The 63235-nt window shown below is 44.5% G+C and overlaps 3 protein-coding genes across 6 annotated transcripts; all 3 read right to left on the bottom strand.

The window, feature by feature from the left end:
• Window positions 1–6600: 6600 nt before the first annotated feature.
• On the bottom strand, window positions 6601–12047 carry LOC121695613. 3 transcript variants are annotated; one of them, XM_042076620.1, is made up of 3 exons: window positions 11912–12047; window positions 11400–11507; window positions 6601–8382 (listed from the first exon to the last, which is right to left on the bottom strand). In XM_042076620.1, the coding sequence occupies exons 1-3, from the start codon at window positions 11937–11939 to the stop codon at window positions 7526–7528; spliced, it is 993 nt and encodes a 330-aa protein (XP_041932554.1). In that variant the 5' UTR covers window positions 11940–12047; the 3' UTR covers window positions 6601–7525. The 3 variants fall into 3 exon arrangements, with proteins under 3 accessions (XP_041932554.1, XP_041932555.1, XP_041932556.1); XM_042076621.1 differs by lacking the exon at window positions 6601–8382 and adding an exon at window positions 9810–10616 and having other exon boundaries at window positions 11912–12040; XM_042076622.1 differs by lacking the exons at window positions 6601–8382; window positions 11400–11507; window positions 11912–12047 and adding exons at window positions 9810–10616; window positions 10961–11126.
• A 3675-nt stretch (window positions 12048–15722) lies between these two features.
• On the bottom strand, window positions 15723–31842 carry galnt12 (UDP-N-acetyl-alpha-D-galactosamine:polypeptide N-acetylgalactosaminyltransferase 12). Its single transcript, XM_042076619.1, has 10 exons — window positions 30873–31842; window positions 30150–30319; window positions 29136–29325; window positions 27758–27943; window positions 27216–27333; window positions 26393–26569; window positions 21123–21254; window positions 20008–20121; window positions 18711–18866; window positions 15723–17341 (listed from the first exon to the last, which is right to left on the bottom strand). Exons 1-10 carry the CDS (start codon window positions 31229–31231, stop codon window positions 17204–17206), a joined length of 1740 nt encoding a protein of 579 aa, XP_041932553.1. The 5' UTR covers window positions 31232–31842; the 3' UTR covers window positions 15723–17203.
• A 1785-nt stretch (window positions 31843–33627) lies between these two features.
• poc1bl (POC1 centriolar protein homolog B (Chlamydomonas), like) lies at window positions 33628–52601 on the bottom strand. Of its 2 annotated transcripts, none has more exons than XM_042076849.1 (11): window positions 52278–52601; window positions 47312–47794; window positions 45344–45513; window positions 42139–42328; window positions 41598–41783; window positions 41285–41402; window positions 39584–39760; window positions 38107–38238; window positions 37538–37648; window positions 36124–36276; window positions 33628–35698 (listed from the first exon to the last, which is right to left on the bottom strand). In XM_042076849.1, exons 2-11 carry the CDS (start codon window positions 47707–47709, stop codon window positions 35570–35572), a joined length of 1764 nt encoding a protein of 587 aa, XP_041932783.1. In that variant the 5' UTR covers window positions 47710–47794; window positions 52278–52601; the 3' UTR covers window positions 33628–35569. The 2 variants fall into 2 exon arrangements, with proteins under 2 accessions (XP_041932783.1, XP_041932784.1); XM_042076850.1 differs by lacking the exon at window positions 52278–52601 and adding an exon at window positions 51656–51851.
• Between the last annotated feature and the right edge of the window lie 10634 nt (window positions 52602–63235).

Genomic DNA, 63235 nt, shown 5'->3' with positions numbered 1-63235 from the left:
ACACACAGACTACATTCATACACATACACACACACACACACACACACTCACATACTGTACACTACACTCTCTCTCACACACACAAACGTACGCACACACACACCTACACACACAGACACACACACACACATACACACAGAGAGAGAGAACCAGAGAGCCATCTGACAGACCGCCAGCATCTTCCCAGGGGCCTTTTGCCCTCCCCACAGCACACCACTCCCCTGTTCCAGCACAAGATCAAACGGACAGAATTTCTGCCTTTGACTTGAACCTGCCACTTACTCTTTCTTTCCTAGGAAAACGGCTGGAGGGAAGAGAACAACTCCTTGCATGCTTGTACAATGCTTATCATATTAGACATTATGTTTTTTGGGCTACATAACCTGTTGAGTTTTGAACAAATAGCTCAGATTTCTACCCCACAGTCCTAATAGGATAAGAGCCAGCGAAGCCTGTTCTCAAACAGTGTCACAAAAGTGAGTTTTGCCACAATTTGTACCGTGCTTTGTTGCCTATGTAGGTCCAGCACACCAGTTCAGAACAGTGTGATCCTCACTGTTTCTCTTTACACACACACTGTTTCTCTTTTAGTGTGTGTGTGTGTGTGTGTGTGTGTGTGTGTGTACTTGACAAAGGTGTGGGAGGTGTTCACTGAAGGCAGCGCCGTGCTGATAAAAGAGCTGATAATTATCTCAGGGCATTATTCGCCGTTATTGCACTACTGTAGACGGTTGTTGACTCTGTTGAGTTTGTGTTTGTTGTTTGTTTTTTTCCTCCTAGCAGACAGCAGAACCATGCCCGTGGCTAACGCTCAGTTTGTGTCGAGAGCAATTCACGGAAGTCATGCAATAGCACAGTCTAGCTATCTGCTAGTACTACTCCTGGTGAACTAAAAAAAAATGGACACCCCAAAAAATGCACCCTCTAGTGGCCGCCATATTGAACTCTAGGCCGCCTATCTGAGGAACTTCAATACTACACCACATAAACAGCTTTAATGTCAAAACCTGCTTTATCAGGGTGAATAAACCCAACTGAATAATTTCTATGCTGGTCTCATCTATTTTGAAATTCGGGATGGCAACTCCCAAACTATTGAAACTATTGAATATTTTTAATGTTAGTCATATTAAAAACATAATTCAAGCACTAATTCCAATGTTTCAGTGTCAGTGACTGAGATTGCATCCTTTTGGAACAGTTTGGCATATTGGCATATAGTTCATTTTAGGAGCAAACCTTTAGCCTACATACAGGGTATGGCACTGTCCCTTGTGACACTGTTGGTATTACTCGTGGTAACAGTCAGAGTGAGATCAACTACATACATAACTGTAGATAGTTATGTATATCCATAACTATGGATGTATGAGACAGAGCGATGACCATTACCATCTCTTGTCGCCCGGAACGAGCTGAGGCATTCCGTTCAGATGAAGAAGATGATGACTATGGTGTGAGACCCAGAACGTGCTGTGGACAATGAGAGTCAGGGAGGCGTGAGCAGAAAGGGTTTAACATGTCCATACGATCATTTTTCCAGCAAGCAAGGTTAAACATTTTGCTATATGCACTGCTATGTCTAGTTTTCCAGTTAGCAAGCTAGCTGAGGCTAAAGCTAAATGTACTAAAACCCGAAACATCGGAATACTGCAGGTGAATCTGGCTAGTAATGCACATTTTGAACATCAGTCATTTATGTAAACCTATTTCCTTGAAACCATTACATTAATCAAACTGTTCAATGCCCCATGAATTTAAAAGTAGGTGTTAAGTGTAAATGCTACTTGTCTTCCACGTTCAACCCAATGGCATGGTTCTAATTTGTTTATCCCGAAAAGGGGCGGTAACCACATTGTTTCATCAAAGTTCCTGGATGTTTGCTCAAATGAATAATGTAAAAATATTGCCTTCATAATGAAATCCAACATGACAGCCATTTTCTATACTCCCATAGAATTTCATAATGCTGAAGACATGGTTATATACCAATCATATTCTATGATTAGAGTAGCATAGTATTAGCCTGGCCATGCCCACCTAGATCTTCTTTTCAGTGGGATAGTCTTGCACATGTCAATACACTAGTGTTTCCCTCGGGAACAAAGAGTGACAGGTAGTGCTGTACTATTATCGCATCGCATTCGTCAACCACAATATGAACCAATATGCAATTATCTAATCGCAAAAGCTACAAATAATCTTGGACAGTTATTCTTGTCACATCTATGACTTTTATATTTGTGTAATTCTCACTGACTCACTGCCACTTCTGATTGGTTAGTGTGCAAGAAGCTCAAAACCCCCGCCCGGTGAGCTTCACAGTCAATCAGGAGTGCTGTTCCTCACAAACACAGGCACACTGACCAATCAGAAGCGGCACAACTTCAAGAGACGTTTGGAATATTGAACTTAATCGCAGAATCAGATCAGTCAGAAAAATCGCAATTAGAAATTTTCCCCAAATCGTGCAACCATAGTGACGGGCCAATCAGCGACCGGGGATGATGCTACATGCTTACAAAATCAAATGTGGCTGTGGTAAACGGTAGTAGCAACACCTGCAAACATAAAAACAAATTGCAGTTGGAAGAATGCGTAAATTTATGTACAGCAAAGGTAGGCCTACATATATTGTTTCCTGACTATCGATGCAGTTTATTTTGTTTGTAAGGGCTAGGCAAAGGAACATTGGAAATGGGAGTGAATGGTCTCTTTGCTAGACGTACTGTACCTTCAGAGAAAATTCAAATTCGCCAAAGGTTCATGTGGGTTCTCCCAGGCTAAGCGCGTGCAGCAGGAGGAGTTGAGAATCGGACTATTTCTTTTAAGCTGCGCGCGGCAGTCATACTCCTGTGTGGGGAGAAATTTCCATTGTCAGGGTCCTACAGAGTGCCTGTCACTATAACAGTAACACCTCCTGCTATCTGCTTCATCTGTGACGAGGGGTCCATGTGAGATGTGCCTGCTTGGGTGCCCGTCAAGCAAAACTTGCGCTCTTATTGGTTTAACTGGAGGTTCTGTGTGGGGCTGGCACGTGTACTTGAGCGATGTCTTCGCCGGGTTCTGCCTTTCAAATCGAGGATGGCAAGAGCAAGGGGCCATTAATTATGTAAAGAAGCAGATCCGCAAAGACGAATGTGTGTTTGCTACTGAAAGGTTAAAAGCCATCCCATGATTTATACATGCTTCGGGGCGGGTTGTGTGTGTGTGTGTGCGTGTGTGTGTGTGTGTGTGAGAGAGAAAGTGTGTGTGTGTGTGTGTGTGTTACGTACGTGTGTGTGTGCATTTGCACACGTACGCGTGTGTGTGTGTGTGTGTGAGAGAGAGAAAGAGAGAAAGAAAGAGGGAGTGTGTGTGTGTGTGCGTGCGTGCGTGCGTGCGTGCGTGCGTGTGTGTGTGTGTGTGTGTAGTGGTCTCGGAGTGGGCCGACGGACAGGCTGCCGGGAGGTTGAGGTTCCCGGTGTGTTGAATTGCCTGAGATGGGCTGATTGGGCTAATGGCGGATTGAAGACGTCCTCCTTCACTCACGGCTGACCGGCCGCATGGATTTCCGATCGCTCAGGGATGCCATTGGCGAGCTGTAATGAGCTCCTCGCTCCAAGACTGTCTGGAGTCGAGGCCAGACGCGTGCTAACACATACTTTCTCTCTCCCTCTCTCGCTCTCTCTCTCTCTTTCTCTCTCACTTTCTCAGTATGTCTCTGTCTCTCTCTCTCTGTCTGACATACAGTCTCACAGACAAATGTTTCTCTTGCTCAGTCTGTCTTGTAACTAGCCTTCTTGCTCAAGTGTTCCTTCATATAGGCAGCCGCATACATGATACATGCTTGTGTACATCCTCACATACATGTGTTGATGTTAATGTTTACATTAAATGTGAACATTACCACAAACATGCACTCAGACATAGATCCACATGGACATACATGCAGATAGATGCATAAGCAGCACATATACAAACTATGGATGCACTGCACTTTTTCATATGCAATGAGATGTGTGATGTCATATGTGATGTTAAAGGAGGGGGATATCATGTTAAGTGTATCAAATGACAATAAAAATAGCAAGCAATTACCACTGTTCAAGAAGTGGAGCACAGCCTTGGTGGGGATATTAGGATATGAAATACACAGTATATATTTGTACTCTATACGTCTATATTTCGCCATATATCAAATGAAGACTGTGCACTCAGTGGCATTTATGCAGGATATATCCTCACAACACCGTACTTTGTTTTTGGACTTTTGTGAGGACCACCAAAAGTGCCTGTCCTTCCTCCTCTCTGCAGAGTTCCTCAACAGACCCCTCACTCCTGAGGGGCGCTAATTTGAGCTCATCCGAGACCACCCAAAGTTATTTTCAGAAGGAAACGAGTTAACAAGATGAAAGTCATGCAAGATAGATGAGAGAAATCGCAGCTTCATTCATATTTGATGGCCTGGCTTAAGATGCATTACCCAACAACAAAAACAAACAACCCGCAGGGAGACAGAACGAGGAAGAAATAATTAGTCTTCTTTCATTCACCTGCAAGACGTGTACCATGAAAACAAACTATACCTTTATATAGGACTCTCACGCCTTCCTCGCTGCGGATGTCTGCGCATCCATAACAAACTAAGAGACACATTTAAAGCCGCATTGATACACACAGAGAGAGAGAAAGAGCATTGTGGCATATTACAGAGAGTGTTTTTGTTTATTTATTTATTTACTCTTAGTCTCAGCATGTGGGCCCATCATCCTATTAAGAGCTGGAGCCACGCATCAGGTGATCGGGTCAATCGATAACGACGCAGTCTTCTCATTAGGGAGAGGAGCCCCACAGCCAGACAAGCTGCCACAGTTACCCTGCCTAACACACACACACACACACACACACACACACACACATTCATATCTCCATTACTTACATTACTGTCTTTAAGTGGGCATACACCAGCACAACTTCATGGGCGGAAACACCAACAATCTCAACAAAGCGTCTGTAGCAATTTGCAACTCATCTCACGGGACATACATCAATTAATGTGCTTAGGCGCTGATGAAGTACATTTTTTGTGATGAAAAAATTTCAACACAAAAATGCCAAAAATGTTCAGATATAGTTGGGTGAAGATAAACGATTGTTTCCTTATGATAATCACCTGCTAGTGAGCAATCACCTTTCATAATCAGCCTTTGCTAAGTAGTTGGATGAAGATCATGTTTATTGTTTATGTTTTTATTGCTGTGTACAGCCCCAGTGTTCCCATCCCCCCCCCCCCCCCCCCCCTCCTTCCTCCTCCCACCACCCTTTCCGTCCCTGGGACGTAGGGGCCAGAAGGGGAGGAAGACCGGATACTCTTATCCACGGGGATGCCGGACAGAGCATCTCTCTCGCCAGTCAGCTGGCAAACCGCACCGGGAGCGCAGCATTCAGGAAGAGGCTCGCAGGTGATTACACCACTCCCGCGGGTCTGACAGGAAGCACTCAGAGAGAACACTGCAAGAGTTTATATCCATACTTGGCCTCACACTGTTTCATACTATATGTGATATGCTATATGATAGAGAGAGATAGATCGATAGATAGATTGATAGCTTGATTAATTGATTGATTGACTGATTGATTGATATAAGTGATATAAGTATAGAAATAAATAAAAATGATGTATATAAAATGTACTGCAATCTGCAAGGAGACAAAATAGCAAAACAGTAGAAACAAAATGGAAGCTTACAACAGAGTACAGCAATATGAATTAAGCTTGATACCAATCTAACACATATTGGACATGTTTTTTTAATGAAATTCTGCCTTTGGTGTGCATAGATCTCGGTGCAACAATGGTGCCGCACTTTCAACCGACAAGGGAAAGGAGGAAAATCCCCTCACTGATTGTGATCAGTGTTTAATACGCAAACGCCTCATTACCACTCTCATTGACTGGGGGTGAACAGAGGCCATTTCCATGGCAAAGTGGACCGAGGGGCATTGACGGGAAATCACAAAAGGGAGCATTATAAGAAGGCTTGCGGTGAGGCTTCATTTTTCAACTTAAATAGGGTTCTGTCAGGAATAAGGGGATAAAATCTTTATTGGACCTGCTTGGGTAGGGGCTTATGTTTGTTATGAGGACTATCAAATGTTACAGATTGTTCTTTCAGACAGAGATATTTTGTTGGTGAATCTGTGGGTTCTCGAGGTACATTTTAGAGTTTTGCTGTGACTATGCTCTGATCGAATAGATTGTAACTCAGAGAGACTACTAGAAGCAGGAACCAAACCAGCTGAGCCTCCAGCAATCTCGTGACAATTAGCACATCATGCAGGTTTTTTTTTTTAAGTGTTCCCTGATATATCCTGTATCCCACAAGGTTCCGGAGCCCCCAGTGCTATGTTGTATCGACCGACCCTTTTAAAAGGTCGCTACCTTGGCAAGCAGATGGAACCCCTGCACGATCCACTGTCAGGCCTTTACACACATGCACACACACACGCACACACACGCACACCCACGCACTCACATGCACACACACACACACACGCACACGCACACACACACACACACACACACACACACACACACACGCACACACACACACGCACTCACATGCACACACACACACACACTCACACACACACACTCACACACACACACCTTCAGAAACTGAACCTTTTCTTTTCCAGGCCTTATTGTCCCTGCTATTGTTGGGCTGGTCCACTGGTCCAGGGTAATAGTGCTCCAAACTGTCTCAAAACTGCTGGCTCAAAAAGTCTGTTCTCTGGAAAGGTGATGTCCCAAAAACACTGCTGACAAAGTGTGTGCCTGTGTGACCGATGGAAAAAATACCACATCCTGACTTTGAAGGGACCAAGTGATATTTATACCACACTTTCATAAGCAGTTTTAATGCAAGAACAGCTGGCTAATTCCTAATATTTTCCTTACTCAGTGTAAAAAGGCACTAACACCAAGCACCATCTTCTCTTGCATATTGAAACGACTGAAACTGAACAGACTGATAGTCATTGAAGTGTAAAACGCATTTCATATTCAATATTATGCGATGCAATTCATCTGGGAATTGCAATATTATTTGCAACATAGTGGCACATTACACATTTGAATACAAATCTTGCTCATTTCTATTACTCTCATCTGTGAGAAAATAAATTAATAGACTAGACATTCTCCAATCATTAAATGTGAGACAACATTTTGCAACAAGTGCATTACTGTGACTATGTAAATGGGGGGCAATTAAGCAGGCAGCATTTTCAGTGGAGTGGAAGTCAACTAAACGCAGTCATGGGGAATATCAGCATGAGACAGTGCAAATTCTTCTGCACAATTTCACCTGACCACAGCCATCGCCAGTCCATTCAAAGTTTTTTTTTTGTTTTGTTTCTTTTTTCTTTGTTTTAATAAATAGATATATAAGAAAGTAAAATTGCCAACCTGACTGTGTCAGATTAACTCTCAAATCAAGTGACTGATTCCTCTTTAAGAAATAGAAAATTAAGTGCTAGTTCATCTAGGTCTAGGACAAGGAGAGGGTGCAAGTTTTTTCTCTGCTGAAAGAGAAAGGTCTGTGTCCTTGTCACTGATGGACGTTTTTATGTTGGTAGTTTTTTTCGTGAGCGCCGCGGTGGGCTGCTCAATCTCCATCAGCCACTTGTGCACAGCACTCGTCCTCTGCACGGACTTCACCAGGTCCAGGGTCAGCACCGTGCCGTCCTCCTCCTTCTCCTTCCGCTTCTCGCTATCCCGCTCCCGCTCGGCCTCCAGCCCACTCTGGGCACCTCCCCTCAGGCGGGTCAGAGGTGCGTCCCAGCTCTCCCGGCGGGCCAGGATAGTCTTGGGGATGCTGACGGTGAGGTGACCCCTGCGCTTACCGGAGCCGGCCACCCTCCAGGCCTGACTGCTTCTAACCCCACCAGCAGCACCTCCGCCTCCATATCCATCTAAGCCGTAGGCGGAGCGCTGGTGCATCTCGCGCAGCTTGCGGTAGTAGACGCGGCAGCTGAAGCCGTCCAGCCAGCTGAGGGCCACGTGGCTCTGCAGCACCGCCAGGCTCGGGTAGCGCCACAGGCAGCTGGCGCAGCGGTACATCAGCTGCCCGTTCTGGTGCTCCAGTGCCGACGTCTGGCGCAGGAAGTTGAAGTCCAGTAGGTCCTCCTTTCGGGGCTCCACTGAGCATGTGCGGCCCCGGGGCTCCTGTGGATGCCGCTGCTTGTGGTAGTGGGGGGACTGGTGGTGGTGGCGGTCTTCAGGCATCGTCGGGAGGCGCTTCAGGGCTGGGTTCGGGGGGTATAGGGGGATGGCGGTGGTGGTGGCATGTTCTACCCACTTCACTGGAGGAATGGCGACAGAGCTTCGGACCACATCTGATAAAGGAGTAGAGAAAAAATATATATATAAAAAAAAGAACATAAATAAAACGTAAATAATAATAATATGTAAATAAACAACCCCGGTCATCACCGTCATTGTCAGCAACACCATTATCATCATCTTGGTATAAAATTCAAAAGCTGGAAGAACTGCTGTAAACCAACAGAATACACAATACATGGGGCTCTGTGTTCTTATGTCTAAATTCAGAATTTCATCTTGGCAGTGGAGGCCGGGTGAATTTGTAGTTCAATTGTACTCTCTACCCATTAAAATGTAATGTGGCATTTCAGCCGATATCGATGGATTTCAGGGTCCAGAGGGGTCCAAGTTGCAAAACTATTTTAACCTCTTTTCCGATTTAGAAAAAGCACACAAAGGCCCACATGTTGCATTAGTTGCATCACCTTCCAGACTTCACCTTAGGCTACGTGAACATCGGGCTTTCAGTAGAATTAGTAACATATGCCTCCTAGTTGAAACAGAGTGGAGCTGGAGTGGAGTATAGTCTATAATAAGGCTACAGCTGGAAAGTTAGGCTACGGTGCACAACTGTCTAAAAACACGCCAGAAGCAGGAACTGAAGAATTCATTCCACAAATCATAAGAAAATATGCATGATAGTAATAACAATCTCATTCTTAGAATATGCATTATCTGAGCTGAGTGCTGCAACTGTTAGAGTTTTTAAAGCAATTTTTAAATCCAGCCTTAAATCAACACTACATTTTTCCTTTATGTGTGATTTATAGTGTTTGCCTATGCATGTGCAGATAATTTTAGTTTAAAACAACAGGCTGTTATCAACGTTCACCCTCCAAATGTGAGTGTTTCTGATCTGTCGACTAGAATTTCGCCCCTCGGAAAATGGAACATACTTGTTTTGACAGGATCTGCCAGAAACATTCGTTTTGGGACATTAAGACGAACGGACTCCATACTCCGCAGAGCAAGTGTGATATCTGTTCTGACTGTGCTCATTCCTCTATCACCATGGAGATTATTTTTGTCCTTCTTCTAGAAGATTCCTGCTGACAGTACAGTAAGGCCACAGATCCTTGTTCCAAAAGCAATGTAGTTCATTGTTATATTGTGAAGGGAATTGAAAAAGCTATGCAAATTAATCCACATAATAGCTCAATAATTTAAGCTGTTTTTGTTTTTCTAAAAAAAATACACCAAGAAGTGATCCAAGCAAATCCAAAATACACCAAGAATTGATTCAAGCAAATCTAATATACACCAAGTATTGATCCAAGGAAATCATCCTGATTTTGATCATTGTCCTTTTTTGCATTTTCGATTTTTGCATCACTGTTGCTTCATGACAGTTGGTACACAAAAATCCAAGTTCCGACCCATCCCAAAAAGAAAAGAGCTGAAAATAAGCAATACAGAGCAAGAAGTGTCATCATTCTGGTTACTTTTTATACTTATTTATTTATATTTTTGTGTTTTTGTTTTTTTTAGTTGTTTTTTTACTGGGGCATCATGACAGACTTCTCAAGCCACTCATGAACCCTCTCCATCTTCTTTTCTTTGACTGTCTGGCTCTTGGCGCCTTCTGTTGCCATAGCAGCCGGAGTGGTGCTGGTGGTGGTGATGGTGCTCGGCTGCGGTGTGCACCCGGAGATCGTCATGGTGCTCGAGACACCGTTAGCAGCACCTGGACCGGCGCCAGCACTGGTGGCGACCCGACGGTCCCGCATGGCCTTGAGCTTGCGGTAGAAGACGCGGCAGCTGAAGCCATTTCGCCAGCCCTCCCTGATGTGCTGCACCAGTGGAGTCAGCCCGGGGTAGTAGTGCAGGCAGGCCGAGCACTTGTACATGCGCTCCCCGCACACCATCTCCACGGCGGTCACCGCCCGGATGAAGAGGGGGTCCACGTCCCCACCCAGGACCTCGGGGCTGGGAGGAGTGATGCTCGAACCTTGGAGGTTCATCTGGTGGCCCTGAGCGTGGAGGGGGACTTGGGAGAAGGCTGGCTTGGGCTGAATTGGAGTGCTGAGGTGCTTTGAGTGGCTCAGGCCACGTTCAGTCGTCCGCAGGAAGTTGTGGACCATCTCCTCCATCGGGGGTTCTGCAGGCTGGTTGGGTGGAGGTGGAGGGCCAAAGGGAGAGGTGCCCTGGTTCTGGCAGGTGAACGCCTTACAGGAAGTAGAGGCCAGCAGGGGGTTTGGAGTGGTCTTGGGTTGCACGCTTAAACAGTCAGAAAGGCTCCTGCACCCTAGAAAGGAATAAAAACAAGATTTTCACTCTGGCTTAACAGAGCTCTACATTCAATCATTTCTGTTTCTGAGAGGAAAATATTGATAGATAACTAAAAGACTGATCATATTCTTTGGAGCCTATTTTACCAAGAAAAGGTGTATTTAATTTGCTTTGACCTTTAAAATGTCATAAAATTCCAACTGGTCAATCCATCAAATGACCATGGTCAGTTTTTACATGGAGATTAATATCCTGTTGGCGTCTTTTGATTAATTACATAATATTCTCACAATATGTTGGTATTACATAGTAATAAATAACAAAAGGGCAACCACAGAATAGCGTCATGTAATGACCTACCTGATTTGTCAGGGGCATTCGCCTTTCGTTTCTTGGTCTTCCGTCCATGGTTATTGACGCTTATACATCGGCTCATTGTATTAAAAGGCTGGCTATGGGTTTATCGGCATGGCAAAATTCTGTGGAGCATCTATGCAGTCCTGCCATTAGGGGTTTTGTAACATCACTGATGAGGACAGTGATGTCACAAAAGAAGACCCTAGAATATGTCATGTCACTGTTGTGGACAAGGTGCTGTGTTTTTTAAAATATATTTTTTTAGAGATTGTAATACTCTTTATTTTCTGTGAGTGTGTACTGTTTTATTTGCCATAAATCCATCTGTTCTATTTTGAATAAATGTGTGTGTGTGTGTATGAAGAAGGCCTTTCCTTTGTGCTGCCAGGTGTGACGGACTGTACCGGTGTGATTAGTGTTATCTCTGGCCGCAGCACAATACCTGCTTTTGGCTGCCTGATTTTTGCGAGCTTCTCGGGCCCCTCTGGGGTGGACAGGCTCAGCCTCCCACTCCGACTCCTCGACTGGCGCTTGGGGGAGAGGCCAAACTCTGAGATGAAAGAGACAACACATGAATAGCAAATGGCAGACTTTGGCTTTGACAAGAAATCACAGATTGGTATGGGGGTGGCAAGGAGAGGAAGAAAAAAAGACTGCAATTAGTGCAAAGATGGATAGAAAACACTCAAAGCAGCAGAGGGAGAAGGAGTGGAGGCAAGAAAACGTCGAAATGGAAGCCCGATAATGCTGTCAAGGGAATGGGGAGTGGATGGGATTAGAGCTAATGATGCTGCCTAAAAGCAATCTCCAGACCATTCGGTAAATGGCCTGATCTAAATATACAGGCTTGGCAGCATCCTTTAGGAAACAATCATTGTAAACCTTTGTACAAAGAACACACTGGGTTACAGTCTGAATAGTTCTCTCTCACACTGACCACTGGTGTTTGCCTACCTTGTGTTTTCCGTATGACAAATTCCATCGGGTGGAGATGAGGACAGAATTTTGCTGGGGATCTCAGTGTAAAACAGAGCTCACAGAAGCCTCTGTTGCTCTTTAAATACTTTGTTTCTGTGTCACCTAGGAGACAAGAATTCTTCTCAGATGAGAATTCTGAAGCAATTGCTTTGGATCACTGATAAAAAAAATCACAATCTGGCGAAAAAATGACCTCACACAAGAGTGGAAATCTTTGTTTATGTCGTGATACATGTAGGTACAAATTGTGGTATTGCAATGCACTACTGTACACTAGTCAGTAAGTATTCATGTAATAGAGATTTCCAAAAAATTGTATTTAGACTCTGAGAGGCTAATTATCTATTCCACACTGAAATCGGGTTTGCTCAATGAGAATTTTTCTCTTTATTTTCCTTTGGTTGCGCTAACATTTCAGACAATAATCTTTTCTCCTGTTCAAAATAAGAAGCAAAAATAAGTAAACACAAACAACAACAACAACAGAAAACAAACAGAAGCTAGGATCAAAGAGCCTCCGGCTCGCAGGCAAGTAAAATGTGAAATGGATTATTATTATTATTACTATTAATTTATTTTTTAAAGCAAATCACCACCACTGCTTTGGCGCTTGATGAGTGAGGAATGAGCTTATTGTGTTGCTTTTTCTTTCCCTTGCTCTCTCTCTCTCTCTTTCTCTCTCTCTGTCTGTAATCCATTGGTCAGAGCGCCACCGTCTTTCTCGCCACCAGACAGGATGGTACAAAGCAAGCGGATCCAGAGCCACTCAGGTGGCCAGCACATGGGACGTGGGCGATCGAGGCCTGCTTCAATATTTAAGAGGCCAAATGCAAACCTACGTTTGTGGAGCCTCTCTTTCTGTCTGCCTCTCTCTCTGTCTTTTCATTCTTTTTCTTCATGATGAATAAATCATTTAATTCCTTTCCAGGTTTACTCCTGAAATTCATGATGTCGTTTCCAGTTTTTTTTTTCTCTCTTTCTTTTTTTTTTCCTAATCTAAATCGGATTTAGACTTTAGTTTAGAAGCGTCATAGACACACTCCTCTGATGTTAAGAAAAGACCATGAGTGTGTGTGCATGATGGTAAGGCGTAAAAACCTTCTAGGCCTGTGTTGGTGTGGTGAGTCGTCCTTTCTGGCATTAAACACTGGCAAAATCTGAAGGCTTCCAGTGAACTTCTAGAAATGCCACGATTTATTTTATTTTCTATTTCTTAGGGGAGGGTATTTTTTTTTTAATTTAGGCTCTCCTCCGCCAACGACAGGTCCCCCCTTGTAAAAACCCTCTGTGTGTCTTTCCATGTGTGTGTATGATGTGTGTGTGTATGTTGTGTGTGTGAGTGAGTATTAGCTATGAGGGTCGCTAATCCCCTCCTGCCACCAGAGAGGGAGGCAGATGACACGAAACAAAGAAAGCCCACGCATGGTATGAAATATCAAACAGACGGGCATCATGAATGAGTAATTCAGAATGACTGCAGGGCACAGAGAGAGGGAAAGAGAGAGGGAGAGGGAAAGAGGGATAGAGAAAGAGAACTTGGCATGAGCTCCTCCATATACCCTGATGCACATGTTCAAACTAATCAAATAGTCCTGCAAATAAGGAGTCTTTCTTCTCTCTCTCTCTCTCTCCAGGGAAGAGAAGGATAAGGGAAGCGCAGAGCTCTGGATTTGTTCTTAAGAGACGGGGAGATGTGGTTTAGGTGTGAAGTCAAATCCAGATGCCACAGTGGCATTTGGTCTCTTGCATGCCTGCAGTAAGGGAGCCAAAGGTTAAATGTCAAATTTGAAAATCGATAAACTAGAGAGAATGGAAATTTGATGAATGGAAACAGTAGTAATCTTATCCTACAATCAATAAAGATGGATGGGTGAGTAGGAGAGATCGAAATGATGACAGTAATAGTCAGATAGTGATGCCATATAAGTAAGTAAGTAAGTATAGTAAGTATATACTCTTTTGATCCCGTGAGGGAAATTTGGTCTCTGCATTTATCCCAATTCGTGAATTAGTGAAACATACACAGCACACAGTGAACACACAGTGAGGTGAAGCACACACTAACACAGACCAGTGAGCTGCCTGCTACAGCGGCGCTCAGGGAGCAGTGAGGGGTTAGGTGCCTTGCTCAAGGGCACTTCAGCCATGGATGTGGGCATGAGAGAGCAGTGCTCAACTACTTCCCCCGCCCACATTTTTCCTACTGGATCGGGGATCGAACCGGCAACCCTTCAGTTACAAGCCCGAAGCCCTAACCAGTAGGCCACGGCTACCCCATCTGTCACCACGTCATATCTAAAATGAGACCAATTCCCAGTAGTTCTTGAAATAATGTATTTATTTACCTTTATGTTAACTGTTGAAAACTGTTATTGCAACTTATGTACATTTAAAATACAGAGCTAGAAAAAACATGTACAGTAAATTTATGTAAGTGATTACACAAAATATTACATTATTGCAAAAGTGCACAAAAAGGCTAAATCAATTCCTATGGTGTGTTAAGGGCACTTATGGAAGAACAGCAACATACTTCAGCAGAATTTCAGCATAGTGATTTTTCCTACACAGAAACATGAAACACGTGTTTTTTTTACACTGCTGGACCTGAACATGGAGTTTTGATTGATCTACAAAATTCCCCAGCTGGTAGAAGAATTCAACACACCATAAACCAACGGAGAGTAGTGTAAATCTCCACTCTGCATAGAAGTGCATGTATACCTGGACTGTGCTGATTGTAAAGTCGATATAGAGCATGCAACACGTCACTTGATCATAATAAATCAAAGGCTAGAAACATGTTTTCACATTACGACATCCAGCAAATTCATTATGCGTTGCATCTGCATCTCTGCGCAGACTTAAAAGTGCATATTCAACTGTTGGCAAAGAGCAATCCTTTTGCCAGTACAAGCAATACTGCATCCAGCTCTCATCAATCTCATCTTCGCTTTGCTAAGGGAAAATAACAACAGCAGAACAAATTGAGAAAACAAAAACCCCTTGCATAAACAAGCTTAATTGTATGTTTTCCACTTCCTATTTACTTCAGTTTTGCTTTGCTTTGTCTTTAGAGGACACCACTGATTTGTGTATCTTTAAGATTCTCCAAACAGATGCCCTTTTCCCTAGCCACTAATTAAGTCGTTAATCAAGACTCGTTTACACCAATTCGCTCGTTAACCCTCCAGTCTCAGACTCCAGCCTTTCCAGCTTGCCCTCAGATTCCCACAGTGCAATAGCAATGATCTGATTGACAGATGTATCTATGAACGGCGTCGGGTTCCTCCACATGGAAAATGGGCTGCTCTACTCGGGTCAGGCTCACAGCACTGTGGTTGTGTGCAGATAGGACTAGAAACATCTGTCCATTGTGGAGCTCTTTGGTCTCTAATTGGTGGTTGTCACAGCCTTTAAGACTCACAGTGTGTGGGGGATGTCTAGCTGTTAGACTCCTATACCCCCCTCCCCAACAACCTCTGTCAATAGCATATGTACTGTAACACACACACTGCATGCTACTCTACGTGAAAAAAACTGAGGAGGGGAGGGGAAGGTGGTGTGTGTGTGTGTGTGTGTGTGTGTGTGTGTGTGTGGGGGGGGGGGGGGGGGGGGGGGGGGGGGAGGTGGGGTGGGGTGGGCGGCGATTCCTATGGAAAGCAGATGTGTGTGGAGTGATGGCATGTTATCACTGCATACATCCAGTCAGGCACTTGAGACGTCTTTCCTGTGAGCGGATCCCATTACGACTGCTCTAAGCTCCATGCTTCCTTCCTGTTTCCACTCCTAAATGCATAAATCCCAAATTAATCTCTTCATTCCTGTCTGTATACCTTCATTTCATGAAAATAAAAATAAAAAAACACTAACAAGACCTGTGCTCACCACAAAAGTAGTGATACATATTCTACAGTCATGAAGAAAACAGAAATAAAACAATAATTGATTTGTTTTAGATACAGAGGATTGAAAATTAAGAACAAACAAAAAAAAAGCCCCAGCATCAACATTACATGAAACAGCACTGTGGCAGGTTCAGGAACCAGCCTGCGGTCAAGTCACTCAGGCTGCATGCTGAGATCTCTCCAGCTTTTTAGTAAGACCTACTCATGTCCTACCCAGTAGTTAGAGAAGGAGAGGTATCTGTAGCAGGGTAATAATGGAAAGGCTCTACAGACTCTGTGGAGGAATGGAGTTAGCACTTGTGAGTGAATAAATATACACCCAGCAATATGATACAGCATAGCAGATAGATGGACGTGGCCAAATGACAGCTAATGGTGAGAACATGGAGGATTCTAGATGTAAACAGGAGTCAAATGGAGGCACTGGCACCATCTAGAGGTATTTGTCTGGGAAGACAAGCTGACATCAGCTCCACTGACCGTCACTACTCGGCTTTTCTTCAGTGCACTGCCTGAAATACCCAAAACAGCCGTGCGACCTCCACCTGTGCTCCAGGAGAGACTAAAGCTAAAGATCTAACAATGCTGAACAGCAATCAGCAGGTCAAGGGAAAAGGCAGAGCCTGTGTTCAGAACATCTAATCATTCACAGAGTGTACAATATAGTAAATAACCATATGTTGGTTAGTCACTACGTACTGCACTAGTGAATGGGTGGACGTTCTTTGAACGCAAAAATGGAGCCTTCTACATGATGGAGTGTGGACGACAGACTCTTGAGCCTCTGCAGTAGTTGCAGCAGAGAATATTGACTTCCTGCTTTATGAAATATATTGTATCCACATGAATAGGCTACTGTTTTAGCGATTGTTGCTCCTCCACAGAGAGACCTTTTCAAGAGGTATAAGGTGTAAATTATCCAGCCTATCACTGCCCATGTCATAGGGAAGATGACATGACACATGTCACTGTACTGCGGTAAAAGACATTTGTTTAAAACGTACATAAATATATGTTGATTCTTATGTCATAAAAAGTGTCATTAAAAAAAATCACAATGATAAATTACCACAAAATAACAATCTTCTGCAGTCTGAAACTCTCAAAAACTGTTTAACTTATTTTTGAAGCTGTATCCTTTGTGTGAATGTTGCTACCTATGGCAGGTGTTACTGCTAAGCTGTGTCTAGTGTCCCTGAACCACTCAGGGACTGAGATCCAGAACATACAGCCCTAAAGGTAAGAGAGGGCTCATGTGTTCCTCTTCGTCCTCAGCCTCAATGCCCTGGATGGTGTGGATCTTGAGTGGTTCGGTCCAGCCTGAGATGGACTCCACTCCGGCCTGGTCCACTTCACACCTCTACGACCGCTCCTCGAAGAACCACTTCTGGTGGGGCACGTTGGAGCAGGGTCTGAGGGCGGGCCCTGGGCCGCCGTTATCGATCTTGGCCACAGCCTGGACACACTTCTGAGACTGCACGTGGTACAGGCTTCCGTCCTGCCATTGAGAAAACACACATCACGCACTAGCCACATGCCTGCACCCAAGAGGCACCCGCCAGTGGGGGTCGATTGAGGCATTGCACAACGGCCAGTCATAAATAAACCCAGAGCTTCCCCATATTTGAAATGCTAATGTTCAGCCGTTTGTGAATGATCCTAAACCTCTATACATAGGCCTACACACCCATTTACATTTAGATGGAATGGTCCAGCGATGGATATTAAAGTGAATGTGAGTGTCGATACCAGTATTTACGCAACTTCCCCCCCATAGACCTTTATGCGCTCTCTGGCTGTGAGGCTCATGTTTGTCAATAGTCTGCATGAGTCCTTGGGGTTATGTTTATTGATTTGAGCCGAGTTGTGCGGCCTGTCCATCCCAAAATGACAAGCCTTTGTTCTCTGTGTAAGTCTGTGTGTCTGTCTATGTAACAGTGTCCATGAGCTTAGAGCTTAGAGGGCCTTCCACCATCTCACCACTGCGCAGTTGAGAGGTTCAATCGACCTGAGCTTGAACACCTTGCCGTGCCAAGCTGTGGCAGCCTGGGCCATGACAGCTCACCAAGTGCTTCAGGGAAGGATAAGGTTTAAGATGGAGGGAGCAAAGTATGAAGAAAAAGACAAAAAAATAATCAGACAACCGCCAGGGCACTTTTTTTTCTCATTCTGTTCTAATAGGGAATTTCCAGAGAGCTCAAACTTCTCCATTTCAGGCACTCCTCTTCTGTTCTCTCTCTCTCTCTCTCCCTCCCCCCCCTCTCTACTTTCTGTGTCACTAGTTTGTGCCTCTCTTCATTTCTCCCCTTTGCACTGGACGTTTCCACACTCCCCTCCCGTCTGTAACAGCTTCTGATCCCTCTCTCTCTAGCTGGTTAGTAATGTCATTTGTTCTGAGTTGAGTGAAAAACTCTGCCGCATGAATAAATCTGTCTCTCCTCACTGTGCCACTGGTCTCTTCTCAGAGTCTGTATGTCTATGTTTATGTCTGTCTGTCTGTCTGTCTATGTGTCTATCTGTCTATGTGTCTGTCTGTCTATGTATGTGTCTGTCTGTCTGTCTCTCTATGTGTCTGTCTGTCTGTCTATGTGTCTGTCTGTCTATGTGTCAGTCTGTCTATGTGTCAGTCTGTCTATGTGTCAGTCTGTCTATGTGTCAGTCTGTCTATGTGTCTGTCTGTCTTCTTCCAGGCCCTCTCTTCTTCCTACTTGACACCTTCTCTCACACTCTTTTGCTTTCTGTCTCGGTATACAGAATATGTTTTTGTCTGTTCCCCTCCCCTGCTCTCGTTCTGTGTCTGTGTCTGTGTGTGTGTGTGTGTGTGTGTGTGAGTGTGTGTGTGTGTGTGTGTGTGTGTGTGTTCTCACCTCTCTGAACACAAATTGCTGCTCCTGTGGAACGGGTTGCCGGGGTTTCCTGCACAGGTGCACCGTCAGGAAGGTGGAGACAGAATCGGCCACAGCGCACCCTGCTGGTTCCCGTGTGTTATAGCGGATCTCATGGTCCGTCGAGTACTCGAAGAACTAAACACACACACACACACAAAATAAAATATCATAGAATGGTATGATCCTCCTATGTGACATATCTCTGTTAGTTTAGCACATCTCAGAGAAAAGCTACATGTAAATTGGGCAAAAACATCACATTATAGTTTCAGCAGTAGGCCTGTTGGGACCATCAACGCACATAGAACTGTCTTACATGCAAATAGCCCAATTACATTATAGGACAACATCCACAACGGGCATTCTCCAATGGCCGCTGCTGTGGCTACCACTCCTCCCTCCGCCTGTTAGCCGGTGGGAACACAAAGCCAGCGAGTTACAATCGACAACGGCCACTCCCTCGACAGGCTCAATGCCATTTTAATAGCAGCGGCACTCAAGATATGAACAAGCCTATTAATGGGAAGCAGTGATTAATGGCCCAGATTAGGATTATCTGTACGGGTAAGTGTGTGTGGATAGGGCAGGGTGGCTCGGTTTTGTTGGAGGTGGCACCAAGCATCGGGTCAGGGAATGGTGAGGTGAGTCAGAATCAGAGTGCGGACACAGGTCAGGTCAGGGCAGCGAGGCGAGGGAACGCAGAAAGGCACAGAATACCAGAGGGCAAGCGAAGGGCGCCTTATATGGAATGCTCCAGGCCTCACTGTGTTGACCACGAGCCACCGGAGGGAAAAGCGATGATGTATTGTTTTCAATGTAAACAATAAATAATCCTTCGCTCATGTGGGGGCAGGGCTTGCTTGCCAACAGAGTATATATTTACACACAGCCAAGGGAAACAACGCATGAATGTGAATGGTGTGCTGATTTACAGTTGCATGCTGGTTTCAGCATGTCATCTGTTAGTAAACGACACCCATAATAACAGATAGCTTACAAGACAGTGGATCAAGTGAAACTAATACCAGAAGTCTGCAGTCCAAATAATACTTCCTTTCAACTAGTCAAGCCTTTTAAGAGCAGTGGAACAACACATTTGAAAAAGGACAACTAGGTCGTCTTAATATTAAATATAGCACAAATGACAGCCTTTCTTCCTACTTGTTTCAAGAGAGTGATGAAGCGGATTACTAATTCCTTTCATGCCCACAGTCAAAAGCGTATCCTGGCCTCAGGTAGCAGGTGTTTAGGTCTGGATGAGGTGTCTGAGGCCTACCTGGTTTTGGCCCATGCCATGGCAAGGGTAGAGGATGATGCGGTGGCCCACCACGTTGTGATCATCAGGTGGGTTGTAATCAAAGCAGTAGTTGGCCATGCCTTGATTCTTCAGCTAGAGACCAAACAAAGACCTTGGTTAAAGGAGAATTCCGGTGTGATATTGACCTAAAGTGTATTGAAACATGATACAGAGTGTGAACGTATGTCTCATAGCCCATCTCGGCTTGTCCCCTGCACTCCAAAATCTGGCGCTAGTTAGCCGATTCTACCAACAGCTTTTTCAATAGTGGTGCTTCGGCATCGGGCTAGCCATGCAAGATAATTCAGTGGAAATGCATGGATTCCAGTTGCTGCTACTGGAAGAAACTGGAATCCATGCATTTCCACTGAATTATTTTTGGAATCTGATCCCTTATCATACCTGTTCATTCCTACTCGTTGCTCGACTTATCGTGACTAAATTCAAGATGGCTGCAAACGTTAAACTTCGTGAAGATACTGTCTGTATAAATCGTCTTGTAAGTAAACTACCAGTGCTTTTTCAAAGTTCTCAATGTCTCGTTTTAAATGTCAGGGCCCTCGGAAGTCTACCAATGAAGTGTGGAGATACATTGAGCCTCGTAAATGGGTGTAAAACAGTGATTTATTTGCATGGCTAGCCCGATGCCGAAGCACCACTATTGAAAAAGCTGTTGGTAGCATCGGCTAACTAGCGCCAGATTTTGGAGTGCAGGGGACAAGCCGAGATATGAGACATACGTTCACACTCGGTATCATGTTTCAATACACTTTAGGTCAATATCACACCGGAATTCTCCTTTAATGTCGCTATAATCCTGTTATAGTTTTAATATAATCTCAGCAGGAATCTTTCATTTACAGTTTAAAGATAAGATTATCTTCTTATACCTATATAGGTAGGTATACCTTATACCTTCTACTTGGGTACAGTCCAATGACTTAAACTGACAGCTTACAGTGTGTTCAAGGCAAAGATATGATTGCGCCAAAGAACAAATCCTTATTGAGGGGAATTTTCCCAATGCAGTGGTTTAGTGTAGTATAAAGTTGACATCAACATAATTTAACATGACCACTGTCCATATGTCTCACCATTCCGAAAAATCCTTCTCGATCCTCCGGAACATGAATGTCCGGGTAGATGTTCTCCAGGAACCACCTGAAGTCCTTGCATCCCAGCTGCTCCCGCAGTTTCCTTCTGTCCGTCACGTCGCCGTATGCCTCCTGGACACAAAGACACAACCGACCAATGATGTGACAGCATAACACTACAGTACACTCACTGATGAAGGACACGCTGGGTTCACTTCCACCAAAGACCTTGTCAGAGGCAATGTGAGAATGAGAGTGAGAGAGAGAGAGAGAGAGAGAGAGAGAGAGAGAGAGAGAGAGAGAGAGAGAGAGAGAGAGAGAGAGAGAGAAAGATAGAGAGAGAGAGTGTCTGTGTGTGAGAGAAAGAGAGAGAAAGAAAGAGAGAGAGAGAGAAAATGAGGCAATAAACTGCCAAACTCATTAGGAGGGTAATTGTGTTAAGCGATATTGCAGCAGCCATGCCAATTCACTGCGTGTCTGAGAGGACAATAAGAATGATATGCTAATCTAATGATGGATGAATATGCTGGCGTTATTTAGCCGTGAGCCTAGCAGATGAGCACGTCCGTCCACAAAGCCAGCACCGGTCAGTCAGTCCCCTAGACAAAAGGACATACTGAAGAGATGGATCTGTTTAAACATTAGGCGGTCAGACATTGTCCCTTGACTCTGCCATTTCAGCAAAAGGTCTATTTTCTGATGATATGATTTGTTTTACACATGTTCTATCCCCCCAACCCCACCCTAAAGTTTAGACGCCATGGATGGCCTTGGTCCCAGAGGTGCTCACTACCTCGTAAAAATGACCTCCTGTTTCGACAGGCGTCCATACCACAAAACGACGTCACCACAGCTCTGCTACTGCGTGGAGAGTTATTTCCGCTATCTTAGGGGCCTAGTGTTGTTTACGTAAACACTGCAAAGAGGTAAACTGCAGCTGCCCCGGCCTATAAAATGACCCCCACTGACCATCCCCCACCTTCCACTAGACCCAGTTGCTTTCTACTCCTGGTAGCTTTACCATTACTCACACACAAATACACAGACATTTGGGGACACACACACACACACACACACACACACACACACACACACACACAGGTTGATATGCGTGTCAGGAAAGGTTTAGAGATCTCTGATTGGCTATAAGCAAGACAGAGGGTGGTGGTGGGTGGTGTGGGGGGTTGTTGGTCGTTACCGATGAGCTATAGGCCCACAAAGGGCTGCTGCAGACGGGGCTGTCTGCGTCCAACATCTGCTCAGAACAGCACCCAAACGGGCCAGCCCTGGCTGGAAGATGGATGTGGTGGAGCTTGTAAACTGCGCTCTAATTGGCCGATCAGATGTTTTGTTGGAGGGTAGGGGGTTGAGGGCCCTAGACGCTAGTGTCTGGTTTGAAAGTGATCCATCACAGAGGGAAAGGTGGAGGTCACTAGGTGAGGCAGAAAAGCACCACTAGGGTCTTGTTTCGAGGAGCTGTGCAATGGAGCTATTAATAGCATTAGCCTGCACACGCTCACATGTCTATTGTCACATGTCGGCTCTATTGCAATCCCCATCATTCTCTAGAACAGTGTTTCCCAAACTTTTTTTCAGGGGACCCACTTTTTAAAAATTACAGACCATCGCGACCCATTTCACTTCAGATCTAACATGCAAGCACCAATATTGTTTTAAGCCACAAGTCCTCAAACTTTTCTATGCCCCCCCAACCATTCTACAGTGCCATATCAGAGAATCTGTTTTTTTAGGAAAAATGTTCGCACACTCCTTGGTATTCTTTTGTAAATGTAAATGTGCCAAATGAGAAAATAAACTCAACAAAAGAATACTAAGGAGTGTGCAAACTTTTTTCCTAAAAAACTTGACCTTTTTTTGTTCAGCACCTGGGATGTGCACAAACAGGGATGGATTACTGCACGGGCCTATCGGGCCCAGGCCCAGGGGCCCAAGGGGTCAGGGGGCCCTAAAGCCCAAGCCTTTGCAGGGAATCATTGCCTCAATATCAACAAATCAGGATGTCGGCTATGAATCTGATTGAATTTAGTATTAGCCATCCCCAAAATGCACCAGAATACAGAAAATCACATCAAACAAATTAAAAAAATTCCTCCCCCAAACCCCCCCTCCTACATATGCGACAATTAATGGGGAGCCCTTAATACATGTGGGCCCAGGGGCCCAAAAGTTCATAATCCGCCCATGTGCACAAAGTCTCCTTGAAAGTGAATATCAGAGAATCTGGCCATATCTAGATACGTAATAGCGCCTAAGACTGGCCTACTACTACAGGGATTGGTGATACACTGACTCAGTTTCCCACAACTCTGCAATCTCAATTACACATGAAACAATGTTAAATATTTTCAAAGCTATAAAATTCTCGCTCAGTTTTGTACAAACACACAACCTCAGGTTTTCCTCATCCTGCTTTGAACACAGTTGTGTTGCATTTTGAGCACCATCAGCGTGGAAAGTTACCTAAAGATAACGTTTTAGTGCGCATCTGATGGGGATATGCATGCATGCTATGCAATCATCACTCTTCAATATAGTAAGCTGTTCCTGTATATCTAAAGAGAGATGTTGTAGGCTACGTTGCGTTGCAGACAAATGGATCCATAACACCGTTAATTCCGATGTAAACATAGCAAATAACTCAAGTCGTTATATTGTAGCCTATTTCTGGAGGTTTCTTTAGAAAGTTGAATCCGCATTTTTCTCTGGAGTTAAACGTTTGCTAGGCCTGATACTAAGGCTGTGTATTGATGTTGTGACAAGCTATGTTGTTGTAAGAATGTGAAATTAATAAATATCAGAAGAAGAGGCTTTTCGCAATAGCCAAAAGATAATGCACTTTTACTTTAGCCTAGTAGAGTTTGCGAGGTGGAAAACGAGAGGAAATAATACCTTTTAAAATGTCCATTTAAATTGTAGCCTACTATAATGTACTGGTGTGCGGTGTTTAAATCAGAAATAATAAGGAATGTGAGGAAGCTGCTATTAACTTTAAAGAGTGCATCTACAATCGAAACTATCAGCCTATGATGCAAATTGAATAGCCATGCCCTGTACACAGATGTCTGCTTTAGTTGACAGCATGATAACTAGATTTTAATCGGTCAACAGAAGCAGCTGTCCGTTAATGTTCGTGCTGATACATGTCCCTTGCATTTTGCAACTGCGAGGTCCATAGCAGGCGCCTCACAGTTTTGCGAGTGAGATGCACGCGGTCCCCTCTGCAACACGTTCGCCCCCATTTTCAGAGCTATTCTAGGGCCTTGACTGTGGTAAACAAACTATATCCTAATAGAAAACTGATAGCTTTCCTGGTTAAATGGTATAAGCTAGGCCTATTACACAACATAAATTGTGCTGGCGACCCAAATAAAATCCCCTTCGACCCACCTGTGGGTCACGACCCAGTCTTTGGGAACCAATGCTCTAGAAGACACACACACACACACACACACATACAATCCCTTAGCCAAAGATATATGCTCCAATTTGATTCCACAAGTTTTGTGAGTATGAGCATAGACACACACACATATACAACCCCTTAGCCAAAGATATATGCTCCAATTTGCACACACACACACACACACTCTGAGAGAGCTGCATACTGTGAGAGGTCCTATGGCGTCCACATAAAGCAGAGGGCAGTTCAGTCGAGGGCCTACAGGTGTGCCAGAGGAGCTCTCCAGACAACCTAAATAATACATCACAGCTCAGGGGAGATCTTCTCACAAAGACGCCAGCTCACAGGAGGACAAAAATGAGGAGGAAGAAGAGGAGGCTGGAGGCCCATCTGAGTACACCACCATCGCTGCCGTTGACACACACTCACACTCAGAGGCGCCTGCCACTGGTGGCAAACTCAGGAGAGGGGAGAGTGAGTAAGACTGAGTGAGCAGAGATGAGTGTGAGTGGGGTGTGTGTGTGTTTTGTGTGTGTGTGTGTGTGTGTGTGTGTGTGTGTGTGTGTGTGTGAATGAGCAAGCAGAAGAGAGAGCGGGTAAGGGAAGGAGGGAGAGATAGATTTTTAAAAATGTCTTTTCATTTTTTTTTCTTGATACAATTCATTGTATTGTATTATATTACATACATATAATTTCACTTTGCCAATATTTTACAGTCATGCCAGTAAAGCTCATTAAATTTGAATTTGAAGAAAGAAAGAAAGAAAGAAAGAAAGAAAGAAAGAAAGAGATTTTGTTTTGTCCAGCTCCATCATGTGGGTCTGAGGTGAAGAGGTGTGGCGGAACAGCGGGTGCTAGATAACACATGGACACTCCCTAGAGATGGCACATCTCACTAACACATGGACACTCCCTAGAGATGGCACATCTCACTAACACATGGACACTCCCTAGAGATGGCGCATCTCACTAACACATGGACACTCCCTAGAGATGGCACATCTCACTAACACATGGACACTCCCTAGAGATGGCACATCTCGCTCACACATTCCCTCCCCTCTCACACACACTCTCTTGTGCTTTTTTAGCTTTAAGTTCAACTCCAACTCTCTTTGATTCTTTCTCTCTTTGTCTCTGTTGTTTTTTCCTCCGCAACCTCTTTTCCCTCTATCTATCTATCCCCTCTCCATCTACTCATCTCTCTCTTTTGCTCTCTCCTTTCTCTTCACTACTCTCTCCTCTCTCTCTCTTTTGCTATCTCTCCTCTCTTTCTCTCCCTCTCCCCCTCTCCCTCTCTCTGGTAATCTTACACTACTTGCAGTGTCACCTTGAGTGCTCTCACCCTGCACATCAACCAGAGAGTGTCACTCAATCAGAGGAGGCTTTACAGTGCACTGACACCAAGGCTTACCTCTCTGTGTGAAAGACAGAGAGAGTGAGAGAGTGTGTGTGTGTGTGTATGTGTGTGTGTGTGTGTGTGTGTGTGTGTGTGTGTGTGTGTGTGTGTGTGTGTGTGTGTGTGCTGTGTGCTGTGTGTTGGGAGAGAAAGACGATATGCTGTGTTGTCGTGTTTGTCCAGCGGGGGGTGAGGGAACACATGTAGACGGCAAAGAAATAAAGCTCGAGCCTGAAAAAAACAAAAACCACAAACAACAAAGGAGAGACAGGAAAACACACACAGCAACAGCACTATTGTTGCCTGACAGTGTAGGATTACCTTGTTGCAAGCCTGGTAAGCCAGGCGCAATATCTGGGCTTATGCTCCTGGTACGAATGCGTGTGTGTCTATATTAGTATGTGTGTGTGTGTGTCTGTGTGTGTCTCTGTGTGTGTCTCTGTGTCTTACCAGGCGAGCGTGGGGGTTCCTGTGGTAGTACAGGTCCTTGTAGGAGTCCATCCAGACCTCAGCGGCCCGCACACTGTTGGCCAGGGCCTTGCTGCGCGAGTAGGGGGCCTTTTTGGGGAAGACGTGGCCCACGTGAGAGCAGGGGTGGATCTCCAGCGAGCCTCCACACTGCCAGATCTGCCAGGGGACAGGCCGGGGGAAACACACACACACACACACACACACACACACATATATGACCATGAGGAGAGCGTTAGCCACGCAAACTGATCTAATCAAGGGCAGAGACAATGCGGGGGCCTGTGCTGCACCCCCGTGGGAAAGGAAGCAATGGCGCGTGCCAATAACAGTGGCGTGTCCTTATAATGAAAATATGTTTGGATGTTTCAGGAAAGACCTTTCTGGCAATTCCTCGGAAATGGAAAAGTGTGTGTGTATGCGTGTGTCTATGTCTTGTTTATCCCAGTTGGTGGGTGTTTTTTCTTAAAGTTAATTAAAATGGTTCCATTCCTGAGCTTCGGTCGAAATTCCGTCATGCGTCATGTTAACCACTTACTGACCTCGTCACGCTGTGTGAACTGGTAATATGTCACATAGAGTTGGCAAACCCATATCTCCAGAAAGGGAGAGAGTGAAAGAAAGAGTGACAGAAAGAAAGCAAGAAAGAGCAAAAAAAGAAAGAAAGAAAGAAAGAAAGAAAGAAAGAAAGAAAGAAAGAAAGAAAGAAAGAGAGAGATAGAACGACCACACTGAGATTCCATCGGTGAAGGCGTGTGTGTGCAGGCAACCTGAGAGGTGTGTAGGCCGTAGAACTCGAACTCACCCTGAAGGAGAACTCCAGGTTCTCTCCACCCCACACCTCCATGCCGGTGTCATATGTACCCAGGTAGTGGAAGTAGCTCTTACTGACTGCAAACAGACCTCCAGCCATAGTAGGAGACCTAAGGAGGACACAGGAGAGTATGGTAGAGAAATAGAACAACTACACAGAGATTCATATACAAGACAGTGCTACATGATTGACAAAGCATGTGTGTGGGAGTGTGTGTGTGCATAGATTGGCACTCTATTCCTGCTACATTTCAAGGACACTTTGGCTGCTGATTGCATTGAAATGGAGTGTGGCGTATTGCACTTGTGACCTTAGGAGTTTTGGTGTACATGCAATAATGAGTGTGTGTGTATGTGTGTGAGCGCTCATGTTTGTGTTCAGATCCAGTGTAATTCTTCATAAATATGCATAAGCATATGTGTATTTGCATATGTATGCCCAGCTAATGTCTATGGAAGATTAAGTACATGTGTGGTGTATATGGATGTCATTGAGCCTGCGTGTGTGTGTGTGTGTGTGTGTGTGTCACACACCTGATGACATCTGTCGGGGAGCTGCGTCGTTTCTGCTCATATTCCGGCACTGGGTGCCAGGTGAACACCAGCCGCCAATCAAACCCGCCGATCTGAGGCTCGCCAGGGTTGCCTAGATACTGGAAGGTGTTCCAGTCAATAACGTCGATGACCGGACACACGACTGCCGTAGGCTCCACCGTGATCCTATCAAGACAGGGAGGAGGGATACTGACTCACTCAGTAGAGAGATGAAGCTGAAGCACTATTTTATAGCTACGTATACAGGCAGTATTACATTTCCCACTTGCACAGAACATGAACAAACAAAAGATGTTGTTAAACAGCTACTGATAGTGACGAATAAAATATCATACAACAACTAAGAACAAAATAAAAACAAAGGAGCTTAAAAGGAGAATTCCGGTGTGATATTGACCTAAAGTGTATTGAAACATGATACCGAGTGTGAACGTATGTCTCATAGCCCATCTCGGCTTGTCCCCTGCACTCCAAAAGCCATCTTGAATTTAGTCACGACAAGTCGAGCAACTAGTAAGAATGAACAGGTATGATAAGGGATCAGATTCCAAAAATAATTCAGTGGAAATGCATGGATTCCAGTTTCTTCCAGTAGCAGCAACTGGAATCCATGCATTTCCACTGAATTATTTTTGGAATCTGATCCCTTATCATACCTGTTCATTCTTACTCGTTGCTCGACTTATCGTGACTAAATTCAAGATGGCTGCAAAAGCTAAACTTCGTGAAGATACTGTCTGTATAAATCGTCTTGTAAGTAAACTACCAGTGCTTTTTCAAAGTTCTCAATGTCTCGTTTTAAATGTCAGGGCCCTTGGAAGTCTACCAATGAAGTGTGGAGATACATTGAGCCTCGTAAATGGGTGTAAAACAGTGATTTATTTGCATGGCTAGCCCGATGCCGAAGCACCACTATTGAAAAAGCTGTTGGTAGCATCGGCTAACTAGCGCCAGATTTTGGAGTGCAGGGGACAAGCCGAGATGGGCTATGAGACATACGTTCACACTCGGTATCATGTTTCAATACACTTTAGGTCAATATCACACTGGAATTCTCCTTTAATAAGATGGTAAGTGAACCACTGTTTGACTAAAAAGACTGATAGAATGACTGAATAACAATGACTGTACAGAGGGCAGTCATTCTATCAGTCTTTTTTTGAGCTACATGTTCAGACCAAGCTTAAACAAACACTCTCAAGATAGTTATGAAATCTCCCACAAGCATTCTTGACCAGTGGCCAATATCGCAACGCCCTGTCTACACAGTAACATAAAAGCACAAACCATGGCAAACAACAGGTGGTTGCTGAGATGAGGGGTCTAGAATGTTCTATGAGTTTTTTGTGTCTCTTACCTGTGCAAGAGGGGCTCCAGCCAGCCATCATGGCACTCGCAGTGGCAGTCCAGGAAGGTGAGCACGTCGCCCGTCGCGATGGAGGCCCCCAGGAGCCGAGCGCGGACCAGGCCCTCGCGCTTGCGGGCGCGGACCAGCCGCACCTTACGCAGGTCTGACAAGTACTGCTCCAGGGGCTCCTTCAAATGTTCTGTGGCAACAGCAATACACACACACACACACACACACACACACACACACACACACACACACACACACACACACACACACACACACACACACACACACACACACACACACACACAATTATGCACTGGATAAATACTGGAGTTTTAAAACAGACAAACTCAACACTTCCAGGTTGTGGAAAATCTTTTGACCACATTGTACTCAGTCATCACATACCATCTGCAGTTCCAGCAGTGCCGCTCTTCCACCACAGAGTGGTGCTAACAGGCGCTGCATCTCTGTTTACAAGTCTTTCATTCTCTCATTCATTCCCATGAACCCACTCAGGAGGGAGCAGTCAGTGGCATACTGCCATGTTTGATAGCTTTCAGAAAACCTCCATCCCTCATGACCCTAGAAGGTCACTAGGACAGTAATGGGCAGCACCCAGTGCCAGGTTGGCCAGCGAGCCCATATCTCACGGTCCGTTTACTCCACTGAAACACCGCCTGCTCTATTTGACCTCAGACTCATACAGCAATGCCAGTCTGGCACTAAAATGCTATGCAATGCTGCAGCAGTTCTTTGGCATGCTGATGATCTCCAGGATCCACGCGTCTGTCCACATGAGCCACATCTCAGCATTCAACGGTCCTTTCTGACCATTCACTCAAAATGTTCACCTTACATGCATGAGGGAATGCATGTACTGTATGTATACATGTTTATCAGTACATGTGGCATCTGAGAACTGAGCCTCAAGCATCCAGTTCCATTTGAACCCAACCCCATCACTAACCCTAACCCTAAAATCTGCCCCATACCAGAGTGACCTCTGGACCATACCTCGGTCACTGTAGTCGTCCACCAAGATGACCTCTCGCAGAAGCAGGTCAGGTGAGGTCTCCAGCACGCTGTGCACAGTGCGCAGCAGAGTGGACCACGCCTCATTGTAGAAGGCGATCACCACCGACGTCGAGGGCAAGGAGCGGTAGTCATACTTCAGGTCCTTACAGCTGGTATGGGGAAGAGATGGAGTTGAGTGTGAACAAGAGATGAAAAACCAGTCCTACTTAAATACCCTGCTTTTTGTTGTTGGTTACGGTCACCATAGGAATGCAATGGCTTGCATCTTCTACTCTGATGTTGATAATGCACCACACATTTTCAGTTAACTGATACTCAGTCTGGATGATCTTTGTGATATGCACACTGGTATTCACTATATCCTATTAATTCAGTTACCAATATAGTGTAGATAAACTAAAATGTAAATAAATACAATTTTGTATACTGTTTTGGACATGTTTATTCGATCATAAAACTGTAGCCTACTGTGATTGAGTGTTGAGTGATGCGACACCAACTAAATAGGCCAACTTTGACTTTCAAATTAAGATATCATTAAAAACTTTTTGGACAGATATAGGCCTACATAACCAAATCGATAGCGCTATACGGTGCATTTCACTTCATCAACAAATGAAGCCGCTTAACTGTTCCCGTTAAATTTAAGATAGACTATATTGAAATGGTTGTCTCGAGTGCAGTTGGCTATATAGGACTTACAGTGGATTCCATCTCTCGGGCAGTCTTCGATGGAGGGATATTTTGTCGCTCACGTAGGTATTAATCTGATGTTTGCTGATACTCTCTTCTTCTTTCTTCTTCTCTTCTCCAGTCAAGTCTAACTTTACAGCTCGTCCCATCTCCCCCAGTACACTCATATCCAATGGTGGTTTCTCGTAAACTGGGCTCTTTAACTTTTCGTATTCCGTGTCTTCTTGTCCATTGGTAGACACCCCACGTCGACTTGCCACCCCGACATCGTTTCCGTTGCGTTTCAGAAATACGAAATATCCAACTACAGAGACACAAAGGATGCCAACAATAACTTTTGACCGATTTCTTCGCCCGCAAAGTGCCATGGTCTGATGGGTATCAAGATCCTGAGTTAATGTTGCCTCTTAATTCAAGGTGTTGGTCCTTGATTGTCGTCGACACGTTTGCATTGCAAAACAGATTATTAGAAAACGGAGCCACAACCAACCATGTCGTTGATTAGGCTACAGTTTGCCACTTTAGATCATATTGAACACTTGTTGAACGCATTACTAGGTAGAGTTACAATGTATCTAGACAATAGAAACACCGGATACATTCGTGATTTATGAGCAGGAATTCTATGAGAAACTAAAGAATAAAATTGCTTGAAGTTTCTGAATCGAACCCCTTCTTCGATGAATCCTAGTGAAAAGTTTAAAAATGATAGGTATGACTGTCAATAAGCAGAATTTCTCCGATTAAGTTAGCAAATTGGCTAACTACAGTAGCACTTGGAGGAAAAATCCAGGTCAGATCACCAAGTCTCTTCAGGGTTACACGGTGACAGTGCTAATCCTAATCCAGTTAGCGTTCGCCCACTGTTCCACCGTCTCTCTTCTCGCCACGGTAAAAACATGTCAAGTCAGTGAAAGTGTCCACCACTGTTACATTCAGTGCCTTCAAGTCATTTGTGTGTGTGTGTGTGTGTTTCACTGTTAAGGATATCCAGGAAGTTGGTAAAGGGGGAGGAGGCTGTGCACCAAGGCTGTAGGCTAACTTTAAACTATTTGCAATTATTTGGAAAATTTGTGAAAGTTGTCCTCCATTACCTAAGCAAAAAATATATGATTTTATCCTCAAACCTAGCTATTTTAGATCATCAATGACACAACTGCATTGACAATGAATGTCTTCATTGTTAATTTTCACTTCACTTTTTGTATTTGTATAGCTGTAGGCCTACTCATTACATAAAACTTCCGGGGTTTTACACAAAATTAACGCGTTTGTAAACCACATGATTATAGTTGCATTAACCTCCACCCACCCACCTACATTTCAGCATTCAAAATAAAAGGTAGGCAATTAACTCAATTAAGTTGCCAAGCCCTGGATATAAAGTATAGACAACTCAAAACTCACAGCACTTATGTAGGCTATTAATTCCTGAGATGTGAAAAGTATCTGATATTGATTCAGAACTTGTATTACATTTTCTAGAACTGTGAAATGTCAACAATCAGGCTAAAGAAAAAGCACCTGGTGAATTTACAGGTATAATCTTCTCCGTGATCCCATAGATGTCACGTTTCATTGGACTACAGCATCTTGAAAACAAAATCTAGGTCTTCTTCTTAAAATAATTAATTCAACAGCCTGACATCCTCCACCAAGAATGACCATTCCACATTTAAATTTGGCATCAGGGGAGAAATTATTTTGCTTAATTTAGATCATTAAATAACAATCTAGGCCAAGACTATTCAAATCACCTCTACACAATGGCAAAGTAGCCTATCACCTCAGCCCAATACTATCTTCTGGTTCTCAACTTCATAACTTTGCACAAACCTATACTATCAACTTATGTATTTATTATTACTTTAATGTTTGTCATCAATTGCCTCAAAGGGACAGGGATAATAATTGTGTTCACTGATTAATGAAACTGAAGAACAACATGAAACCTGAAGCAAAATTCATGTTATTCCAATTAAACATATTAATATTTCATCTATGTCTGGGGTGAGAAGGTAATTTGAGTGCCTCACAGCTTGATTAAGTAATGTTACTCTTGTAAAATGTACAGAGAGACAAGGCAACTAGAGTGTAATAATCTATGCTACACTGCCCACAATATTGAGCAGTCTCACCACAGGCTGTAATTTGTGTTGCAATGCACTGCAGGAAACCAGAAGGCAATATGAGCAGGAAGTGCAAATTTACTCTGATGTTTAGATAATTTGGCAACTGAAAGATCTTTGCCAAGATCTTCGCCATATACACAAATTTGTTGATAAAAAAAACATTTGTAAATGCAGGTATCACATAGGCTCTGACACAAGTTTCGAAGGATTCAAACAAGCCCCCAATGTCAGTGTACTGACTTGACAAAGTTGTAATATTTATTCAGGAATCCGAAGAACATCCTTAATGTACAGCTTGTATGCTATGCCTTCAGTGACCTCTAGGAATTTCTTGAGTGCACGTTGATTTCTGGCCACTAGATGACACCAAATATGCTCTTTTTACACAAAATGAGGTCATTGGACACTACAGAAGCTTATTTTCTGTAGGACCATCTGAAAGAGCAGTTTTATAATTAATATGGCAACATTTGAGAAAAACAGATTTACAGTTTTAAAATTGATACAGATACTGCAAATCATATAAAACATAATTATATTCATTAATAGGCCTACATCTTGGCAATAGCTCCCCCAGACTCATCTACAGGCATCTATGGCAGAATTAAAATAAAACACACACACTAGGCCCATTTATTAGAATCAACTTTAATCACCATTTGGCCTCAATCACATAAGAACATATTATTTTAAAAATATAGATTTTTTTTGCACAGTCCCACTTAGGTCCCTTTACAAATTGAGAATAATTTTCAGACACAGATATTAATGCACTAGACTGACAGACTTGGGGTGGGGGTGGGGGTAAGAAAAACAAGGTTAAAGGTCACTTTCCAGATAAGGACGTGTCACTTCTGAGTCACGCCATAGTGCAAATAAGCACAGAAGATGATGCGTGATGAGTCCATTCAGAAACATCTTCAGAGTTACAGCTGGCTACTGAATGAGTGCAAACAGTGACACTGCACATGATATTGTGTTAAAAAAGCTCACAAATGCAATAATCAGTGATTAAAACAGAGGCCGTTGGGAGAATTAACATATTAACATAAAAAGCTTTGACTCAGCATGTATTAAGGACAATTAAAAAAAACTTTGGTCAACACTCAAGCTGTCCCTAAGTGCTATGCAATACATATAAGGTCTGCATAGAACAGGTCATGTGTATGCACCTGTCAAAACAGACCAGTAATGCCAAATGACACAACAGTTGTAAACCACACTCAATCCATATTGGCAGATTGAAATGGATAGAACAGTCAAACACACGCATAGGATTTAAAGCATCTCTGACATGAAAGCCTCCTCTAACACTCTAAGTTGGACAAGCATGGCATCAGCGGCGTGAAAACTGGAATGGCCAACAATCAAGATAATGTACACAGTATCCATGAGGTCAAAAGAAGATACCTACGGTAGTTCTCTATATTAAGGCCAGCATATGATCAGTCTGCTCAGGCACAGTAGAAAACACAGAGGCACAGTGAGTTCCCATGGTCCCATCTGGAGTGTAAGCAAACCACATCCTCTCCCTCTCTCTCTCCTCTTCTATGAGCAATCTGAGCAGTCAAGTTTAATCTAATCCCAAAAAGACACCAGCTCTCCTCACCCCACTCTCCACCCCACACACACACACACACTCACACACACACACACATCTCCCAAATCCCCAAAATAGAAAAAGGCATCACAGATGGGAGATTATTTTAATTGGCTCCTCATTGGTTGGGAATCCCTCCAGCACTGGACGGAGGGTAAAACCCCAAACTAGCTGAGGGAACTGACACGGTATTAACACACCTCCCTGGCGTTGGGGTTTATCTCGGGCATGCCAATCTCTTCAATGCAACCGCTGACACACACAGACAATAAAACAAACGACAACACATAAGACCCACGGTGGAGAGGCATTGATGTGTAAACAATATCAAAACAAGAGAAAAAAGAATAAGAAAATTAACAACAAAACACCAAAAAAATCCCATTGCGACACCGTTCTTTTGTAATGTGAATAAAATAAAAAGAAGGCTTCTATGACAATTGCATTCACCAAGCTGCGTAGTGTAATGGTGTTGGCACGAATCAAGCCCTCCAGCAGGACTGGGCTTAATTAGACTGCCTCGTATTGCTCTTGCAGTACTTCAGTCGTGGTCAGAATTCGCCAACATGGTCCTAGTTTCAATTCAAATTCAAATTTAAATGAAATTACACAGCCTTCTATTGCTCTTGCAGTCCTTCAATCCTGGCCTGAAGCAGCCAGAAATGGTCTGCTACACATCTCTTGGACGTCCCTTTTGAAAGAAGACAACAACAGAGGACTGACAAAAATAAACACTAATAATAAAGATATTGGCACTTTACTTCTGGGATCCCCTTTGATGCCCAAATGCATATGGGCACAGATCAGTCTGATCTGCAGCATTCCAGAAGGCACAGCAGGGGCACTTCCCACTTACTCCTAAGCCTTGTATCAAAGTCCATTATGGTAATTGCACTTAGGTCTCACAGAGCTACAGCCCTCCTACACACACACACACACACACACACACACACACACACACACTCCCTAATCCTTTATTCAAACTTCCATCGCTGGTTTTTGTCTCCAGGAGTACACTTCCTCATCTGGATGTCTGCGCGGCCCTCCGCTGTGCGGTAAGAGGTGACGCACATTCCCGAGTGAGGATGGTAGATGCTCCCGTCCTGCAGAGAGAGGGTCGTCAGGCACACACACACACACACAGACGCACGAGAGGAACATGAGAAATCGCATTAGCAGTTTCATTAGAAATCAGGCGGGCCAACAAGAGCCTACAAAGAATCTACAAATCTCATGCAAGTTCTTAAGGCGATACAGCCAGGCAATGCCCCTGCTGGTGGCATGGCCACAAATCCCAAGTAGTCCAAGCATAAAGAAAGCTTGCCTTTCACAATACCCTGCATATACAGTATACAAATATCATGTATTGAATGACAAAATGTAAATCTACACTTGTGGCATGATTTTTATTTCCATGTCAACGTTTTAGAATGTATGTGCTAAGGAGTTTATGCAGAAAGACAGGGTCAAATGGTGTTGAGTGAAATGTTGAACAGGAGAGGGATGGGGGTTGGGGGGTTAGACTCACATCTCTGAACTCCCAGACGATGCCGGGAGGCACAGCAGTTCCGTCCGGCGGGCAGTGCTTCATTCCAATGTAGTTCTGCCCATTTGGCACCTCCGCACACAGCTCCGTCACCGAGTTGAAGCGGATCTCCTTCTTGGACGTGTACTCAAAGTACTGCAGGTGAAGAGGATGTTTGCCAGTGAGTCATCACAAATAAGAGTACAACCGACATACTGGCAGATCATTCAGTGGAACTCACATGCAAATAACCATGAGTTAGGAGAGAATAGTCACAGTCTAGTCTAGCAAAACCCTACCTGCCATCAAAAACCACTTCATTCAATGAACGGTTCAATAATTGACCACACATTAGAGTTCGACTTAATATTTAATGGTGACTGCATGGGGCAGGACATTTAGGGCAGATGGCGAGACGGGAGGCTGAAGATCTCTGAACTAGGAAGCCTTTCTCTTAATCTGACAGCTAGGGTGTCTACACAGTGAGATTTGAGATCTTTGGTTTTGGTGAGACACGGCTGTCACGACAACAACATACCTTAAAGGGTATTATCCTCCTCGTTGCCGTGTCCGCTAATGACCTTAACTACATTACGGTGCGGTCACCATTATGGAAAGACATCAGAAGCCCGTCTATCTTCACGCCAGCGGAGCACAAAAAAGGTAATCAATCTCCACGGTCCAAAGGGTTCTCGTCAGGTCTCATTCATCATTCACGCGGGCCAATCGACGGCTCTATTAAAAGGGCAGGTCCTGTCCCGACTCAAACTTATTTACTCGGTCCCCATCGCTCCGTCTCACCAGAGCTCATTTATCTTTCGACGGGGGTTGGGGTGTGGTGGGGTCGGGCGGGGAAGAGCCCTCATGGTCAGGCTTTTGTCAGACGAAGGCTAAAGTTTCCCTCTCTCAAGCATGTTGGTGGAAACCTTGATTTTCGTCACGTAGCAACTTATAGATTTTTTTCTTTTTTGAGGGACATCCGATGCGCGACATCAATGAGTAATAGGTGGCGATATCAAAACCAAGGAGACACACAGACACTGGGACACATGACATTAGACTCCCTCCTAACATGCGCCATTCAAAATGAACCAGATGCCTCTGTAAAACTACAAGGTGAACCAAACACAAGGTGAAATACAGGCACAGGGTGTGACTTGAAGTGACTGATTGCCATATTAAGGTGATGTGCGGTTCAGTGCGTAAGCTATGATGATGCCCTGTCATCCCACCAGGACAGTCGAGAGGATAAGCCTGTCTGACATCTATACATTATATTGGACGTAACTCAATATAGATGACCTTTACAGATGCCCCCTCCCCCCCTCCTTTTCTAAATGACTAAGGTAGCTGTTTGTCCTGAAGGGCTAGTGTGATAACAGAGAGATCAAGTTGGGGCACTGCATGGGTGCCATACCTGGTTGCCGCCCTGGCCGTGGCAACCAAACACGCCCAGGTGTGCACCTGTAGGGCTGTGCTCTGGGGCGTTGTAGTCCAGGCACTCCGAGCGGATCCCTGCACTACGGACCTGAGAAAGAGAGAGAGAGAGAGAGAGAGAGAGAAAGAGAACAAGCGAAGCAAACGCCATGATCATATTAAAAGGCCTCTTATCTCAACACCCGCACAACTCCACACAAATTACTGTAGTCAGAATGAAGAACATAAATGTGGTAGAACTACTTTTGTGTTTGCTATGCTTTCAGGCGGTGTTCCTCTAAGTTTCCCCATGAGTGTGTGCTGTGCAGATTTATTATGAGCTGTGCAGAGAGGACAACAGAAAGGCCCCTAGGGTGTCCTTCCTCTGCAGTTTTTAATTTTCCTCCAAAACAATTGAACATGTATCGACACTAAGCATGTGTGTGTGGTGTGTGAGACCGAGTGTGTGTGTGTGTGTGTGTGTGTGTGTGTGTGGCATGAGTGAGGACAGGGGCCGGCGATGGCAACGTCGCTCTGAGGAATGTGTGGGCGAGATGTGGGGGCGCTCACCGCTCCGTGCCAACCCTCCCTGTCTTCAGGCACATGGAGCTCTGGGTAAATATTCTTCAGATACCAGTCGAAGCTGTGGCACTTCAGTCGCTGCCTCAGAACAATCCTCTCCGAAATGTCCCCATACGACTCCTAACAAACAAGAAAAGACAAACTTCAAGCACACCATAAAAAGGACACGCTACACGCTACACTATATACGTTGATATCATATTTATGTCCGACCGGCTTATGCAACTGTCTGCTTGAAGCATCCTCAAAGGAGCTCTCATGTGTGACCTCTTGGAGGTGGCCGGCCATTCTGAAACGTCTGAATGAGTAATAAAGAGCGATAATGAGATCTCCTTAAATGGCAGCAATGTGCTATTTATCTGATGTAAACTAACGATTGGCAAAATGGCCCTGTATCAGGTGTCGCCCCTCATCTTTGGTCTCTGGCGCTGGCAGCCGAGCGTGCCAAAAACTGGCACAGCATTTTTTCTCATTAGTTTGCCTTGTCCAACTTGGCACTTTTTCCGCACCTGCTTTTCACCGGGTAATTTATTGTTTGATCAAAGATCCCTGACGGTATGAATGAATAATGTAATTTTTTTGTTCAGGCGAGCAATATTGAGTTGCATGCATCTTTCTGCTTACACTAGCAACTGGAGACGGCTGGTACTTGCCCCACTTACCGTATCTCCATTCGACAGTCTTTCAAAAACAGCAAACAAAATCGGTAAGCGGAGGCCGAACATAAACTACCAGCTAAATTTGTTGTAAAACTGTATTCCACCCTTTTTTTCTGCTCGGAATACGATATTGCCCCAGATTGTGTAAAAACACAAAGGGCCTTTTCTGACGTTCAAGCGTCTCAAACCATCTTCCCAGGGTAACTATATCTCCTTGACAAGGCCAGGGGACACAAAGTACTCCTGTGTCCTGTGAGCTATCTTGGCAGTAGTTTTGCTATGGAGACAGTTGATCTTATCGAGCCATATTACTAACCGTTCGGTTTAAAGCAATGTCTACATAACAGGAGATTACTGCGTAATTACACTTACATAAAAAGGCTGCGGTTTTAGAGCACTTTGTTGTGTGTCAATCAGCGCGTGTCAACATAAAGTCAGTCTCACTTAGCGCTCCTTTCAACAGGCCGGGATTGGTGCCAAGAAGAAGACACGAAATAAGGTTTCAGTACTAGTCTGAACTAGTGTCTAGCTAGCAACTCCCGTGCAATAATGTCACGGTCTTTTAAAGCTCATTCATTCAAACTTATTTTGATGCCACACTCTGACTAACAATATCAAGAATGGAGACTCAGACATTACTGATGCGCACCTGAAACACCTGGTACACTATGTAACGTTGCAGCGGGTAGGAGCATGAACCCTATCGTTTATAGACAACTGGGTATCCCCTCGGTGCAAAATGGGTAACCAGAGAGCATGCATCTGCCTGCTCTTGAACGCTTCCTATGTAAAAAAACATGAAATACCTTGCGGGCCGGCGGGTTTCGTTTGTAGAAGTGGTGCTTGTAGGAGTCCATCCAGACTTCCGCGGCTCGGACAGTGTTCTGTAGGAAGTTGGGCCGGGCATAAGGGGCCTTCTTGGGGAAGACGTGGCCCACGTGGGAGCAGGGGTGGATCTCCAGCGAGCCTCCACACTGCCACACCTGTGGGTGAGCCGCCATACCAGAGTGCTTGTAAATCAGGCCTAGAAGTCACTAATAATGATCACAACTCAACATGTCAGTAGTACATGATGTATGATCCCAACATCACATATCGCTGTTACTGGAATAACAGCCAACCATGTAAGTTGAAATGCTTTGGCAACAAACACCCCATCACAGGGTTCTCTCTAAGACAGAAAAAAATTTAGAAATCAAATTTGGATCCACCCAGGATGGCAAAAGGGGCTCAATGAAGCAGTTTGTAAAGGGAATGACCTCTGCCTTCTTTCTTATAAACAATCACTTCTTCCTTGTTGCACAACAGTGAAATCAAGAATCAGATGACTGGATAACAATGACACAGACCCAGAACCCAGAGCCATAAACAATATAGCACTAAAGAAATGCAAATAAATAACATTTCATTTCTAAATTAATTAATTCCTACATTCTAGACAGAAAGATTAATTCATACTAACAGTTAATGAATATCCCCATCAAAACTACACTTATTATAGCCAAACCACATAATTACATATACATTGATGATGTACACTGAGAGAGAATTTATCCTCAGACTGCCACTTCCCTTATTGCAAATACTGTATCTGTTGGCATTCAGACAGTGCCATAAATCACTAACTAGTAATATCTAAGCATTAAAAGCCAAAGACATTAATCATAATGCAGCGATGACAAGCACTCACAATATACAGTATACACCATCAGGCACTGGTCATTCTGGCTGTTGTGTTATGATGGTATTGTTGTGATACCTTTAACCGCTAGACATGTATAATTTCAGTGAAGAGGGAATATTTTCTTAAGAAATTCAATTTCATAAGGTATTAACAGTAACACTAATTTGCTACTGGTGTCATTAGTAGCTTAGAAGTAATACATATAAAAGACCATTTAAATTAGAGAAATGATACACTTTATTCCTATATTTTCCAAAATCCCTCTTAACCACATTACTGATCTGAGGAATTAAGAAGGGCAAACCACATAAAGGCTGGGGAAAGGCAAATTAATTGTCCTGTTCATTTTTTCTTCCGCTTTTTCATTCTTATTCTCATATACAGTTGTAAACCAATTCACACAGCATCAATTATGCATGCTAGTGTTGCAGCTCAGAGTGAGGTCTTATATTGCTGTATGCATAAAAAATGGCCCAAAGGTATGCACCATCTATCTTCAGTTTTACATTCGGACACGCACGGACGCATACGTGTACATACACACATCATACACACACACACAAACACACGCAGATGTACACACCCCACAGACACGGAATCTGTCGTTCCCTGATTAATGGACACCTGTGGATGAAAGGAGACTCCCCATCCCCTATTTGCAGAGGGATTTCCCAGTTCCTCTCTGCATCTCTCACTCTCTATAACATTTCCCACAGAGAGCATCTATAGCACCTCCTCAGTTACTGTATGTGGCAGAGTTCCTAGTATGAAATCCTAGCCAAGAGAACGGAACACAGACATAGAACCTAGAACGCATACTCACTCTGAAAGAAAGTTCCAGGTTCTCTCCCCCCCACACTTCCATGCCCATATCGTAAGTGCCCAAGTACTCAAAGTAGGCCTTACTGACTGCAAACAGACCTCCAGCCATAGTAGGAGACCTGTAGAGTGAATAAAAAGGATAAAAGTGATAATTTAATGTATTAATGTAATGTGTGGTATCTTTTTTATCAAGGGAGTTCCTATTATTCAATGGAGGAAGAGAGTGACCAATGACTGGCTAGCCAGTCAGCGTTCAGACTGAGGGGGACTCAGCTGGTTTTAGGGAGACCATGGAGCAGGATCTTGGATCTGACCTGATGGGGTCGATGCGAGACTTGCGTCTCCTCCGCTCTGGCAGGGGCACGGCGTGCCACTGGAAGGTCAGGCGCCAGTCGAATCCCCCGATCATGGGCTCGTCCGTCTGCATGTAGAACTCAAAGGTGTTCCAGTCGATGGTGTCAATCACCGGGCACACGATGGTGCTCTGGTTCTCACCAATCCTGAAAGGGACGAGAGAGACGGGTACTGACACAACTCTTCCTTCACCACCCTGAAATGCCTTGACCTAATCCAGCCATCTGCAAAATGACATGAGATCTGATCTGAAAAGTAACATTTTTGAACATTTTTGAAAAGGATTTTGCGATTTTCCTGTTAGGTGAGCTTCACTGTCTGTCACACAAGGAGGGTGACATGAATATAAAAATCATAGATGTGGCAAGATTAAACACTGGGAAAAAGTTGGCGAGCTGCATGATTAATTGCAGCCTTTTGCGATTCACTAATTGCATGCGTTCAAATTGTGGTTTCGGATTCATGGTGCAGCCCTGCTGATGTTAGTAGTGTGTTGCGCACCTCTCCAGCAGTGGCTCGATCCAGCCGGGCACACACTCGCAGTGGCAGTCCAGGAAGGTCAGCACGTCACCTGTGGCGTAGGTGGCGCCGATGAGCCGCGCCCGCACCAGGCCCTCGCGCTTGTTGGTGCGGATGAGGCGCACGCGCTCCAGGTTGCTGATGTAATCCGCCAGCTGTGTCTTCAGATAGCCTGTGAAATTTGCGACGACGGTGACGACAGTTAGGAGGGGACACATGTCTACCATGATGCCTATCTGTCTGGGTAAACCTTATTTAGTGTTATCTCCAGCAGTCAGACTGGGACAGTCAGACAAGTGACCCAATAAAAAACGGTGAAACAAATAACATAAATTAATTGGTGGCATCATTAGTGGCTAACGAAGGGAACTGGCAGACCCAGTGCTGTATGCCCAAGAGAGCCACGCTTGGACAAAACCCTCCATGGACCTGATTACTACCAATCTCTCCAAATTAAACGCTTTTTTCATTACTGTCCCGGAACAATGGAGGTACAACCCACAATACACTCGCTGACAGGCTGGATGAAAAGTCCCGCTCTGGGATCTTTGTGTCTGACAAGGTCTTGTGTTTCTCTTTCTCCTCCCCAGAGGGCAATTAAACGGGCCTTCATTGCAGTGTTTGAGTCAAAACGCAGCCTGCTGAGAGCAGTTACTCATTTGGAAAAGCACAGATGATGGCATGTCAGCCTCAGAGTATCTGTTGGAGGACAGACAGAGGAACTGAATGTGCGAGTATCCGTCTTTTCGCTATCATAACACATCTGCACTGAAAAGCATTACATCCACAAGGAAAGAATTTCAGGGGGTGATTAGAATTAGGGTGAGTGATTGGAATTATAATTGATGTCATACCCACACAACGAGTGAGCTCTAAATAGGAAGGAAACCTGTGACGCACAGCTAGCCTATAAATCACATTAAACTCCTCATTAAAAATGTCAGATGTCAAAAAAGGAGCCTGTCGTCTGAGTTACTGTGAACCCAGGGCTTTACAGAGTACTATACTATGTGCATGATACTGTGTAGGGGTCTGTGAGTGCATCTCTGCAGCACTGGCTAAGGTGTTTTCTGAGCTGTCACCGGGGTGTGTGTGACTTTGGAGAGGCCTCAGCCTTCTGAGATTCCTCCAGATTAGGGGAGGGAGGCAGACAGGAAATGGTTTGGTGTGAGGTCATCATGAGGCGTAGCATCTGCGAGCAGCTCAGCGCTGGAGGAGACGGGGTTCTGGCTGAGAAGGATGAATATCTGCATGAACACTAGCGTGATACCCCACCACTATCTCTCTCTCTCTCTCTCTCTCTCTCTCTCTCTCTCTCTCTTGCATTCTTTCTTTCCCTCTCTCTTCATTTAGCTCTTGCCTAGCTTTCGTTTTCTCTTACTGCACTCCCTTTCGGTCTTCCTGAATCTGCCTCTTATTGTTCACTTCCCCTGAGTCTTCAGCTCATACCCTCATTTTCATTGCACTATTGACCATTTTCACACTTCCGTATTTTCTCAACGCAGTGTAGCGGAACTTCCGGTTACCATAACGGCAGATGATAGGATGTGAGCTGGCAGTTTTCATAACCTTTATCGATTACACTTTACTTCACAGTATTGTGACATGACACTGTCATGACACAAGTCATAAACGTTTATGACATAACGCTTTTATCATTAAGTGTCATTCATTTTTTGTCATAACAAATTAGGATTAGGATTAGGGTTAGGTTTAGGGTTAGAGTTAGGGTTAAGGTTAGGGTTGGGGGTAAGGGTTAGGACTAGGGTTAGAGGTTAGGATTAGGGTTAGGGTTAGGGTTCATGTGTCATGACAATGTCATGTGTTCATGAAAGTCATGTCACTCTTATGTCGATACTGTCAAGTAAAGTGTTACCCATGTATCTGCTTTTTCTAACGGATTTCTATTGCTGTATATATCTTGTACAAAAATCTAGTTTATAATTAAAGTGACATGGATTCTGTCAAAATTTGCCAGCATTAGTTTGAACACATTTTCTAAATAATGTTTTTTCGGATGAATAGGAGCCGCAAATCTCACTAGCGGTGAGCAAGTAATATTTTGCTGGATTGTATGAAATCAATACTTTGGTAAGGTAACCAAATTCGCAGTAAAAGTCTAAATTTAGCTGCCATTTCTCCATCAACAAAGCATACGGAACTGGGTTTACCCATCCTTGACGGATTTCCATTTTTTGAGCAAAAGGTCTATTGAGGCATCCTTTTCTTTGTTCCCTCTCTCTCCACTCTCTCTCTGTCTCTTTTAATCTCTTTCTGTGAAAATGAGGCCGATCACAATTATTACATAATCACCTGATCACAATTATTTGAGAAGAGTCGTGCATCATTTTGCATAATCATCATAATCGTTTCCATTCATCTGTATAAAAACAGCTGGACAAAATGAACTGAAATGTCATATTTCACTTTGTCAATTTTTGCAGAACAGGGAAACAGCTATGTCATTTTTATTTCAATGTTCAGTGCTCACACATTAGCTCTCCTAAGATGTATGTACATTATTAAACTATGTTGAGACTTAATAATACAACCATAAAATGAACAGAGACAATAAAATTGTTAATTGCAATTATTTGTATGACAATTAATCGTCCACTAGAATGTGTGCTTATTTCCAATTAAACACTCGAAAAGTTTACTAATATGGAATGTTTCTAAGGGGCCGTTTATACGAGAACGATTGCGGAGGAAGACGACAAAATATTTTATCATAAGTGCCTTTCGTTTACACGGCAACCCCGCCATCGGGGCTTGAAGACGCAAAAATCTGAAGACTCCTTCCAGAGTGTAGAGTTTTGAAGACGACCCGGGTTGCGTCTCCGTCTAAACAGCTAAACCAAAGATCCTTGATTACCTCTCTGGCTAAACTGTCAAATTAGAATGTCTGCGCGTGACGTACCGGGGTTCTATCACACCACCACCCAGCGGTCTGGAATGCATATCCAATCGAATATCACATACTCTTGCGTCTTCATATAAACAAAGATTTCCCCCTGAGAATGCTCGTCTAAACGCGAATAAAAAAATGAAGACGAGACGCCACTTCTGCGTCTTCTCTTTTCATCGTCACCGTATAAACGTAGCCTAAGTTAAGTTTTTAAACGTTTTACCCACCCTGCCCCTCTCCCTCTCTGCATTGTGACATCACTCCCCATCTGGTACTCACTGCGGTCGCTGAAGTCGTCGATGAGGATAATCTCACGCAGCAGGATGGCGGGCGTGGTCTCCAGAACGCTGTGGATGGTCCTCAGCAGTGTGGACCAGGCCTCATTGTAGAAGGCAATGATCACCGATGTAGTGGGTAGATGCCGCACGTCAAACACCTTCGTCCGACACCTGACAATGGCAAACATGACATAAGAAACACATGAGATTAAAAAAAAGATATAAAAATATTGAAATACTAATAAATACTAATCCAAAATACTAATACACTTAATAAGTGAGTAAACAAACATACAATCACATAACTAAAGAAAAAAAGAAAGAGATAGATTGATTGATTGATAGATATATCAAGAAAGAAAGAAAACCTTTATTTATCAATTAATAACTAAATCCAGCTGAATGAAAGACCCGGAGGCCATGAGCAGCTGGACATCAATCATGACCATAAATAATGACGTCAGCTGAGGAACAGGTGAGAAACCTGCTACAGCAGTGTGAGTGGAACAGGGGCACTTTGGCCAATCACACCGCACCGCAAACCCGTCGGTTATTATGTGCCGCAGAGATACGGTTCTGAGACTCCAGAGCCTTTGGCAGCCTCTGGGGATAATGGCACAGAATTAAAAAGGACAAAAAAAAACATCACACTGAGGCAACACATGCCAGAGAGGATTTCACAGATGCCTGGGGAACAGAGAAAAAGACAGCGAAGGAAAGAGAGAGATAGAGATAGAGAGAGAAGGAAAGAGGGAGATAGAAAGAGACGAAAAGAGAGATAGAGAGAAAAGGAAAGAGGGAGAGATAGAGAGGGAAGGAAAGAGAGATAGAGAGAAGGAAAGAGGGAGAGGGATATGGCACTCTTGAGGATGTGTAGCACCCTGCAAATAAATAGACAGGGACAGCTTGTGCAAATGGTTCAGGCATCACTCGAACTGTTGCACATTAAATAACAGACCGCTTATTTATAGCAAAATGGTAAACTGCAAGGGGCCCGTTTCTCTAAAGGAAAAAAGCTTACTAACATCTAAATGAAGTTTTGGGAGAAACACAAGCAGGTCAGGGGGCTGGTTGCAGAAGTTGCTTCAAAAGGCTCACTAGAACTCGTTAGGAGCTGTTAAAACGAGTGAACTATGAATCAGAAAAACTCCCAAATCTTCAGCACTAAGTCAACACAGCTTAAAAGCTCCCAGCAAGCACAGCAAGCCCTATGATGTTCCAACTGAACCACTCTTTAAAGGGCTCCTGTTTTTTTTTTTTTTGCAAAGCTCAGAAACATTCACAAAAAAAGATCTTGTTCATCTCAGCAGGGAAATTCAAAAAACATTTCTGATGCTTTTGCGGAAAGCTGACGTAAAATCCAGCTCATTATTTCAGTCCAGGGCTTATTATACACCGAGAAAAAGGAGTAATTACTCTTCATACCAACAACAGGGACCCACACGGGTCAGGGGATGAAGGGAAAGGGCAGGTGGTGGAGAGAGGAGGGTAGAGCTTTCTAGAACAAAGCCAAAAAAGAAACGGACGAGTGTATCATTCTTTAGAGGTAAGGCAAGCTTTGCTTTGCTTTATACTCTTATTACTTCATAAGGGAATTGTTCAGGAATGAAAAAGAGCATTGTGATATACCATAGTGGATCGCCAAAGCAAAACCACAGGAAACATAAATAATCGACTCTGTCGCTAAACATATGGCAACTTGACAGGCCAAGCTGACACCATCTGGATTGAAAAACAGAGGAAAAATGCACATTCCAAAAAATGCACATAGGCCAGTCCAGCTTTCACTCCAGTCCAGGAACACACCCTGCAAGTAACCAACACGATACAAACATGCACCCAAACCCCCCGCAAAAACAGCCATGACGCAGGGTAGGGAATGAGAAAGTGACGAGAGAGGAACTATGCCAATCATGCCCAGTGTGCCCGCCCAGCCCACCCGCCTGCACCCCCGCCCGCCTGCACTCACTCGTACATCCGGTTATCCTGGATGTGACGGTGTAGCGAGATGTGGTCAGACACGAAGATGTTGATGGCGTAGCGCTCGATGGTCTCCTCCTGCAGCTTCTTCTCGTCGTCCGTCAGCGTGAGCCGCGTGGCCTTGCCCCACTCGCCCGGCGCGTTGCTGTCCGCCGGCGGCTTCCGGTACACGGGTTGCCGCAGGGCCTCCGCGTCCTCCACCTCCACCGCCCGCTCCACCCGGCCACCTACCGCCAGGCCCGTCTCGTCTTTGGACCCGGCGGAGTCCGCGGAGGGGGGGGGGATGAAGGCGGCGCGGGAGACGAGCAGGTAGGTGACCCACATGAGCCACAGCACCATGCCCGCCTTGGCCAGCAGGCCCAGCTTGCGTGACAAGCGCACCCTCATGACGGGGCAGTTGGTGACCACCCAACGCTGACCTCTGCCCGACCGCCTCGCCTCGTCTTACTTGTCTCTGACTGCTGTCAGCTCACTGTGGAGAGAGAGAGAGAGAAAGAGAAAGAGAGAGAAATAAAGAGAATATGGAGAGAGAAAGATAGAGAGGGCCACAGAAAGAGTGACAGACAAAGAGTGAGAGCTTTTTAAAAACATACCAATTCACACCCACAATTCTTTCAGAGTTGACACAAATGCCTTAATGTTGTCAGTTCATGTTGTCATGTTGCCACTGAGCATGTGAACCACCAATGTTCGCACACATTCATGCCCATACAGAAACACACACACCCACACACACAAACACATGTGATGTAGATGTTAATGTTCTAATAAGGGTCTGTTTACAATAATGTTCTATTAAATAATACTTTTTGTCATGGTATTGGTATTTAAGAGCAGTTAAAACTGTCGCGAACAGTAAATTAAGGGGGGTAGCAACGAACAGTGTTTAAAGGTTAAACAAGGAAGAAGGGAGGGAGAGAGAAAAATCTGCCTCTGAAAACAATCGGAGTAAAAGTAACAGAGTTAAAGTGTTGCATGCGATGATCCGTTAGGAGCACTTGGGAAATTCCAGCCCATTCAGGTGAACTGATGCTTCAAAATGCCAATGAATGGAATGCAAGTGATGGCGACAGCAAAATACCCAACTTGTCTGTACACAAAACCCCTGCTGGTCCTCAAATCTCTGTGCGATCTCACCTGCCCCATCACCAGTAGTGTACTCCTCCCCATCCCCCAAAAATCTCTCGGTTGCTCTGACAACTCCATTGCCCTCACCCAATGGGCAACAGGGCTTTCAGTGGGGCATAAACACTGAAACATTCTGTCACACCCACGTCTTCCACTCTCACAGATCCCATAGCCGAATGAGCATTTGTTTACATTCCAAATGAGCCTCTGTTATGCTCTAGTGCTGTCTTTACAGTTACCCTTGCTACCTATTTACAAGTACCTACGCAGTTGTGTGATTTTGATTAATTATCGCTCAGGTGTTGGGTTTTCTGTCTCATTCTACGCTGTTCCTAGCTGTCATGAGAAGCACTTAATAACGAACAACTCTATGGTTATCATTACACTGCTCTCAGGTATCCTCCTCCTACAGTGTCGCCTGACTCCTTGTTAATAAAGTATGGCGTGGATGAGATTTCGATCGGAGACTCTCAAGGTTTCTCCAGCCCGGGAGGCAATCATAGCAGTGTCTGAGCCCCAATCCATCGGCACGTCTGCAGCCTCCTGTGTAATCACATAATTGGGCGGCATTAATATTTCAGTGTGCAGGGATTTGCCCTGAGAAAGCCACCGCTGACAAAGTGAGAATCTGACACTTTGAACTGCCGCCATTTCTTTCTTTATTTGCACGGGAATCCTGAGTGTTTTCTGTACCTTTCAGTCCAGTTCTGTCCAGTTACTAAACCGGCAGCCTCTCATTTTCTCTCTCTCTCTCTCTCTCTCTCTCTCTCTCTCTCTCTCTCTCTCTCTCTCTCTCTCTCTCTCTCTCTCTCACATACACACACACACACACACACACTCACACAAACTCACACACAATCACACACAAACAGCATGCACAGACACCTGAAATTTTCTGCTTTAGTCTTGTGCCATACCGTACTAATGCTGCAGTTAAAGCCAATGATTTGTGTTTTTATGAGAGCAGCTGATAGGAGATGGCAATAGAAGGAGGGAGTACTCCCACTTCAACCCAGACAGTAAAAAAACTATGTCTAATGGGTATGCTGAACCAACACCCTTCTGGATTATTTCTAATCACGCTGCTAGTCAAGGTCTGAAGACAAAGAACACCAGTTTTGAATGGAACCGGGATGCATCATCAAAAGAGGTTGTACGCCGCATAAGCAAGCACAAGATAATGATATGCATAAACAAGATATAATAATGACAGTGGTGCCATAAACAATTCAAACAGTGTGACAAACAAAACAACATCATGTTTTTTTAGTACAAACGCTGTCTGTTAATTTAAACTTCCCTTCACATAAGCGACTTGGCTATCCTTGCCAGTTCTTGTGGCAGCTTTCGTTATTTTGGTTTATGTCAGTCAATAACTGCTGAGTCTTTGTTATCATGCTATCATATTAAACAAAATGCGGAATTTGTCAGTAAAATCAGAATGCCCTGCACAAGATTAGCAAGGTTAGAGACAGAGTGTACAAGTGAGGCACAGACACACCACTCTTATCTTGTGAGCCTGACCTTTAACAATTCAGTGACTCAGGGCCCAACAATACTCCACTCCCGCAACACACAACCGGTTCAGAGCCAGTTCTGGTGAGCTCCAGAAACAGGAGACGCCGGGATTGGCCTAGAGCAGGCTGACCACTACCCCACGCCGGCACACAAATAACAGCCCCATTATGAACTGGCCTGCCGGTCACACCTTTCCCCTCTGCCACCTGATACGGTCTTGGCAGCACCAAGCACGCAAAGGGGCACTGGCTCTCACACACACACACACAAGAGCCCTTAAGGGGACCACTGGCCTGTAGCCGGTGCCCGCTCCGCTCTGCTTCGCCGGACAAGGCGGGAGATGCCACCGGTGGCCCAGGATAGGCAGCCGGTCAGCGGTGAGGAGGCAGCAGTGCTAACAGGTGTGTGTGACTTCACCACTGATGCCACAGAGCAAAGATGAGGCAAAAAGGGCAGAGCCTCTAGAAGAGGCCTACTTTTGTGAGGTGGGGCTCACTGCCAGTCCACAGACTGGTGGTGTTTACCTTTGAGCTCCTCGCTGGATGTGGCATCAGAAAGAAACAGAGACAGAGACAGAAAGAGAGAGAGAGGCAGAGGGAAATTAGTGAGAGAAAGGTCGAAAGAGAGAATTTGAAGTAGGAAAAAACAGCAGTGGCAGTCCTGGCTCACTACTCTGTGCCCTGGGACAGCAAGCTCACAAACGTTGTGGCCCACCCCTTTATTTAAACAGCACCATTCCATTGAGTTTGCGGGCGACATATGAAATTATATGTGTGTCACGTGCACTGTGAAGAAAGGAACAAAAGACAGCTGTGTAAAAGACAAAAAAGAACAAAAACACACAAAGCAGGGGGTAGCAAATCATGCGTCTTTGGCCATCTCGACAAGTATTACACAGTGTTATTACTATGTGTTTACATTTGGACTGATGTTGTTGGCTCTTGATGTGGCAGAGAAAGAACAGCAGTTAGCCCAAGCAGTGGTAAACGCAGTGGTGGCTGTACAGAAACATTGCAATGAGCTTGCTTCACTCAAGCAGGGGGTAAAAAACATATGGCCATAGGTTATACTCTCTATGTCTATTTAATATAATACAGTATTTGCTATTTAGTCCCAGCTGCATGATAGCTTCAGCTTTGTTATAGCACCTATGTTAACCATACTCTAATGTAGTCCAATAATTATGTAAATGCGGCCAGGTAGGCGTCACTAAGTTACATTCTCTTGTATAGTTACAATGTCAATACATTGTATCCGCTACATAACAAAGTGGGATGCCAAAGTGACATAACCCTCAAGCTAGCAGGGGGAACTATTTGCTGCTCTAAAAATGTGATGACTATCCTGAACATCTAGTCTGACAAGATGCGTGTGCCTAGTGGGCCCATTTGAGTCTTTAAGATTTTCATCTCATCATCAAATAACGTCAAGTAAATACTGACCCACATGATGCGCATACTACAATGTTATTCCGTTTACGCTCTATAAACAAATCGACCTACACAGCTCTTCACTCGGCTAACAGCTCTTGACTACTCACAGCTGTGCACATCTCAACATGAGTAAGAAAATCAGTGACGTACAGTGAAGTAGTTTTCGCGTAACACACAAACAAGTGCGCAAGCACGCGCATAGAAGAAGCTGTATACCTCTGTGCAACAGGCGTGCACTGATTTATTTTACCTACCTGTCCTTTTCTATTGCCTTAAAGAAGAGTAAAAAGGTGAGGATTGCCTTTGTAGTAGACTACAGCCTACTATATTTTTTAAAATGAAAAAGAACCTGAGTAGTTAAACTACATCGCCTTTCGAAACCGAATTCCATCACATTAAACGATGGACAATTCAGTGGCAGTCAAATGTGCGCAAAGTCTCAAGTCTGTAACTAAGTTACAGTGAGTGACAGGCACGCACGGCCAGATCTGTGTAAGTGTACTGCTACCCGTCTGTGGTCCTCATCGACGTGGAATCGAGTCAAACGAGTTTCTTTGGCAAGATGACGTGTGCGAAATGTATAAATTCAATAACCGGAGTGACCAGTTAAACAATGAATTGAACATTTGTTCACATCGCTTTTACAGTTTACAACGGTATTGCACTTGAGTTAAGCTAATGACATTTGAGTTGGTTTGCAATGTTCAGCATCACTTCGGCAAATATGAGTTTGATCAATGAACTTCAGTGAGAGCTCTGCAAAAGAACGCCAACTAGTAGCCAAACTAATCGTAGGATATCACAATGTGAACCATTGGAACATTACGATTTACAAATGCTGTTACATTGTATAAAGGTTCAGCAAGCAGCTCTTACCTTCCACACTACATTCCGTGCTGTTTCAGACTCTACTGCTTCGCTGGACTCGTAATCAACGTTTATATCTTTCAACAATTGCTAGTCGGCTAGCTAGCTTGTTGCAATGAATAGCATTTAAACCACATCCTCCTCAGTCGACCTTAGCTTTAGCTGTTTTTTTTATTTTATTTATTTCATTAGAACTGACAACTTTGGAAAAAAAACTAGTTCAATCCAAACTGACTATCAAATAGAATAAATATATTATTAATGCCTCAAATCAGGTCACAGGACTACTCCGAGGTGTTAGACGGTAACCACTGACGCTTTTCCTTTGCCTGTTCCTCTGTTCCTCAGGAAGTTTGACAGGCTTGTCTAGTCGCTATAACACGTGACTCTATACATTCTGGCCACTCTGTAGCCGAATGTCAGGTTCTATAGTCGACGTGGTCACTTTGTCATTTCATATTCTGTATCAAGACTTCAAAAAGAATGTAGGTCTACATTATCTTCAAAGTTTATAAGCTGTTACATTTAATCTTTTTTATCTAACAACTATCTATCTTTCTTTGACATTTTAGGCTACTCACAAGAATAAACATTGCATTGTGTGTAGATTAGAATGGCCTAATCAAAGTAATAACAATACCAATAATAGCCTTTTTGTAGGCTATTTTACCAGCTGTCAGACTTCAGTTTGTTTATTTATTTTGCACAACCATGCTTGTAGCTTCTAGGTTGAACCCTCCAAACCACAACCATCACATTCTTCCTTTTCAACTGTTATGTTGAATAGGTAACATGTTGTGGCAAGTACAACTTGTTAGTGCTTAACAATCACTGATACAAAATCCTGTATTTACATTCACATATGGAAGTGTATATACGATATTACTTCTCTATTATCTCAATTTCAACATTTATTATTACTGTCTTGTAATTCAACCCACTGAAAGACGATGCTTGAAATATGTTTCCCTTTCCTGGAACAGCAACCAAAAATGCAAATGGCTGGCTTTATCAGTTTTCCATGCAAATTCAGTAGACCCATACCGTATGACGCTGTCCCCCACAGGCACACCTAATGACAACAGCTGCTTTAGAACTATGTGTTTGCGGGCTCAAGCGTCTTATTAAACAGCTGTTGTTGGAGAGAGGCTGACTCCTCACCCTTGAACCTGAAGGGTGCCGTGGTATGAAACTCGCAGAGAACAGGAACAGACAGCAGAGGCCCAAGTTGCTCCGGCTGGTTTCCATGGATGTAATATAAACCTGGAAATCCTGTCACTGAGAGAAAGAAACAAAGCAACACTTTTGAACTCATATTTGCGGATACTCATGGCTTTGCAATGCAGCTCAGCTAGTAAAGCCCTGCCCCTGCATTTTAATAGCCGGACCTGCAGTAAAAGCACACTGAACTTCGACCTTTTCACAATACAGCAACCGAGATATTTGGATGAATGTATGCTTATGTATTAACCTAATGGTTAAAATGTAACTAATCATTCAAGTCTAATAACAGAAGGCTGCTTCTGCCACAGGGAAACAAAAGGAGGAGGTTTTGCAAGAAACAATCCTATTTAAAGACTCGCAGAGTTCAAGCACATCTTTAGGGTCTGTATGCATACTCTGTTATAGTTGTCTTAATGATAAGAACTCTTTGGCCTCTTGCCAAATAGTGCAGTTGCAGTATGAGTTGCAGTATGATTATCGTTTTATAATGAAGACCATACTTTGCTCTCATGCAAAAGGGAAGGACATTAACATTATGGGTGTGACGATAAAATAAAATCTGTCTTAATGTACAGTATAGCATAACACAATGTCACTCCTTAAATATTTGACACTGGATCGTGGCCAAGGCAAAGCGATATGGAAGGATAGGAGGAGATTTAACAGTAAATCTAGCATAAAACTGCAAGTGAGAACATGAGAGAGGATGAAACATTTTTTTAGTTTAGATCAACACAAAGTGGCATGTTTGTCTTTGCAGTGTTCTTGTTTAGAGAATGTGTCACACAGGGGCTTTTGTCACAGAGTGCTTTGGACAGTGTTTTTTTCCCCTCAAAGCTTCCTCTTTTGGCTGGAGCAGGCAGCTTGGCCTGTATGAAGAGGCTGTCAAGGCCTGGCTTATCTCACTGTGGTGTGAAAAGGCTTTTGTAAGACATAAACAAAGCCCCGCAAGGCTAACATGAATTTAGGCGCTCCAGCCAATTATTGATGCATTTCAGTTGATTTATTTCTGTTTTTATTTCTGTTCTGTCAAAATGGATGCATTAACAATGCCAAAATATTATCGGATATTATAGGATGTGTTAGACATTATCAGGTGTAGTGATATGTGGGTTAGCAAATGGTTCTTTTATAATGTTCCATCAAAGGGTGTCTATATAGCATCACCCTGTGTGAAAGGAAAATTGTGTGTGTGTGTGTGTGGGGGGGTCTCTCCTCAAGCAAACCTTCAGGATTTGGAGGGGTACTTCTTATCTTATCTTATGATTATGATGTTGTCTTACTGTAGTACATTCACTATGAAAAGTGTGCCCATGACAGAGCAATAGGGTCTGTGTGTGTGTGTGTCTGTGTGTTTGTATGTATGTGTGTGTGTGTGTGTGTGTGTGTGTGTGTGTGTGTGTGTGTGCGTGTGTGTGTGTGTGCGTGTGTGTGTGTGTGTGCACATACACCTAGTGTGTTTACCTGGAAGGGATTGGCACAACATCCATTTTAAAGCCATATCCTGCTCGTGCAGGACATTGTCAGGCAGTCTGTGTGTGTGTATAGCATCGGTTTGCCATTGTTTGCCAGACACCTGTGAGACTTGACACGCCGCCAGACACACCTCCTTTCCTCCCTCTCTCCTTACCTCTCTCCATACCCCAACACCTCCACCCCATCCCCCTCTCCTGCTACTTACTTATCCTCACATTCTATCCCTTTAGCTTTCAGTGTCAGTCCTCTCCTTTATCAGTGCTGCTTGTTGTCCGAGAGCCGCCGGAAGGTGGGATTTGATTTCTCCCCCCGATAACCCAAAATGGCGGCCTGTATCCGGTAAAGAGGTGCTCTTATATTTCACCGGTGGAGGTGCCGGTGGTGTACTTCCCAGTGTTGCTTTGGGGACACAGTCGGTGTACAATGTTAGTAGCTCTCAGTGGCCACGTTGGCCTTTTCCCCCCGGGCTCCTCAACTCAATTTACCAAAATGTCCTTCAAAGACAATACAAAAGGTGTAGTATGCATGGAATTTTAATTACTCTAAGGGTTCAGATGGATGGGGTGGCAGATGGCATAGAGAGGTCAGAGGTGGTCTGGCATCACTTACAGACACTAAGTTAAAAGGTTAAAGGGTCATCGTGGTTGAAGGGTCATCGTGGCTATTGAGCACTGCCTATCCATGCCCACATCCACGGCTGAAGTGCCCTTCAGCAAGGCACCTAACCCCTCACTGTTCCCCAAGCGCTGCTGTAGCAGGCAGCTCACTGGTCCGGGTTAGTGTGTGCTTCACCTCACTGTGTGTTCACTGTGTGCTGTTTGTGTTTCACTAATTCACAGATTGGGATAAATGCAGAGACCAAATTTCCCTCACAGGATCAAATGAGTATATACTTATACTTACTTATTCACTCTTACCATGAGCAGGGATTGATTGCCTTTTTCTGAACAGCCTGCTTTTTTGTCAGTATAGGATTTAGCAATATTGCCACGGACATGTCTTTCAGATTGAGGAACTTATAACCCTTATGGCTGTGGACTGGTAACGCTATCTGCACTCTGTGTTGACTTTGTCTCTCTTTCTTAAATCACTGTTAGCCCTTTGAGATTAAATCATGCCATGATTTACTCTTTAGTAGTCAGTCAATTCCTTAATGGACCAAATGAACCACTTGAGGATAGCATGGTACTTGCCCACAGATCTGTTCTCACACTTCAGTGGCTGTTCAAAGAGGAAATGACGAAACAAAGCACTTTATCAAGGACAGGGTGTCATCTAGTGGACATTCTCTGAAGCTCATCTGACCAATCAATTCTTAAAGGGCCTAGTTGTCTCAAAGCATCAATATAACCGTAACTAAAGGGTCCAAGAGTAATGCTGCTATAACAATGTACTATACAGTTTGAAGCCAAATAGGCCTTTAGTGTCTGGGTACCATCATTGATAAAAAAGATTAAATATTTCAACTTCATAGCAATACCTATGTTATTTTGATCAATAAAAATGATAGACTTCAGGACTATATGAAGTAGTTTGCTCTCAATTTGAATGAAGAAAAGAGATATTTAACAAGTATGTGCACAAAAGTCTTTAATGGTTTATTGTGATTTGTGACTTTGGGTTATGAGGAACAGCATATAAGGACAAACACATCCACCAAGACACCACAAAGGTTCAATGTCACTGAGCCATTTTGTTCATTATAGCTTTCTGTTAACAAGCCTGATGAACTTGTTCAAGGCTTAATTACATTATTGTCTTTGTAGCCTGTTCATTTACTGCAACACTATCATACATCAAGCTGACACAAGTGCTGCTTTGGGTGCATGGAGGTCAGGCTATCTTAATTGAAATGGATTCTGGGCTTTGAAGTCCTCTAATTACGGGGATAGCACAGGGAACGGTACGCTCAATAGAGCTGAATGTGTTTAGCTTTCACTGTATAAGGCTGTCAGGATTGGTAGCCATGATGTTCAACCATAGGGCAATTCCACGCAACTGTCACAGTCATAACGCCAACTAAATACAATGGCATTGTGTTGGCGTTATGGATGTGACAGTTTTGTGTGGAATTGCCCCATACTTAATGAAATGGTAGTTTGATGTTGACTGACTTTTATACAGTATATCAAGTAAGATGAGTCACAATATTTTGTATGTGTGTGCTAGTCAAATATCTGTTCCACAATCAGTTGTAATAAAATACTTTATTCCAAATGAAAAGGAATTCAGGGGTAAACAGGAGACCAGAATAGTATTATCATGATTGTATTATGAGAGTGTGCATGTGTACTACGTGTGTATGGTGGGATGGTGAGTCATACTTCACAATCTCTTACTGAGAGGAGAGGTTACAGAGGACACCACGCCCGTCTGACATCCAGCCAGCCCTGCTGCTACCTATGCCCATGCTCTCCACTCGCTTTGGTGCTGCCAAGGTCACCACACCAAAGGTGAGTGGATGTGGATGTGTGAGTGTGTGTGTGTGTGTGTGTGTCTGATTTTGTATGAGAGAGAGAGAGCGAATGCATGCAAGAAAGGAAGGAGAGGATGGAGGTTGGCAATGTGATGACAGTCTTTGCCAAAAACCCACGCCAGCAGCATCCCTGGAACACCTTGTGCATCGTTACAGAGATGCCTCGTTTAAATGCCACACAACAGGGGGTGTTTTCACTCCTGGCTGGGACCCCTGCACAGTCCCATTCCCCCTTACCGTCACCAATCACTATCTCACTTACCCACAGCATTATGCACACTCCAGAGTTTTCCTCACGTTGCCCCGGCAACACATTCAGCGCCTGAGCTGGTTGTTTGTGTGGCTACAGACCAACAAAGAGAGAGAGAGAGAGAGAGAGAGAGAGAGAGAGAGAGAGAGAGAGAAGAAAGTGCATTGTGTGTAAGAGTGTGTGTGTGTGTGTGTGTGTGTGTGTGTGTTGATAAGGTTACTTTGTGTATGGGTCGAGCAAACTCATGCAATAACCAACCAAAATGTATGCAGAGGTCTATTGGGAGCTGTGGGGGTGAATCAGGCAAGGGGCCAGCTCCTTCTATTGAGGTGAAAATCAGTGTGAAGTTGCTGGAGCTCTGCAATGCACTTGGCTTGTGTTCAGCTGTCTTTGATAAATTCAGTTGGTCGGCGACGGGTGGACACTTTCCCCCCTCCCTTCTCTCTTTCATCCGTGGAGAATGCGCCGGGCTTCACTGGTGTGAAGCAGAGTACCATCACGGATACTTACGTCCCGATGGCTGACTACACGCTCCACTGAGCCTCTAACGCAGTGACAAAACTGTGCAGGTGTTTGAGTTGTTAGAGCATGAGAGAGAGAGAAAGAGAGAGAGTGTGTGTGTGTGTGTGTGTGTGTGTGTATAGTAATCAAATATCATTCTGTCACAAGAAAATGACAGGCTAGATACCAGCTTATTTCTTTCAGACTGACTGAATGTGGGCAGCGAGGAGTTCAAAAACATGTGTGCTGTACAACATTCTTTGGAAAAGAAGGAGGATGCTGACGCTTGCATCAACTCCCAGCTCAAACAGAATTTCCTGTTTTCTCTAAACTGATTCCTCACGGTCTGTAGCCAAACCTCAGGCTTGTGTTCTCTTAAAACACGGCTGTCTGGAGAAAGGGCAGAGGATACGGACACAGAGTCCATAAACAGTGCGTGTTAGACAGACAGACATTGGCGAGTGACAGCGACACAGCGAAGCAGAATTAGTGGCATCATTAAAGGGCTTGAAATCTCTCAAGCTGCAAAGGAGGTGAGGAGATGACAGGGCTCACAGGGCTCATATGCCACCCCCCCCCCCCCCCCCCGCCCTTTCTCATGTCTGGGTGAAATGAGTCACAGCTGGTTGGTGGTGACTATGAGGAGTGAAAGAGAGAGAGAGAGAAAGTGAGTAGAGACAAGGAGGGAGACAGATACAATACAAGGAGACAAGGAGAGAGAGAAAGAGGAGAGAATGAAAGTGAGAAAGTGGAGAAAGTGAGAGACAAATAGAGAGTGAGAGAGGGACAAAAAGAGGAGGGAGAGAGAGAAAGAGATGGAGAGAGAAGAAGAGAGAGTTAGAAAGACAGAGAAAGAGTAAGAGAGAGAGAGAGAGAGAGAGAGAGAGAGAGAGCAGTGCTGCGCTCAGATCTGGGTCTTGCAGATGGGGCCGCGGTGCCTCGGCCTGTTTGGTCCTGATAACACTGCTGGAATTGTTCCTCTCGCCTCCCCCCGCTGCGCATTTATCAAACGACAGGCACAACGAGATCCTTCAGAGTCAGCCCGCGCTTCGCCGAGGTGCTTTCATGGCAGCTGGCCATGAAATGCACTATCGCACAACCTCCTATCACCCCCCTCCCCAAACAAACCACTGCCCCGCTCAACAGCCCCCCCCCCCCTTCATCACTCGTCCCACTCACCAAATATCAATCGTCTGCGCTCTTTCACGAGGGGCGAGAGCCTGTCAGACAGAGAGAAAAAAGGCTCTTTACGTCTCTCTTCTGTTCCTCTCCTCACAGCCGCCACGGCTGGGTGAGAGCGTGAGTGTCTGTCTGCAGGCAGAGTGCTCGCCATATGAAGGCCGTCGCATCATGTGTTACATTAAGCTACTTCCCCCTGTCTCGCTCTCCTCATCTGGGAGATGGAATGTGTCATCATCGCCAGGAAGACTTTGAAAGCAGAGCTCCTGTCTAAGGGAATTTGTTTTTTTAATATCCTTTAAAAAAATGTTTAAAAAAAGACCTCAGAACTTCTAGTCTTCACGGGATGTTGAGAAGAAAATACAATTATATTTTGACAGTTGAGCCAACTTGAATATGATCCCCCCCCCCCCCTTCCGTAATCCTTGAGCGAGGGAGAAAAATAAAGTAGCCCATTAATTTCACAACCCACTGACTTATTAACTGAACTACATTCATCTTCCTCTCTGTCACTCTGTCACCGGCTTTTAAAAAATGCATTTTCACGCCCACCCCCACCCTCACACCACACACAACAAAAAAACCCAACTGCAGGGCAGGGTGCGGTGGCAAGCCAAATACTAGACTTTTTCGACAGCCGTCCTCCAGTATTCTGTCCAAAGATGAATAAACCATGGAGTACATGGAGAAAGAGCAGAGAGCAGCCCAGCAGAGAGAGAATGACCGAGTCAGGCCGGGGTCACCTTCACTGCCACTTCTCCTCAGAGACTGGCCTCACTGTCAGCCTGCTCCACAGACTACTCATTTTGAGACTGTGTCCCAATTGAACATTCCCAAGCCACCTTTGCATTCAGCGCTCACACAAAGCCTGCAGAGAAGGACTGAATGATTCACAAAAACACTATTAGATCTGTGGAGCATCTGTCTGCTTTCCTTTTCCCTGCCGGGAAGAGGTACCATGTGTGTGCAGACCCATGAGGTCCTGGTGTCTTGTCACATGTGCTGAAAAAATTCCAGATGTTGCTGCATCTCACACACCTCTGTTAGCTTTTCATAATAGTAATTTAGCCCTCGACTGCAGGCACGAGCCCTGTGGAGGGCGGCAGATGGTGATGTGGGCACTGCTGGAGTCCACCTGGCCCACTCTAGCCTGGCATCCAGAGGGGCACTGGGAGAGGGAGGGGGAGGGAAAAAGAAAACCTCTGACCGCAAAAATTCCTGGCTACCGCTGGGCAGTTTCAATGCACCCACCACCCCCCCCTCCCCACACACACACACACACACACACCCCTGCCTCGCGCTCTGTTGTGAAAACTCCTAAAGGATAGCCTGTCAAAGACCATTTTTAATTTCTCTCATCTTCCCCATTGATTTATGTTCTGTGTATGTGTGTGTGTGTGTGTGTGTGTGTGTGTGTGTGTGTGTGTTTTTGTATGCATGTGCAAAAGTGAGAGATAGGAAGGACAGAGAGAGAAAACAAGAGATGAAGAGAAAGATAGAAGAGGACTGGAGATAACAACACAACAGCAGAGAGAGAGAGAGAGAGAGAGAGAGAGAGAGAGAGGGCATATGAAAGTGAACAAGTTTGTGAGAGGGAGTAGGGGAGGAGAAGAGAAAAACAACCCAGTAGAAAGAGAAAGCAGAGAGAGAGAGAGAGAGAGGGGGGGGGGGGGCATGAGAGCAAATGTGTATCTGATAGCAGCATACACAGGATTTGCATGCTCTTCTCTTTTCCACACACCTCCCCCCCCCCCCCCCCCCCCCCCCACACACCCTCCGTCTCCCTATCCTTGTTTCCCTTCCCCGTCGAGAGATGGGGGCTCGGCAGGCGATGTACCACGTACCATCTGCAGATCTCTATTGACAAGTCACAGCTGTCAGCCAATGCCCACACCGGGCTTGCTTCTGATGAGTCACATTACTGTAGGTTGAGTCTCTCCTATCTGTTTCGCAAAGGGCCTTAGCACAGGAAGGGAGAGAGGGGGAGGAGGGGGGGGGGGGGGGGGGGGGGCGTGTTCCTGGGGGGGCCCCCTAGGGAACGCCGGTAAATTAAGCGTGAGGGCCCGGGTCCTTGGGCAACCGAGACAAGGGGAGACGACGACGCGGTGCTCTCTCAGGTGAGGTGAAGTGAGCCTCTTTCAGCACTGAGGAAAAAAAGATTCTAAAGCCAGGTAATGAGCAACTGCAGGGGGAAAAAAGAAATAGAAAGAGAAAGAAAAAAAGAAAGAAAAGAAATAAGAGACTTTTCTGTGTTTTTTTTTCTATTGGTCTAGTACTCATTTTGCCCTCACTTGTACCTCGCTCTCTCTCTCTCTCTCTCTCTCTCTCTCTCCACGTCTCTCATTCTGACACTCCACCTTGCCCAGACACAGTGACAGTGGAGCTGACTGCGTGCAATGACCTTGCCTTGTGTAACTGAATACTGCTGATAAAGGACTCTGATTAATGTTCTGCTGAAGTGCCAATTGTGATCCAACCCCCACCCCAACCCATCCACTCACACACACACACACACACACACACACACACACACACACACACACAGTTCTCACATTCGTTGGCTTATTTATGTCACGCGCTACATACTCTTGCCTGGAGGTGGCACGTGGCACATGCGGTGGTGGTTGCGGTGGCAGCGGCGTTGAATGCGGTTGTGATGGCTTAAGCCCTCCCCACTAAAGGGCATGGCACCGAGCCAAGCAGGAGGGATTTCCAGCCAGACACCGGCAACAATCTAAACATTTGGTAATCAAAGCAGTCGGCCATTAAAGGTTAATCTGAGAGCTGAAGCTGACGAGAGAGCTAACCCTTCAAGTGCACAGCGAGTGCCTGCCTTCACATTATTCAAATCTCCACTTTGAAAAGAAAGTAAGAAAGTGAAAATGGAGGACAGGAGAGAGAGAGAGAAAGAGAGAGTGAGTGAGAGTGAAAGAGGGAGAGAGAGAGAGGGAGAGACGTGTTTCCTCTCTACTTAACAACAGGAGAAGGTTTGATTGCTCCCATCACAGAACATTTCAAACGGCTCTCACCCCACATAATTCTTCCTTAAGAGAAGCAATTCATTTACACCGAACGAGAAACATCATTACAAATGGGGTGGGGGGCATCCTTGATGGAGGAAATGGCTTTTCGAAATGGACAGAGTTATAGGCAAGCTCAAATGAACCTCACTCTGATCCGTGATTGGGCCGACGGACATTAAGTGTTCTGGCACGGGAGAAAGCGCAGCATGGAATTTTTGCCAGCGCTCCGAAACGAGGCACTCAAACGAAGCTGTCAGCTCCGCCATGTCCTCTGTCCTTGGCAGCTTTTCGCTTCAAAGCCAGAGAATGACTTGCCTACCAGTGTGTGTCTTAGAAGTTATTTGTGTACTGCTGTGGGTGCTTGATGCACTGTAAACAAAGATAAAAGAGACTAATGACAGCATATATGTGTATTTCAAAGGGCTTCATGCTGAGTTGTTTGGACCCTTAGCAAAGATACAGTAAAATGTGTAGTACTGTGTTTATAACGGCATAATAATTTTATGAAAATGTTTTTCTTAGATGTTTGGATTAAAAACCATAAGGGTGCCTTGTGATGTTTTCCATCAACACCCAACTGTACAAATTACATAATAACACATTTATATCCTAATTTGATTTATCATCACAAATATCAGAGCCCCAATCTGACCTGTGAGTTATGTTATGTAAAATACTGTCAATTTCATATGATTTACACACATTTAGCTTTGGACGAGGCTGTGCTACATTCACATCCCCAGATATCTTCTCTAAAATAAGATCTCCAAAAGCACTATCACATTCTGTACATTGTGATACGTTGTGGAGTTTCCGACAACTAAATGGTATGTAAGTT

Source organism: Alosa sapidissima, chromosome 21, assembly GCF_018492685.1.
Source record: "Alosa sapidissima isolate fAloSap1 chromosome 21, fAloSap1.pri, whole genome shotgun sequence".
NCBI classification, from domain to species: domain Eukaryota; kingdom Metazoa; phylum Chordata; class Actinopteri; order Clupeiformes; family Clupeidae; genus Alosa; species Alosa sapidissima.
Note: the sequence above shows the minus strand (reverse complement) of the source record. Positions and strands in the feature narration are given on the sequence as shown.

What these genes read in the sequence shown, in the direction of transcription:
- LOC121695613 (XM_042076620.1), bottom strand. Translation starts at nt 11,939, where the DNA reads ATGGAATTTGTCATACGGAAAACACAAG. An exon ending in TGTCATACGGAAAACACAAG is followed by an intron (nt 11,508 to 11,911) that starts GTAGGCAAACAC and finishes CTTTCATCTCAG; the next exon opens with AGTTTGGCCTCTCCCCCAAG. An exon ending in AATCAGGCAGCCAAAAGCAG is followed by an intron (nt 8,383 to 11,399) that starts GTATTGTGCTGC and finishes CTCCTTTATCAG; the next exon opens with ATGTGGTCCGAAGCTCTGTC.
- galnt12 (XM_042076619.1), bottom strand. Translation starts at nt 31,231, where the DNA reads ATGGCACTTTGCGGGCGAAGAAATCGGTCAAAAGTTATTGTTGGCATC. An exon ending in CTGGAGCCCCTCTTGCACAG is followed by an intron (nt 27,944 to 29,135) that starts GTAAGAGACACA and finishes CTGTCTTGATAG; the next exon opens with GATCACGGTGGAGCCTACGG. An exon ending in GAGAAGGATTTTTCGGAATG is followed by an intron (nt 20,122 to 21,122) that starts GTGAGACATATG and finishes TTTGGTCTCTAG; the next exon opens with CTGAAGAATCAAGGCATGGC.
- poc1bl (XM_042076849.1), bottom strand. Translation starts at nt 47,709, where the DNA reads ATGAGGGTGCGCTTGTCACGCAAGCTGGGCCTGCTGGCCAAGGCGGGC. An exon ending in ATCGAGCCACTGCTGGAGAG is followed by an intron (nt 41,784 to 42,138) that starts GTGCGCAACACA and finishes CGTCCCTTTCAG; the next exon opens with GATTGGTGAGAACCAGAGCA. An exon ending in ACCTGGAACTTTCTTTCAGA is followed by an intron (nt 39,761 to 41,284) that starts GTGAGTATGCGT and finishes GCTCACCCACAG; the next exon opens with GTGTGGCAGTGTGGAGGCTC.